Consider the following 72,089-nt stretch of genomic DNA (forward strand, 5'->3'; position numbering starts at 1 on the left):
CCTCAAGCGCAGGCGCAAGGCCTATGCGCTTACCAACCCGCCCATTGCCCAGCAACCCATTTATCAACCTCCAGTTTACGCGCCTAACCCTCTGTCAGCCTACCCAACACCTCCTGTAGTCCACAACTATGCCTTAACCAATCCCGCACTCCCTGCCCCGCCACCTAAGAAACCTTACACAGGAAATCAACCCCTTTGCCCAACCTGTAGACTTCACCACCCAACTCAGACCCCGTGTCGACAATGTAACCGATGTGGCCGCATTGGTCACTCAACCGAATACTGTAGAGTCCCTCCCGCCAACCCAATTGCGCCAACACCACCAGTCTACCCGCAGAACCCACAATCAATCTACCAAAACCCACGACCCAGGTCGTGCTATAACTGCGGTGATCCCAGTCATTTCCGGAACGCGTGCCCGAGACTACAAGTGCAAATCACACAGGCGAATCCGGTGAACCAGATTTCAAACCAAGTGACGCGTGGACGAGCTTTTAACATAACCGCGCACCAAGCGCAAGCGAATAATGACGTAGTTAATGGTACATTTTTGCTTAACGGATTTTATGCTTCTGTACTTTTTGATACCGGCGCCGATCGAAGTTTTATCTCTCGCGCCTTCGAGCAGAAGCTTGCGCGACCGCGCAACGATTTAAAAGAAGATTTTTCAGTTGAATTGGCTAACGGTGAAACTGTTTTAATTAACTCTGTGATTAAAGATTGCACGCTTAACCTTAACGAAAACGATTTTCTGATTGACCTCATCCCCATGCCTCTTGGAAGCTTTGATGTTATCATTGGTATGGACTGGCTCTCGAAGAATCGCGCCGAAGTTATTTGCGCCAAGAAGATGATTCGCATTCCTCGAGAAAATGGTGATCTTCATATTTACGGCGAAAAACCCTCCAGTGGTCTTAAACTCATGTCTTGCGCCGAAGCCCGAAGGCTCATGCGGAAGAAGTATATTGCATTCCTAGCCCATGTGGTTAAGCCTGCTGAAGAGAAGAAGCTTCGCGATATCCCTGTTGTGCGTGATTTCCCTGAAGTTTTTCCTGATGATCTTCCTGGTATCCCTCCCGCTCGTGAAGTCGAGTTCCGTATTGATCTTGTCCCTGGTGCTTCCCCCGTAGCTAAATCTCCTTATCGTCTTGCACCCGCTGAGATGCAAGAATTGGCAAGCCAACTTCAAGAGTTGACTGCTAAAGGATTCATTCGCCCTAGCTCTTCGCCCTGGGGTGCTCCGGTGTTGTTCGTTAAAAAGAAAGATGGATCGTTTCGCATGTGTATTGATTACCGCGAGTTGAACAAACTCACCATTAAAAACCGGTATCCCTTGCCGCGTATTGACGACCTCTTTGATCAACTCCAAGGTGCCTCTTGTTTCTCGAAGATTGATCTCCGCTCTGGCTATCATCAGTTGCGTATCCGCGATGAAGATGTTCCGAAGACTGCTTTTCGAACTCGTTATGGCCATTTTGAATTCTTGGTCATGTCCTTCGGTCTAACCAACGCACCCGCCGTTTTCATGGATCTAATGAATCGGGTGTGTAGGCCTTTCTTGGATAAATTCGTGATCGTGTTTATCGATGATGTTCTGGTGTATTCTAAGACCAAGGCCGAGCACGAGCAACATCTCCGATTGGTATTGCAAAAGCTTAGAGCTGAACAACTCTATGCTAAGCTTTCCAAGTGTGAATTTTGGTCTGATGAAGTACAGTTTCTTGGTCATGTTGTAAACAAGATGGGTATTCATGTCGACCCATCCAAGATTGAAGCAATCAAGAACTGGATTACGCCATCCTCTCCTTCCGAGATCCGTTCCTTTCTGGGCTTAGCTGGTTATTACCGGCGCTTCATTTCGAACTTCTCGAAGATCGCTTTGCCTTTAACAGCTCTGACGCACAAAGGTAAACCGTATATTTGGGGCTCGAAGCAAGAAGAAGCCTTTCTAACGCTCAAGCGTTTGTTGTGTGAAGCTCCTGTTCTTGCGCTACCTGAGGGTAATGATGATTTTGTCGTGTATTGCGATGCATCCAACCAAGGTCTCGGTTGCGTTCTTATGCAACGAGGCAAGGTTATCGCTTACGCATCAAGGCAACTTAAGGTTCATGAAAAGAATTATACAACTCACGACCTCGAACTTGGTGCAGTTGTTTTTGCCTTGAAGATCTGGAGACACTACCTTTATGGTACTAAGTGTATCCTTTACACTGACCATAAAAGCCTTCAGCATATCTTTGATCAAAAGGAACTTAACATGAGACAACGCCGATGGAACGAACTCATCAGCGATTACGATTGTGAGATCCGGTATCATCCTGGTAAGGCTAATGTGGTAGCCGATGCGCTCAGCCGAAAACCCTGCCAGCTTAACTGTATTTTGCCGCGCACGCATCTTCACTTTGCGCCGATTCAAAGCAACCTTGAATCGCGTATTCGTGACGCGCAGCGCGCATCCATCAGTAATGGTAACCTTCGCGCCGAGTTAGCGTGTGGCGCGGAAGCACTCTTTGTCCCTAATCTGAGTGGAATTCTCTGTTATCTTAATCGCATCTGGATTCCCTTTGATGGGAATCTTCGCGCTGATATCCTGAGTGAAGCGCACAAATCTCGGTATTCCGTTCATCCTGGCGCTGATAAGATGTACAAGGATTTGCGCATAACTTATTGGTGGCCCGGTATGAAAAAGGATATTGCTGTGTTCGTAGCTAGATGCCTGACTTGTTCTAAAGTGAAAGCTGAACATCAACGCCCATCTGGTTTGCTCGAACAACCAGAAATTCCTACGTGGAAATGGGAATGTGTAGCGATGGACTTTATTACCAAGTTACCTTTGACAGCAAGCAAACATGATAGCATTTGGGTAATAGTGGATCGATTGACTAAGTCTGCTCACTTCCTGCCCATTCGTGAAAACTACCGTGTTGAGCAACTCGCGCAGCTTTATGTCAAGGAAATTGTCTGCCGCCATGGTACTCCTTTGAGCATCATATCCGATCGCGATGGCCGTTTTATATCTCGCTTTTGGAAATCTCTCCAATTTGCGCTAGGAACTCGCTTGGACATGAGTACGGCATATCATCCTCAGACTGACGGTCAGTCTGAGCGAACTATTCAAACTCTTGAGGATATGCTCCGATCTTGTGTTCTTGATTTTGGAGGTAATTGGGATTCGCACCTGCCTTTGATCGAGTTCTCTTATAATAACAGCTATCATTCCAGTATTGGTATGGCCCCATTTGAAGCACTTTACGGTCGTAAGTGCCGCTCCCCGATCTGTAGGAGCGAAGTGGGTGAAACTCAAATCACAGGACCCGAACTTGTTCAAGAGACAACCGATAAAATCGCCAAGATCCGTGATCATTTGCTGACTGCCAGAAGCCGACAGAAGAGTTACGCAGATCGTAGGCGAAAGCCTCTCGAATTTCAAGTTGGTGATCTTGTTCTCCTCAAAGTGTCGCCTTGGAAAGGTGTTGTCCGCTTTGGGAAGAAGGGTAAGCTTGCTCCTCGTTATGTTGGTCCATTCAAGATTCTCGCGCGTGTGCGAAAGGTTGCCTACAGACTTGACCTGCCGCCCGCGCTCAGTAATGTGCATCCAACGTTCCATGTATCCAATCTCAAGAAGTGTTTAGCTGACGAGAACCTTCACATTCCACTTGATGAAGTTCAAGTTGATGAAACTATGCATTTCGTTGAGAAGCCTGTTGAGATTATGGATCGCGAGGTTAAGCAAACCAAGCGCAGTCGTATCCCTATCGTGAAAGTTCGCTGGGAGTCCAAGCGCGGAGCCGAGTTTACATGGGAAAGGGAAGATCAAATGAAGATCAAGTACCCGCACCTGTTCTCTGCGCAACCTACTTCGAGATAAATTTCGGGACGAAATTTCTTAAAGTAGGGGAGACTGTGACATCTGCCCGATCCGACCCGACCCAGGTACCCGTTTCTCTGACCCGACCTCTTTCTTTTATGATTTAATATTTATTTATACTTATATTTTATTTTTAATAATAATAATATATATTTCCTTCCCGCCTCTTTCTCTCTCTTTCTTTCCGCCGTCCCCTCCCTCTTCCTTCTCTCTTTCCGCCTTGTTTCCCTCTTTCTTCTTTTTGCTTGTCCTTTGGTTCTTCCCGCCTAAGGATGTCTGCAGCTCCACGCGCCAGACTCCTTACATGGAAGCCTGCGAGAAGACATCTTGTTCCTGCGATGCGTGAAGAGAACTCTTCTCGCAGCGCGCTAAGGATGCATGTTCTTCCCGCAATGCGCTAAGAATGTATGTTCTTCCCGCGATGCGCTTAGAATTCTAGTTCTTCACGCAGCACGCTAAGGATGTGATTCTTCCCGCAGTGCGCTAAGGATTGTCGTGCCAGCCTTCGCGCTCGCGCACTCAGCCTTTCCGCGCTTAACCCTTGTATCTTCTGTTTATTCTAGCCGTTTGCTTTTGTAAATGTCTTTTCTTCTGAGCTGTTGACCTAACCTATCTAATGTCTGAATAGTTACTTTCGGCGCAGCATGCGTACCAACCCCATTGGTTGGTAGAAAAGGTGACTGACATTATCTTTTGAGATCTGCTTTTGCCATGCTTGACCAGTACCTTTATCTGATCCGCCCATGCCTGTTACTGTTCCCTGTCAGCTTTTATCTTGCCCCCTGCAGCTGCCATATCTTTTGATATCTTTTGCTTTTGGAATCTTTTACTTTTTGAGATCTTTTCCCCTTTTTCTAGGGATTGTGTTCCCTAGGGTTTCTCTATAAATAATAACATTATTTTTCCTAACACTACACATACAAAACACTTAATCTCTCTTATTCTCTTCCTCCCTTTTTGCTCTCTGCCGTTGTTCTTCAGCCGCCTCCCTCCTCTCTTGCCTCCGTTTTCTCCTCTCCCCTGCCCTGTTTTCCGGTAATATATTATATATATAATAACTTATTAATTATGCTAACTTATAATCAAGACTTAAAACCAATCGTTAAAACAATAATCTTGTTTATAGGTTAACTTGTGCTTGTTTAAAGATTGGTTCTTGCTTTATCTTACACCGCATCGTTTATCAAGTGAGTAATCTCGTACCTAATCCCTTTTTAGTTTTAATGTTTTGGGATGTTCATGTGTTTGTACAAAACTTGAGTCTTAAACTGTTTATGAACTTTAGTCGCGCAGTATCCCATGTGTTGAGGACGTTTACTTGGCTGTTTATTTGTATGTGTATCATTAACCGCTTTGTTCGGCCTATTCCGCAGTTCCGTTGGTACCATTAGATGAACACGGGAGACCTATCGTTTACGGTTTTCTTTGTTTACACTTGCACAGATGTTTTCTCGTTTTTATGCTCAATTGGGAGCATGGATTGAACTATGATCTATGAACTATCTTAGGCTTGATCACAATCTGATTACACCCTTGTTAAACTCTAGACATACACGTGTTGCGCGCAGATTTATGATTATCTATGTATTGTATTAAACTTGATTTCTCACCAACACGCAAGTGTTTGACGTTTATTTTAACACATGTTCAGGTTTGCAGTAGCTGTTTTGGAGCTTGTGGACACGTAGGACGTTTTTACTTTTGGACATAGAATTAAAATGTATCAAGACAGGTTAATGTTGTTTGAATGTTATAATTTATAATATATTGATTTATGTTTGATTTATGTTCTTTATTTTCCCCGCTGCGCGTGCGCGATAAAATGTGTATAAATAAATATTGACACCAATAGTGTCGCGAGTAATGAAGCAATATGTGGCGCCCCGATGTATAATCCGCCTTTGGTCGGGGTGTTACACTTATGGTGATACATTACAATAAAAATATATGTCTTGTAGTCTACGCAATCCCAAAGATCTGATAGGTTTTACAAGTACATCTCCTTATATGGTTGTTTCTAACCATATCACATGTAGATATGTATTAAATATTTACTTCATCCCTCACCACCCTGTCTTTTTACATAATTATATTTGATGTTTATGTCCTTGGTTTAACAATGGAACTTCGAATTCGCTTTATAAGCTATAGCAGCTTAGCCGTTAGAATTTATCGACACTTTGTCACTAGGATTAATGGTAGTTTCTCCCAAGCTATTTAGAGATCGCTTACCATACTAACAGACTAATAGCAAATTAACCATATATCTGGTATTGTGCACATCAAAACGTACATATATAAGACTTCCGATTGTGCTTGAGCAAGGGAAAATTTTCACTCTCGACACATTCTTTTGCTTAACTCTTCATCGTCATAGGGTGTCAATGGGTTTGTAGTTTTGCACATTAAAGTGTTTCTTGAGAAAGTTGTAATGACTTGTTTGAATAATCTCTTGAAACCATAACTCCAAGAATATATGTGGCTTGGCCCATATCTTTCATTTTGAAGTTAGATGATAACCATCTTTGAACTTCAAGGACATGCATACTGCTTATCATTTCCAGCTATTTTTTTTTTAACGGCGGATATTATATAAATCACCGACTAGCAAGAAACTAGCCGGGCAAAAAACAACGAAAATTACATGAATAAAAGAGGGTTCTTCAACCAATCTATCCAATTAGCTTTACACTTACTCTTTCTACTCGAATACCAAAGAAAAGTGAAGTACGTAACCTCATCAAACAACAACACATCCTTCATACGTCTTTTCAAGAAAACGGTAATGACAAAAGTTTTCTTTTAGACCTTTTAGTAAAGATTTCTTCATCTAATTCTTTATGGTGAAAAGATGTTTACACATACATTTTAAGTAACTCAAGGTCCATACCCACAACTACAGCTAAGGTTAGACAAATAGAGCTGGCTACGAGGCAAGGCCGGGTGGTTGACGGATCCGGCCCGACACCCTGATAGGTCCGAATTTTTATTTTTATATATATTATTGAAAAAAAATATGTTTTCTTAATGTTTAAACCCAATTACTCAACTAGTTTAAGGCTATTCAGAACAAAATTTTTCACAATTCTTGAAGACGGCCATGCGGACAAATTTATGTAAATCTCACCACTAAAGAGAAAGTGTCTTCATGGTCAATCCCTTCATGTTAGTTTTAGCCTTTCGCTACACGTCGTGCTTTGTATCTTCCAATGCTCCCATCATCTTTTAATTTTATTTTGAGGCAGTGTTATAAAAATCGCTAGGCGCTAGTCGAACGGTGGGACAAGAACTAGCGATTAATCGGGATTACTAGAGATTAATCGGGATTGCTCGGATTGGAATTTATATGTAAATTTCCAAACATACATATATATTCCAAATTTTATGTATACAATTCTTAATTTCGAGAGATTTTGGACAAATTGGAGCAACAAATCGTGGGGTGGCAACTAGCGATTAATCGGGATTAATTAACGCCTAGTCAGGATTTTTATAACACTGCTTTTGAGAGAGAATTAATTCCCAAGCACACTTCTCTTTCATTGGAACCATTTCATCTGTACCTATTTGTCTTTTGCTAGTGATATTAGAGCTTCGTTTTCATTTCTAGGTTCATCTTCTTGTTGAACCATGAAGGTATCAACATCATCTATCTTAACGGACGACGAGGATTACATTTAACGACTTATCATGCCATATCTAAGCCTCTCTTACAACATGCTCTTGATTTCTTGAATTGCTCCAACTCAGAACCGAGTTATTCCAAAATTTAATTGTCCTCACCACAATCATAATTTAATATAAAGCTTGTTATAAAATTTGGTTTTAATAAAGATAAAATAGGGTCTTTCCTGTGAACGTATAAGGCCTTCAATGTGTGAAGTTTGGTCACCAGAATCGAAAACACAAACGATATTTAGATCATAAGCTCGATCTCGTAATTCTCATTAGCTCGAAAATTACAATACATAAACTCTTCACAATATAACCCACAAGCTCAGGTATATATATATATATTAATTTAAATTTGAAAACCCAACTAAACTAGAATACAAATACCACAATCATATTCAAATACTAATTGGTAAAAACAAATCTAAATAATAATTAATAAATAAATTCCTTGTTGTCCAAGTCATTGGCTCGACTTGTTCACCAAGTAATTTATTCCGTGTAAACCAAGTCACGTGCTCAACTTGATAAACAAGACACCAATCCATCATAGGCTCGATGGGTCGGCCCAACCCGCCTCATTGTTTCGAGGACGGGAATTAAGTCCAACAATGTGAAGGTTACAAACATTCACGGGAAGACGCCATAAAATATCTAAATAAAAATAATTCAAAGTAAATTGAAATGTATGATATTCATAGACCGAAATAACAAAAGTTTAATAATATTACAACCATCAACATAGTAGATTCCAAATGAGAGGAATGTAGGCAAGTAAAGTTAGTAAAAACTAGTTTCAAGTAAACATATGACCTAACCAACATGCAAAATCATATTTTGCCTATGTAATTGTGTATCTATAAAGAATAGCAGCATATATATAGGTTACAAAATTTATGCTGCGTGTGACTCAGGAACAAGTTATCCGCTTGAAGCATGCATCTTAGACTTAAGCTTTGAATTTAATGGTGTACAACATGATGAGATGTCAATACCAGCAACCTCCATTGCATTACAGACCCATTCAGGAACATCACCCTCAGGAAACTACCAAAAAAAAAAACAAATAAATAAATCATTAAGATTAATTTCCCAGCATTTTTTCGTATGCTAATCATGAAGACATATAAGATCGAAAAAATGATAACTTATAACATGCATAAACGTACCATTTTCTTCAAAAAGTCGCATACAAATCTGCGTATGAAAAAATGCGGACCAAAATTAATATCATCAATTTATCGCAATAAAAGTAACAGGAAAATAATGTTTGTGTTTTTATGCAATAATCATGTGGAGAGAAAGTTATTTAGAAGGAAAGCATACTTTGGAAACGCTCCTTCTATTATTGATGAATGAAGGTTTCTGCTAAGCTGCAAATTTTAAAACAAATTGGTTTTCGAATCAAGAGATATATACAAGCTGTTGTAAGTTTATTACCTGCATCATGTAGTATAAATTATGATAAGACAAAAGTTGAGAGCCCATAGCATCTTTTGTTACAAGGCAATGAAGATAGGCCCTTGTGTAGTTTTTGCAAACCTATAGTATAAGCAAGAAAAGAATTATAAAAAATGCAAGTATTTGTTGTTAAAAGACAGCAAAATTGTATAAATCTAAAAACTAACGAGATGATTACAATTCATAAGCATACCATGCACTCGCATGTTGGGTCAATAGGTCGGGTATCCTCAGCCATAGATTGGTGTTTAAGTTTCAGAACCCCCTGAAATCAAGAAAACCATATTTGGTCATATAACCCTTACCATGTTGTTCGTGCTCCGGTGCTCATTCGTTTAACTTTAACCGAACAAACAATCCAACACAAACAATTAAGTATTCTTGTTAATGTTCGTTCACTAAGAAAATGAGTGTGTTCGTGTTCGCTTATGTTTGTTTGTAAATAGTATAAATGAACGGTTCACGAACATAAATGAGCATAGACGGGAAAAAAACATAATTGTTCAAAAAAAAGAGTAAGCATATGCATAGATCTGTTGGGCCTAAAACCTTATTGAAACTATACTAACCTGTTACAGGCAATTATAAAACTAGACTAAGTTGCAACAAGCCTAAAATTATAAACTTAAACAAGCATCATAAATGAATGTAAACGAACAAACATAAATGAACAAACGTTCACGAACATAAACGAACGAACGAGACATGTGCTCATGTTCATTTGTTTAACTAATGAAGTCCGTCCGTTTATTAAATAAACAAACTTCCCGTCAAACGGTTAACTAAACGTTTGGTTCATTTACAGGCATACATAAAATTGAAATCATTATGGGCTAATTATTATTCTTGAAATTATATTATAAAAAGCCACAAACATTAATTAAGTTTCAATAGAAAAGAAATATTTTATTATATATAGAAAAATGTAAAATTGTTGTAATATTATATACCTCGGGCACAAGCGCAGTGCCAAATCGAGCAGTACGTGTAGGGTAGACACAGTCGTACATGTCAGCACCCAAAGCACTGCAAACCACAATATCAAGTGGATACCCAACACCCTGAGAAAATAAATAACGCCATAATATTAGGATGTAGAAAAAGGTAAAAGACTAAAATACCCTCACAACTGATAAACTACCATCACATAACGGGGCTTGCTTTCAGGAAGTGATGCAGTGCATTGTGCAACAACACGCCAAAATGAATCTTTATCTTCACCACCAGCAAGGCCGCCAATTGCATACCCGGGCAAATTCCTCTCCACCAAACCTTGGACACATATATCCCTGTTAATAAACGATTAGAAATGTGATTAGTATTGAAGATAATTATATGAACCAAGAATTATTAAATTAATAATAACTACCTTAAAACTGGATCTAAACCACCTTGTACAATTCCAAATAAATTCTGCTCCTTTGGTCTCTTATGAGCTGCATATGCACAATAATTATGAGCTGAACACATTTCAATGACATTTGACCCGTCACCCGTTTGCTTTACAAGTTAAATCTTTTAGATCAATCCAGGTGGCACGTTAAAGATGATATAGCATAGCCCACGTTGACTCATTTGTAGATAAATGAATATGGTTGAAATTTCCATCTCAACTATAAATGGGTTAATATGATTCTTTAAAGTTTAGACATTTTACAGAAAGAATATAAACTATTTTTATCCTTGAAATCCCAACCTGTATGCACAAGACTTGATATATTCTTTTATTGTGTTCACCACTAATTTACCTAACCAATTAGGCTATTAGCCTATTACTAAATGATATTTTGTGAAATAAATGTTTACCTGCTATGCATCTGTCTATCCAACGCAGCGTGCGATACATAGCTTCCTCTATCCGAGGACCTGTAATTGTGGTTTTCACTACATCATCAAGAGCCATAATAATGTCTGCTCCAATTCTGTTCTACAAGACATGGATATCCAGTTCGTTAATACACAGTAAAGGATCAACATCAAGTTACATAAACCATCCAAAAGTATTATTATATCAATAAAGGAGTAACTGATAAACAGCAATCTAAAGATCTACAGTTACACATACAATTTAAGAAAAGAGAAAATAGATCAATTCAAAATATAGATACAAAATTAAAACATGAAGTTCTAAACATATATACAGTATGTCTAGCAATACCAAAAAAAAAAAAAAAAACAAAACTTCACGGCTTTGAAAAAACTTCACTAGCATCAAACAGTTATGAGCTTTATATATTAAAGAACCAACTGGCACCAACAACGACTTACTTGGATTTGGATTGATTCTTCAGGTGTTAGTAGCATTGGTTTTCCATCAACTGGCGACTGCAAAATAAATATCAAACATTAGCTACGAATAATGACCACATTAAAGTAGGAAACAGACACAGCAATGATAGAGATAGACAACCTGAAACGTGACACCTTCTTCAGTGATATCAGCTAAATGCAACAAAGAGACCTGAAAGTGTGTTAATTCGGTTAGAAAACAAGCTTGATGAATGCTGTTGGAACAAATGAGTTTTCCATGAAGACATGACTAAAGAACCAAACTTGTGAAGAATAAAGAATTACCATCTGAAAACCACCGGAATCGGTGAGAAGCGCCCTAGGCCAGTTCATAAATTTGTGGAGCCCACCTAGCTCGTCTATTAGCTCAGAAGTCGGACGGAGTGCCAAATGATATGTGTTTCCAAGTATAATTTGGCATCCAATATCCTCAAGTTGGTTGGTGGTCAAACCCTTTATTGTCCCTGTAACCATAAAAAAACGTACTTAAATTCCGAATAATAGATAAACATGCAGTATGTATGTGTGCACTTATATGGGCAGTTCAAATTATAACCTTGTGTTCCAACAGGCATAAATAGAGGCGTCTCACAAAGAAAGTGAGGCAGTGTTAGCCGAGCTGCACGGGCACGATTGAACCTCCCAAGAATCTAGCACGAAAAATAAAAAATATGTTTCTTTTAGTTAAAAGTTTCAACTATAAGCAAAGATACATGTACATTTTATCGTTAATGCTTTGATATGCAACCAAATAATAATTACGTTGAAGAAATAGATACGTTATGGAAAGTTCAGGAATGTAAAAACATTGCACAGATACTTAATTCATATAATAATTACTTTACCCTATGCAGTCAATATCGGTGGTATCTCGGTTATCAGTCCTCGTATGAAACATCGGTCAAAATATCGGCGATACTGACCGATATTTCCCCGATATATCATCGATATTCCCGATATCAGTGTTATTTTCAACTTTTAGTGTTTAATGTTAGTGTTTTGAGTCTTAATCAGTTCCTACTTGCAGCTACAATTGTTAGTGTTTTGCAAGTTGCAAAAGGATAATTTGTAAATATTAGGAGAGTATACTAAATTGTTAGTGTTAAAACCGCTATATGTGTGTGTGTGTATAATTATGCATGATATTAAAATTATCGATATCCCACCGATTTCCTATCTCAAATATCAGTCCTCGACCGACGGATATCCGATATTTTTCTCTTTTATTACCATTACAAAAAAAAAATTATTTTGGTTCAAATGGAAAAGTAAACAATATCTGTTGTTTATAATTACAACATTACGAAATTGATGGAAACAAATTATTTGGTTAAAATAAGTAAACAAATAATAAGTCTTGTTTTATATCCATGAATTCCTTTTCATAATAATAATAATAATAATAATAATCTCAATAACACAAATCTGAATTCAAAGTCACTGCAATCATACCTCAAAACGAAGAGCCATTTGTATCCTCCGAAACAAATTATATTATATTGCAAACTGAATATAGAAAACTGATAGAAGATGTAAACGGAGAACTGACGGAGATTGACGGAAGGAAATAGGCGGCGCGTGTGCCCTAATTCAATGCTCAATGTAGAACAGAGAAGAAGAAGAGCAAGGAGGCGGCGGCAAATTAAAAATAAGTGGTTTATATACCCACTTAAATCACCAAACAGGAAAGAAAGTATATGACTTATACTTCGGTACCTTCCTAAAAATATTAATTGAAAAATTACCAAAATGTCCCTATTATCCTTTATCTTTTTAAATTAAATAAAAGTTTTCAGAAATGCCTCATACAAACACGTCTTTGACGACATGTTAGGTCTTAACGCGTACCTGTTAACCTCCAACGCACGTTTTTCACGGCATTTAGCCTCTAATGCGTCTTTCACAACATGTTAGCCCTATTAATTATTAATTTAATACATATTTGTCATTTCTTTTATAACTTGTAATATATAACTTTAAATATAATTTTAAATATGTCGTTGAGACGTGTTTTTTTTTCTACATGTTGTCATAAATTTTAAAACCGAGTGTCAAATTGATATTAAAATTTTCAATAAATGTTTAATAAAATTTGACCAGTGTCGTTTTAAGTAAAATTTATGCCAACACGTAGATAAAAATAAGTAAGTCTCAACAGTATATTTGGAACTTTATAAAACTTTATGCATTACAAGTTATAAAAGAAATAGCAAATATGTATTAAATTAATTATAATAATGTAATATTAAAAAAAACAGTTAACAGGGCTAACACGCCTTGAAAGACACGCGTTGGAGATTAGCATGTCGTGAAAGACGTGTTAAGGCCTAACACGTCGCCAAAGACGTTTTTGTATAGGACATTTTTGAAAACTTTTATTTAATGAGACAAAAAATGAAATCTCCTGATATAATTGGGCAATTTTAGAAATTTTCCCTATTATTATTCGGTTTAATAACAAAACCATATGTTTTTATTTTCTAAAAAATATATATATATGTGTGTCTATATATATATATATATATATATTCGAATACGGATACCATTTTGTTTGAATTATAGAATCTTCGAGTGTGGTACAAATATTGAAAAACTTTGTTGTGCTGTTTTCTCTAAGGGGGTGTTTGTTTTTTCTTCAAACATCTTCAAGGAGCTAATGTCTGCAGGCGCGCAGACATTACCCTTGAAGACTGTTTGTTTTTTTTCTTAAAACAGATCTGAAGTTATCTTCTTTCATCTTAAAAGAAAAGCAAGGAAATCTTGCTTAAAACATCTTCACAAAAAAACCCTACTCTTCTCCCTTTGCAGCCACCCTCTCATCCACTGCTCCTACCACCGTCCGCCAACACCACCACCCACCGTACGCCGCCACCACCACCCCCGTACCCCGCCGCCACCGTCCACCACCATCCACCGCCACCACCACCACCACCGTCCACCACCCACCATCCATCACCACCACCGTCCACCACCCACCATCCATCACCACCACCGTCCGCCACCACCACCACCATCCATCACCGCCACCACCACCATCCATCACCCACCACCACCACCATCCATCACCGCCACCACCACCACCATCCATCACCGCCACCACCACCGTCCACCACCCACCATCCATCACCACCACCGTCCACCACCCACCATCCATCACCACCACCGTCCGCCACCACCACCACCATCCATCACCACCACCGTCCACCACCCACCATCCATCACCACCACCATCCATCACCACCACCACCATCCATCACCCACCACCACCACCATCCATCACCACCACCGTCCACCACCAACCAAAACCATCCATCACCACCACCCATTGTCCACCACCACCATCCACCGCCACTACCCACCGTCCGCCGCCACTACCACCATCCACCACCACCACCTTCCACCACCCACCAAAACCAAATCGGCATGGCAAGCAAAGACTAAAAACTAGATGTAACTTGAATAAATGACTTCTATCTTGTGAGATAAGTTTGACAGTTATGCAGACAGTATCAGCTTATAAAAACAAACAGTCTTATATTTTCAGCTTGCAGATCTTCAGACCACATCTTCAGTTGCAGACATGAAAACAGATGAAATCAGCTTGCAGACAGTTTATGTCTGCAAAAACAAACAGCACCTAAGGAATGTAAATTATTAGATATGAAGTTTGAAGTCGGGTTAAGTGATACAATAGTGGTTTTTTTTTTTTTTTTTTTTTTTTTTTTTTTTTTTTTTGTTATATGTAAATTTGGGAAACATCGTAGGTTATTGGATGATGACATGCGTGAAAAAATGTTGTCTCGTAAGTCAAAATTAAAATTTTGTTTAAATACTTGTCTCATTGGAAGTTAAGTACCGAAACCAAAAATAAAATAAGGAACTCATTTCAATTAAAATGATAAGTTTATTTCAATTGAAGCATTAATCCTAAAAATTAAAAGCTCATGAATTTATTTTTGCCGATGTGCATAGTCATCTAATCACGTATTCTTGAAAATGTAAAAACCGAAGTTGGCCTTCCACCCTAGTCGCCGGGTTACTAAAATCGACATACACCTGTTGACGGGAATGACTACAAGCTATCCTCACTATTGAAAATAGTTGACAACCACCCCTCCACCCTTGTCAATCATCACTTGCTTTTGTCTTATTGTTTAGCTTTTTAACACATGAGAAGTAAAAATTAAGGCATGTTCACTTTTTTTTACTTTTTTTTTCACTTTTTTATGTTATTATTTATTTGGTAGTTATGTTATGAGAATGTGGGGGTGTGCGAAACTTATACGTTATCTCCTACATCAACACTTCCGATTTATATAATCAACATTGATGTAAGTTTGGCTAAGCCTGAAAGCAAATGCTACAGTGATATATCATAGAAACGCGTTTAAGGTTTTATGAACCTACAATTTCAGCTTTGTAAACAATGTAATTTCAAAATGCATAAAGTTTATCAATCAGATTTTGCAAGCAATGTTACACAATTTTGAACATGTGAACAAGATTTTTGGATAATTACTTATTTACTATCGTGAACTAGCAATTTCAAGCGTGACAGTGATTTTTGAACACGTGCTTTTAGATTTCTAGCATGTACAACTAGTTACGATTTCAAGTATGGATGTTGATTTTGAGACATCGAATCAACATTCAACAATTGCGAGCTTTGACATTAATTAAAAACCGGGCTTGGTAAATAGGACGAACCTTAATAAAAAAAAATAGATACAATTGTACATTTTGTTTGAAGACCCACTCAGAGTCATATTTCATCAACCATAGATTAATTCAAATAATATATCATAAAAAAATAAAAACAAAAACTTAATCCATCATAAAAATTACAATTGAACGTCTCGATGTCTCTCACTTGTGGCTTATTGGTAGGAGTATTGGGTTTTTCAGTGAAGACTCAAGTTCGAATCCAATTGTGTCACTTTTGGGTAGATATTAACAATGAAGAATTTGAGATAGGCTTTGTGCAAAGGTTGTCAGTTCAAACCTTGAGCCCACTCGGGTTTTCGTCTCAACGTGTGTTACGTCAGAAAGTTATGCTCTTATGGTGACACAATGACTGTCAAGTAGCAGTCGACGGTATGGTTTTCTGGAGGAACACGAAACGCCTAAACAAAACTCTGAAGTAATCGTGGGCCCGGTTAAGTTGACCTAAATAAAAATTCGCCATTCTAACAAAAAATTGAAAACGAGCCTAACGAGGCGACGCATAGGTCGTCAAGAAAGAAAGCTAAGTTAAAAGTTGAAAAAGGTGGGCATCTCCGACATGCAATTAACATAATGACCCCTGCGTCATTCATTCCACAGATCTCCATCATAAAACCCTATCATTGCATACCTTCCATTGATCCATCAAATTCTCGTTAAATTTCACGTCACGCATGTCCTTCGTAATTGAATCGCATTATTTATTTATTAACCTAGTCGAGGTATATAACACATTGTTTAATTTCTAAATCTAATTAGTAAGTTTCTGAGATTCAATTATCGTGGGCAGTAATATAGGTGTATCGATTCGGATAGATAGTATGCTGCAGTTACAATCAACGATTGAGGAGCAGTTGATATTAAGAGCGATTAAGGAGGAATGTTCATGGGAGAGTCTCCCCAAACGTCTCCAAGCCAGTTTGAATTCTAAGGATGAATGGCATAGAAGGTATTATTGATTAGGTTAATAGAGCAGGTGCTTTGAAATTAGATTATGATTGGTATTCTGCTGCTGATGTTTAATCGAATATGACTAGCAGATGCTCAAACTAGATAGGAAAACATGTTAATCATGACTCTAATTCTGCTGCAGCTTTCTAGTTGCATTAGTTCTTAAATAAATTCTGATCTGTCCATCCAAAAATAGATGACTGAAAATGTTAAAGAGTATTAGTCAGGTTGTGGATGCGATTAGTAGTGGACAAAGATCCAACAATAGATATTATGTTTGCAGGATCACATAGTTTACTGAAAATGTTAAAGAGTATTAGTCAGGTTGTGGATGCGATTATTAGTGGACAAAGATGAAAGTTCTGATTGAAACTTTGTTCAAAAGGGAACCTAATTGTTGCTGTTTGTGTGATAAAGGGATAGAATCGTCTAGCAATAAAACAAATAAACAAATGTTGCCACTCAGTTTATAACAATGTCCATATCAATTCTGTACTTGAAAATTTCAAATAAATGGTGAAAATTTATATGTTCTTTGGTCAATTGGTTTAAGGTGTTATAAATTTCATGTAAACTCTGAGACTTCTAGCTCAATTAAGCATGCAGTTTTTGAACCTTCTATGAAAGTGCAGGATAATTGCACATTGTATAAAGAGAAGGCTCCTATGGCGTACTTCTTTTGTGCGTAAAGTATGCAGGGAAAGCGAATATTATGAGGATATGATGCGTTATCTTCGAAAGAATTTGGCGGTAAGTACTATTTATAGTATGAATAATGCATATTTGAATTTGTGAGATAGACTTTGATATGGATACTTGTGCTACCATATATAAACTAAACATGCACACTATATTTAGTATCATGATACTCATGTTTAATCTATGCATTTTGTGCTGTCTATGTTGGTTCACTAATAACCTTAAAAGTGAGTGAAGTGTTTATTTCAATTCTTATTAGGTGTCCTTTGATTCAATGATGCAGTTAATGATGTTAGTTTTTTTCTTGCAGCTGTTTCCTTATCATCTTGCTGAGTATGTTTGTCGTGTAATGAGGGTTACTCCATTCAGATACTACTGCGATATATTATTTGAAGTCATGAAAAATGGTACTAGGTTCTGTTATCAGAGGGCACAGTTGAAAAATACTATTAATATTTCCGTATGTGAGACTGATGTTGATTTTGAATGCAGAACAGTCTTATGACCGCATTCCAAATTTTAGTGCTGCTGATGCATTGCGACTCACTGGGATAGGCAGAAATGAGTTTATTGATATTATGAATAAATGTAGATCTAAGGTATAACCGTGCAATATTATTTTTTCAAATTTTATGTAGTACATTTTTGTGTATGTGTATATTTGTAACACCCTAGACAAATTCCACATTGGCCGTAAATAGGAGAGTTGCTAGATTCATAATAATGTCCCGCCTCAAATACCAACAACACATGTTGGGTACATTCTATGTGGAGCAAAGGAGAACTTCACAGTTAAGAGTGTTTGTGGACGATATTAGTTGGTATGAGAGGCGGCATGTTATAATATCAATCATGTGTCCTCATAGGCTCATGCATATTTAGGTATTTAGGCCTGTAAATGAACCGAACGAACACAAACGGGGCGTGCTCGTTTTTTTAACTATCAAACAAATGATCGTGTTTATTTGTTAAGAAAATGAACGTTCTGTTTGTTTACATGCCTACACATATTATTTAACATTTTCTGTTCTCTGTGTTGGCTCAACATGAAAGAAAAACTTGAATATGAATATCCGCATGCCCTTATAGATTTACCATCTGTTGTTCACAATTATTGTCTAAATATCTAAATATAGCTTGAAGCATCTTTTTTCCTTTAATCTAATTATTCATAATGAATTCGGAGCTATTTAGAAAATAATGTGGAAGCTGAACAAATCAATAGCTAGAGAATCATTGCCCACACATCCAGTGGACATCACAATTGAACCTTGGTGGGGAGTTTGTCTTGTCAATTTCACATTGGAAGAATTTAAGGTAAGGTGACTTGTATCTCTCTCTTTTATTATCTTTTAGTCTAAGAAGATTGCAAGTTTGGTCCCTATATTTTAAAAATTGTAAACTTGGTTCAAACATTTGTGAGAGAGTTGTATGTTTAGTACCCAACGCTAATCCCTATTAATTTTAGAGGAAAAGTGATGTCATGCGCCGTTCATGTGAGGGTAATTGTGTATTTTAAAATTTGAAAACCTAACAAAATTAGTCTTTAATGTGAGTTTATCCCATTTAATATGAAACCCTAATAAAATCGAATGTTCGGTTTAAAAACCGAAGGTGATGAAGTCAGCGCCAAAAGTTATGGAGCTGAAAAACTACTTTATTGGAGTCTCAAAATTGAGCACACATAATTACCCTCACATGAATGGGACATGGCATCACTTTTCTGTTAAACTCACATGAATGCAGCCCTCTCACAAATGCTTGGACTAAGTTTTTTTTATAAAGCAGCGAACCAAACTTGCAAAATGGTCAAACCAGAAGGGAAGAATTCATGTACTGATTATGAGAAAATAAAAATATGCAGAAACTTTCGGAAGAAGAAAGTGGAACAATTGACAAAATATGCAAAGAGGAAGGAAATGCATTCATGTTATTTGACCCGGTTGTCATCAAGGGTCTTTACCGTCGGGGGCTTATTTACCTTGATGTATGTGTTTATGCTGAGGATCGATTTAAAGGTAGCACTTTGCTTTATTTACCATTTATGACACTATAAAATCTGAATATTTTGTGTTTATTATGTGAATATTATCATTTCAAAAAGGGAATATACGTAAAGTAGGAAGATACTATGCAACAATTAGCAACACACTTTCAATCTTATTTTCATAAAGATAACAACATTTTACTTGTTACCGGTTTAGCAGGTCAGTTTTGTCTTTTTAGTGGTTTTTTAGAGTTAAGTTATGTTTTCGTCCCAACGGTTTGACCACTTTAAGTAGTTCAGTCCAAAATAATTTGACAAACAAGGAAACAATCTAACAGAGTTAGTATCATGGACGAAAAGGGTTAAAAAATGAAACCATAATGACTCAAATGGTTAGAGGTTTCGGTTTTGAACTGAACTAGTTAAAATGACCAAACCACATGAAGAAAACCGAACTTAACTCTTTTTTTTTTCAGCATTTTTTTTAATTTCATTTGAATGACGACTTATTAATATTACTAAAAGAAAACTAGAAAAGAAGATCAACATAAGAAGGAAAAAATAACATATTAATATGGCAATCAAGCAAATGTAGCTATTTTTACAAAAACTTTGAAGTTTTTCACTATTTTAGATGATTTCGCAGCTGGTTGCTAGAATTAGGAATTGAGAATCTGTATCCTTTACTATTTTATGTAAAAAAATACCCTTTTTTTGTGATTGTTTTCATATTTGCCCTATTTATGAAGTTGAAAAGTTGACATGTTGAACATTACAGTATGCATGCTAGAAGGGTTTGTTTCAAACAGAGAGCAGTCATATGAAGACCCCATTGAGGAGTAAGAAGATTGTTTATCAATTTGAATTAACTAGTGCAAGAAGAAAAGTATATTATAAGATATTGATTATGGGAACTTCACTATACAGGTTGCTTTATGCTGTTTTTGTGGTTTCAAGTGAGAACTCAACTGTTGCTGAGCTGGCCACAACATTACAGGTCCAGTTGTCACAACTACAGGCCGCTGCTTCTTTTGCTTGTCGTTTAGCATGGGCTGTTAAACTAATTGACCCGGGTTCCATGCTTCAAGAACCAACTTCTCCTAAAAATGTAGTTTCTGATGATGATGAAGCTTCTCGTACAAGTGTCGGATCCTTAAACATGTCTGTTGATTCCACTGTTTTTGACCAAGATTCCTCTGATAACTCCGGCTATACTCGCGTTGCTTTTGTTGTTGATGCTAACATTACATCTTATCTTATGATGGGCTCTGTTTCACCAGGTAAGCTTATTCCTCATCAAATGTTTTGATTATTAAGTTTGCCTATCACTTAATTGGGAAAATCACGAAAATAGTTATTCTAAACATGTGACTATACCAAAATAGCCCTTTGACCGAGTTTTAACATATAGTCGTTGACTTCTCTACAAATTTGTCGCTGGTCTATGTTCGTTTATTTAATAAGCGAACAAACATTAATAGCATAATATTATGTATATATAACATTTGTATGATTTGAGATACTCTTATCTCAAAATAGAGATAATCTTTGTATTTGTATATGCCTATTTAAGGGGTTAAAGGAAGAAGAATCAGGAGACACTTTTGATAATCATTCTATTATTCTATCATGGTATCATACTTATCAAGATCCTAACCCTGATCTCTTTCTGCAACCACCTCTTCTGCTGCCTCCTACCACAGCAGGTTTCTTTTTTTTTTTTTTTTGTCATCACAGGCTTCCCCTTCCCTCACTCAATAACAAACCATGTCATCCAATATTCATCCCGCTATCACCGTTACCAACATAAGGAATTTTATTCCCATAACTCTCGACAATGAAAGCGCTCAATACGTCACATGGTCCGAGCTCTTCAAAATTCACTGCACCGCTTACCAGGTGGCGGACCACCTTGAGCCGCGTGACACATCCTCCTCCTCAACCTCGTCACCAGCCACAACCGACAGAGATAAAGGACCCGCTACCCCTCCGTTAACCGAAGAAGCTTGGAAATGTCTTGACGCCATTGTACTACAATGGATCTACAATACCATCTCCATCGACCTCCTTCAAACGGTCATGAAGAAAAACACAACCGCGTATGATGCATGGATCGCGTTGGAAAATCTTTTTCAAGACAACAAGAGTGCTCGGGCTCTCCACCTCCAATCGAAACTTAACAACACCAGCCTTGAAAGCTTCAAAGACATGGCGGCATACTGTTAAGAAGTGAAAATCTTGGCCGATTAACTCTACAACGTGGATGTTCCCCTCTCACAAACTCAAATGGTCCTTCAGGTTCTTGGGGGTCTCACCGAACAATACCGTACCATAGCCACCGTCATCCGGTCCGCTAAACCCCTTCCGGATTTCAATAACACACGTTCACAGCTCTGTCAAAAAGAAACCGATATAGCCGCCCGTGCCCTACATGCTGCCCAAACAGCCGGTACAGCCCTTCAAGCTTCAGCTAAACCGGTACACCAATCGGAAACTCCAACAGCAGCTGGATCAGACCAAACTGTTGACCGTGGTTGTGGACGAGGCCGCGGGCGCGGCCGCGGCCATGGTCGAGGCCGCAGCAACTTCAGACGGGGTAGAGGGGGTCCTACCTATTCGACTTACATACCGTGGGGTCCTCTCCTAAGCTATCAACCGGGCATGCCTCAACAAACTTGGCAACAGTGGCTGGCTATGCCGCCTTGCCCGTACTCGACCGCTGCAAGAGCACCATCATAGTCCCCTCAAGGAATTTTAGGACCCCGACCCGCTCAAGCCTATCAGATGGGATACGTTCCCACGGACATCGACCAGGCCTTTCAGACAATGGCTCTTTATCCGCCCGAGCAGCCATGGTACATGGACACTGGTGCAACCAATCCCATGACGAACAATCCTGGTAATTTCTCCTCCCTTTTTAATACTGGCATCTCACGTAATATAATTATTGGCGACGGTAATATCATTCCCGTGACCGGACAAGGCAACCAAACTCTTAAACCACCCTACCCACCCCTTAAATTAAATAACGTATTACTTGCCCCCAACATTATCAAAAACTTACTTTCTGTCCGCCGCCTAACAACCGATAACCAAATTTCCATTAAATTTGACCCTTTTGGTTTCCTTGTGAAGGATCTCAAGACCAAGGCGCGCATCCTACGCAGCAATAGCACCGGGGACCTCTATCCTCTCACTCCTGAGATCCTATCCAAGATTCGCTCACCATCCACCTTTGCTGCTTTATCTCAAGATGTGTGGCACCAACGCCTGGGCCACCCGGGTCCCGATTTATTATAGTCTTTAAATAAGTCTAATTTTATTAAATGTAATGGATTTACTTCTCAAGTTTGTGAACCTTGTATTTTTGGCAAAAGTATTAGATTACCGTTTATTGATTCTTTTTCTTTTACTTGCATGCCTTTTGATCTATTACATAGTGACTTATGGACCTCACTCATTGTTAGCACGGGTGGTCACCGATATTACATCCTATTTATCGATGACTACACGAATTTTTTATGGACATACCCCCTATCCCACAAATCTCAGGTTTTTTCGGTGTTTAAACAATTTTACACCCTTATCGAAACTCAGTTTGAATGCAAAATCAAACAATTTCAATGTGACAACGGAAAGGGATATTCCAATACTTCTTTCCAAACCTTTTTTCATCAAAACGGAATGCAATTCCAATTTTCGTGCCCCCACACCTCATCCCAAAATGGGAAAGCGGAACGCACCATTCGCTCCATCAACAACATTATTCGAACCCTCCTAGCCCAGGCCAACCTTCCCAACACTTTCTGGCACCATGCCTTAGAGGTAGCAACCTATCTTCTCAACATTTTACCCAACAAAACTCTAAAATACAGAACTCCGTCACACCTTCTCTATAACCGCGCACCGACCTACGAACACCTTCGCGTGTTCGGTTGTTTGTGCTATCCTTTAGTCCCGCACACCGCAATCCACAAATTGGAACATCGTTCCAAACCTTGCGTTTTTCTCGGTTATCCGAATCAACATCGAGGATATAAATGTCTAGACATCGCCACGCATAAAATTATCATATGTCGGCACGTTCGGTTCGACGAATCCACATTCCCCTTCAAAACAATAAAGATACCGACCCTTCAAAATTATAACTTCCTTACCAATGACCTTAACCCGTCTTTATGGTCACATGTGGTTGATCCTACATCACCGACTACACACCCAACCACCCCATTACTTACGGCCTCCTCATTACAACCAAACCCAAACCTTTAGCCCACTAACACCTTAAACAGCCCATTAAACAGCCCACTTTCCTTCGTTTATTCTCGACGGCCCAAAGACCAACCACCCCCACAGCCCGTGTTCACTTCTGCCACCAAACCTACACCTATCCATACTAATACATCCACTACAACTCAAAACCCACCAAGCACCGCCGCCCGAACCATCCGTACTCGATCAATGGATGGAATCACCAAACCCAAACAAACCTTTAACCTGACCTCTACCTCTATTGCTCCTATACCCCGTAACCCGACTGTTGCCTTGTCCACACCAGAATGGCGCCAAGCGATGAACATTGAGTTTGATGCCCTTATTAAAAATGGGACGTGGGAATTAATTCCCCGTCAACCGGGTATGAATGTTATACGGAGCATATGGCTTTTTCACCACAAATTTAGATCTGATGGGTCATTGGAACGGTATAAAGCAAGGTTGGTTTGTGATGGTCGGAACCAACAGATGGGTATTGATTGTGGGGAGACGTTCCGTCCAGTTGTTAAACCGGCCACGATACGCACAGTTTTATCTTTAGCATTAACACAATCTTGGTCGATTCATCAGTTAGACGTCACTAATGCATTTCTACACGGTAATCTTAACGAAACCGTGTACATGTATCAGCCTATGGGGTTCAGAAATCGGGATTATCCTGATCATATTTGTCGGTTGAAGAAATCATTATACGGCCTCAAACAGGCACCGCGTGCGTGGTACCAACGGTTCACGGATTTTATGACCACTCTGGGGTTTCGTCAAAGCCGATGCGATAACTCTCTGTTCGTTTTTAATCATAGAAACGACATGGCATATTTATTAATATATGTCGATGATATTATTCTAACGACCTCCTCTGACACACTTCGTCAAAAGCTAATGGCTAAACTCGCTTCGGAATTTGCCATGAAGGACCTCGGGCCCCTCAGCTTCTTCTTGGGAATCTCGGTTAAAAAGAATGGCGATTGCATGTTTTTATCTCAAAGCAATTATGTGGCCGATATTTTGACTAGAGCTAGCATGTCCTCTTGCAAATCAGTTCCAACCCCGGTTGACACAAAATCAAAGCTGAGCGCCGAGGCCGGTTCTCTATTCGACGACCCGACCTTATTCCGAAGCCTCGCTGGGGCGCTACAATATTTAACGTTCACCCTCCCCGACATATCATATGCGGTTCAGCAAGTTTGCATGCATATGCATGCTCCTCATCTCTCTCATTGGAACGCCTTGCTTAGCATTCTTAGGTACTTACGAGGTACTCAACATCTCGGTCTCACTCTTGGCAAAACGAGTACTCAGCAGTTACGAGCATACACGGACGCCGATTGGGCAGGCTGTCCGGATACCCACAGATCGACTTCCGAGTACTGCGTTTATTTCGGTGACAACCTTCTCTCGTGGTCATCGAAACGCCAATCAACGGTCTCACGTTCAAGCGCCGAGGCTGAGTACCGGGGCGTGGCAAACGTCGTCGCCGAAATTTGTTGGCTCCGGAATCTTTTACTTGAACTTCAACGTCCGTTATCTTCAGCCACTTTGGTCTACTGCGACAACATCAGTGCGATCTACTTATCCAGTAACCCCGTTCAGCATCAAAGAACGAAACACATCGAACTTGATATACACTTTGTGCGGGAACAGGTGCAACGGGGGAAGGTTCGTATCCTACATGTACCTACGCGGTACTAGATCACTGACATTTTCACCAAAGGGCTACCGAAGATTTTATTTGAAGATTTCAGATCCAGTCTCAGCATCAGAGAACCTTCCGCTTCGACTGTGGGGGTGTAATAGCATAATATTATGTATAGATAATATTTGTATGATTTGAGATAATCTTATCTCAAAATAGAGATAATCTTTGTATTTGTATATGCCTATTTAAGGGGTTAAAGGAAGGAGAATCAGGAGACACTTTTGATAATCATTCTATTATTCTATCAAACATGAACACAAGTCTCGTTCGTTCGTTTATGTTCATGAACATTTGCTTATTCAAATTCATTTATGGTTTTTCCTTTACGTTCATGTATGTTTGCTTACAAGTTCATTCACTTACGTTCGCTAATATATTCATTTAAACTTTTTGGCCCATTACAACTTAGTATAGTTTTAATAACTTTTTAGGCCCCACAAAATGTTCTTCACATTACTTTTAGCTGGTTTTAGCTCTGTTCAGTTATGTTCGTTCGTTTGCGTTTGTTAACCTTTCGTTTATACTGTTAAGAACAAACATGAACATGTCATTTTTTTAAGAAACAAACACAAACAAGAAAACCCCGTTCTTTAAACTGTTCTTGTTCGTTATAGTTAAAAAAGCGGTCTATTCTCCAACTTGAGAAGAAATGTTGATTATAATCATTGGGGTTTCAGTTTCTTTCCTGTGTATATTGAGGGTTCCCCTCCATTCTAATCTCAGTCTCGTTTACAACCGCCACATGTATCTTTTGCAGGCTTAAAGTCACACGCGGTAACATTATACGAAGCCGGGAAACTAGGCCACACAAGCATAAAAGACCTCTGCAACGATCTTAGCTCATTAGAAGGAGCTAAATTTGAAGGAGTTCTTCAAGAATTTGCCAACCATGCATTTAGTCTCCGGTCCATTTTAGAATGTTTAACATCCGGAGGAATCACAACCACCTCAACCAACGAAGACCCCGGTCCCACGACAGCTGCACACACTGTTAACGAGTCTGATGATTCCGAAGACACCAACGATGCTGAAAAGGTAACTAACAAGAAAACGAGAAAATACAATGTCGATATCTTACGGTGCGAAAGTTTAGCCACACTCGCAGCCGCAACTTTGGACCGATTATTCCGCCGCAACTATGAAATTGTCGTGTCGATGTTACCGCTCCCTCATTCTTCGGTTCTTCCTGGGCCCAAAGTCCCGGTCCATTTCGGCCCGCCTTCTTATTCCTCAATCACACCATGGATGAAACTCGTGTTATATTCAGCTGCAAGCAGTGGCCCGATATCGGTTGTGCTTATGAAAGGTCAGTGTTTAAGGTTACTTCCTGCGCCATTGTCTGGTTGTGAAAAAGCCCTTGTTTGGTCTTGGGATGAATCTTCTGATGACAAGTTTGACCAGCGTTTGGTCAACGGGAATATACTGTTACATTGTTTAAACTCACTTTTAAAATGTACAGCTATATTAGTGCAGCCTTTAAGCAAGTATGATCTTGATGATCATGGAAAGTTTAACACAATGGAAGTACCTCTACCCTTAAAGAACTCGGGTGATTCAATTGCCGATATCGGGAAGGAACTCGGGCTCGATGAAAACGAAAGTTTGAAACTGAACTTTTTGTTGGAAAATTTAGGGGACAAGATATATTCGTTATGGACAGTCGGTTATATTCGTTTGTTGAAGCTATATAAAGCGAGTGATCCCAACAGTTTTAATTCTGATGAGTACGAATGGGTCCCGTTGAGTATTGAATTTGGTATTCCTTTATCGAGTCCGGCTTTATGTAATAATATATGTAGAAGAATTGTGTCGTCACAATTGCTTCAGACGAATTTGTTTAGTGATCATCATAATTCAATGCAAGAGCTGAGGACAATTTTGCAAGAGGTTTGTTCAGAGTATCAAGCTACTGGTTCAACTGCAAGAATGTTTTATCAAAGAGATCAACCGAAAGCTGACCAGACGAAAAATCAAAGTAAAGTTCTTATGACTTATGCAAGTCAAAGATGGAATCCTCTCACAGACCCTTCTTCTCCAATTTCTGGAATGAGTGATCATCAAAGATTGAAACTTGCTAATAGGCAGCGGTGTGGCTCAGAAGTCCTCAGCTTTGACGGCAGCATTTTAAGGTATTGTTCTTTATTTATTCAATAATATATATATATATATATGGCTTTTGACAGAACCTCCCGCTCTGAGGGCCGGCAATCCAGCATATAATTTTTTCACATATTTGAAGTAAAATACTTAAATTCCCTCCTAGAACGTGTCAAAAGTTTAAAAACTTAATATAATGTAAAAATCATGATCTCACCAAAAAAAAAAGTCACATTCACATGTTTCACTAAGATTCATGTTTTTTCTAAAAAATCACGTTTTCTTAGCTGGGAAAATTTGAAGGTCCAGTTCACATTTTCCTTAAAAAATCTGACTTTTTTGTTGAAGATAAATCACTATATAATTTCCTTATCTTGTGATCAATACGAATCTGGAACAATAGTATGGTAGGATATATGCAGTTTGATTGAGATGATTTTCAGGAGATAAAGTTGAGAGTAAACACAAAGGGATGATAGGATATATGCGGCTTGATTGGGTCGGTGGTGAACGTCTTTCCCTTGTGTAAACTATTGTCATATCCTGTTTGATTGGGTCGGTGGTGAACGTCTTTCCCTTGTGTAAACAATTGTCATATCCTGTTGAGAGTAAACAATTGTCAGCAGTGTTTGATTTGTTCTTGATTGGTAAAGTGCCACCTTCGATGTATACATCATATCCTGTTGAGTGTTGAAATAAGTTGTCCTGTCCTGATTTCGATTTGATGTTTTCGAATGGTCGAGATCTTCTTCCTGGTTCTACTGCTTTTTATTTGTGTCCAACTTCAAGTTAGATCCTTTGAATGTTCTGGCTTTGCTCCTTCTGATTCTGAAGTGTCTTGATTAATGGCCACTATTTTCTGTGATTCCTTCTTGATCGAAAGACTGATTTATCAGGAAATTACATGGCTTTTATTGAGATATCTTCTTGATAGCATTGCAGTTAATTGGATTATTAGTTTGGTTATATTTGATTTCTTCTGATCTGGTCTGGTATTGTATGCAGCCTTTCGATATGAGTTCTTTATCCAGTATTCTTGATGGAGATAAATCTTTATATAGTTTCCTTGTATTGCTCAATACAAATTTGGATCAAAACATATGGATTGATCTATGCAGTTTGATTTAAGATGATTTGCAGGAAATAAAGTTGAGAGTATAGAATATAAGATACATAATTCTTGTATTATAGAATGTAAGATACATAATTACACCACACCAGTTCGATCTGATTGCTTAGATATACACTCTAAATTAACCGATGTATTTGAACCATGGCACCTGTTCAGAAGTGGCGACAGTTGGCTTCATATAACTAACTTAACCACATTTTGACCCACTTAAACTAACTTAGCTACCGTATGGTATATATAAATAAATACGTATTTAACACTTTTACATAGAAATTTCGAACGGAGGGGGGGGGGGAGGTGAACTTTCTTGGCCCTCTCTCGATTCCGTCATTGACTATATGCTAGTTTAATTATCACAGTAAGCCGTTATGCGTAGGTTGATATAATGATCATTTATTCATAATTTATTATGATCCCAAACTTGACCGTTGATGTTCTTCCTTTTCGTAACAACATAAAGGAACCGTGATGATATTGCAGATCCTATGCTCTTTCACCTATCTATGAAACTGTCATGGGTATGTTTGAAGAGGCCGCTGACTCAACTGGCGTTAAAACAGATGATGCAGACAGCAGAGAAGCTATACTGCCAGGTGTCAATCTTCTATTTGACGGATCTGAGTTGCGCCCATTTGATATTGGGGCTTGCCTTCAGGCTCGGCAACCAGTTTCTTTAATTGTCGAGGCTTCACTTGCATCTTCTTCATCTTCTGGCATCAAATAGGAGCCAGATGCCAAAGTGTATATACGAAGTTTTTCTGTATATTAATCAGGACAAACCTCTTTCTTTGCTTTCTGCTTCAATGCTGCTCATGTTCAGGTATGTATTGGCCCGCATACATTTTTTTGTCTTTAAGATTTTATAATTAATAATTGATGAGTTATTCAAGATTAGAAAAACATATTGTAATAGAAATCATTGAATATAGAACTTAGGTGCACGCATGCTTTAGAAAATGGAATTTAGTGGATCATTGGGCTTGTTTTAGCGCGATAGGATATTTAATAGAGATTTACAATGAGACCAAAGGAATTTGAGTTGTGTGATAAACTTATAATACAAATCAGGAGGTGTGACGTGTACACTTACATATAAACTGATTTGAATCCCGGGCCCAATGACAAGTAGGAATTAAAGGGTTACCGATAAGTATCCAGTGGGTCGGGTCAACCCATCTGCTACCCATATAATCAGTCAACTGGGGCTTAATTAGTGGAGAGTCAAGTCAAGGAATCAAGAAAGGCTAAAATAATGGAGAAGCTTCAAATACTTATTTAGAATAAATACGCTAGAGTCATATCTTTTTCTTTGTCTATGTCTTGTTTATTTTGATAATTATCTAAGTGTTCTTAAATTGGAGATTAGCCCATCTCAAATCGGGCCAATTATCTTTACGTTTCAAATAAAATCAAGCTTTCGCTTTCTGGGTTCTATCAGTTACAGGAAGTTTGACTTATACTTAGAAAACATCAGTGTTTGTAAAAGATGACCTTTTGTTGGTCAAATTACGCTTATTTTATGAAGTCACATTTGGTCTTCACACTAAATCAGCTAAAGGGAATTGCATCAAGTCAGTTTGAACTTAGTAAAACATTACCAAAGGTAACCAATTAACCATTATGCCTGACTACTGTTATCCTGCCAAAATGAAGAGGTGTAGAACTGTAGATTCTCGTTAATGGGTGTAGTTGTAACAGTTAAACCATGAAAAAGTGTACCTGAGTTGGTAAATATTCATATGCTGAATTATGTCTAGTACATCAAATTGTTTTCAATCAAATTCTCATACAGACATACTTACAACTTCAATGTGTTCCTGCTCTAAGTTTCTTTGACTTGCATTTTTGTTACCTTGGATTATCTCAGAGGGATTTTGTGTAACCCAACGTATCAATAGGATCGAAATAATTCTTTTAGATGGTGCAATACATGATCCAGGTTATTATCTAGGACTCTATTAATCACCAATATCCCAAGCCATCAAATTCACTCGCAACTAAAACAAGTATTTCTTTTGATAATCGTCATGTCTCTTACTAAGTTAAAGGTGGTGTATGCTCTGACTTCTAAGTACACTCATGTCGGGGATTATGGAGGATGAACCTCTGGAAGCAATGCGGCCTTGGGGTGAATAGGAGAATGATGGTTACATCTACATTCTTCGAATGGTATGTGTGATTCTCTCTTTGATACATGTTGAATCCAAAGGATTATGGACTATCTCGAATCCAAATATGTGGCAGATGATGCCTCTAGCAAGAAGTTCATAGTCGGTAGTTTCAAATAACTATAGAATTGTGGATTCAAGCCTGTGATGGAGTAGTATAATGAATTATTACGTATACCGGGCAATTCAAAGAATATGAGATGAAGGTGGATGACTCTATGTGTCAAGTATTATAAACTTGGAAGCCACTTGCATAGAAAGTAATATTTAAGGACTCCAGGTGGCTAATTCAAGGGCATTTCCGAACCTTGTTTAGTTAATATGGCAGAGGAAGGTAGGAACGTTATGCCCGACAATAAGGTCAAGGGTAAATAGAAGCTATAGGACAACAAAATCTAAAGAACTTTTTAGAAGTGCGGCAAACCCAATATGAAGTTTATGCTTACTAATACTAATACGATATTCCAACTTGAATATTGATACTTAGTGTATGCCATGACATGCACACAACCGGCTATTACTTATATTGTTGGAAAATAAACTTGTACTAGTAATTATAGTACGTACTCATCACTCGTTGGTAATTTTAAGAGTATTCAAATATTGAAGGCTGTCGATTATTATGTCCTATGTAGGACTTTCTTCATTAATAGAATGTTATTCTAATACAAGTTGGATTACCAACATAGGATATCACTTTTATACAAGTGGTTGTATATTCTTGTTAGGAGTTGGTGTCATATCATGGGCTTTAAAGTAGCAAACTTGCAATATATTTATAACATTAGTTGCTGCTAGTAAAAAGGCAAAATGGTTAAGGAATATGATTATGAGATTCCATTTTGTGGCCGAAACCAATACCACACATTTATATTCTTTGTAACAGTGCATCCACTTAGGCTAAGGCGTGTAGCCAAGTGTACGATGACAAATCCAGTCGCTTATGGTTAGTAAATCGATCGTGAACTAGGCAAACCACTTGCCTAATGGGTTAGCTAGACTCATTGCACAGCATTTGACATGGTGCACAATATTTCTATATGGACGGGATTAAAGTATATTAAAGTCTAATGTTGAGACACTTGATTCCTTTCCAATTTAGCATTATAAGCAGAAGTCAACATGTAAAGCTTACATTAGAGATTGAACACATTATTATATTCCACCCAATGCATGTTTTCAGATCTACATTTAAGGTTCTATTGAGGTTTATCCTCTATAAGATTCTTTTAAGAAAAGGTAATAGCGTGTGTAGTATCTAAAGGAACTAACATTATGAGTGTGAAATGCTACCACTTCAAGATCTTGGACTTGACTTCGCATACACTCAGGATTAGATGAAGACACAAAGCTTATAATTATGTCAACTTTGTACATCAGAACGCACCATGATTCTTGAATATCTAGGATGTGTAATGTATTAAGATGAAAATTCTATCTGTAACACATTATGCATGATTTTGGTTTATATGTTTATTTATTTATTTTTGTGAACCAGGAGAGCCGGGTGATTATAGTGTCATCAACTATTTTATTGTAATAAGCATTCACCATGACACCCAAGGGATTTCAGTTACGTTGTAATATGAATTAGGAGTAGTAAAGTGCCCACTCGTATACGCTGAACTGAATCCCAGACCCAATAAATGGTAGGAATCAAAGGGTTAAAGTTGAATTTTAACTTTTAGTTAGGAAATATCATGTTGGCTTATTTTACAGGGCCAAATTTATCTTACTTTGTGCGGAATACCTAAAGAGAATTATACTATTTTACTAGAATGCATCTTTCTCTAGTTTCCAATTGTTAAGTCTCAAATCACACTCGCTTATTTCGCTTCATGATATTATTAATATATACATTCAAATTCCCTTTTCTTGTTTATACACAGGGCATACTTGTTGCTTCTGGGGCTATGGTTACTAGTCAACAATGGAACATTGATTGGTGGTTATATATATCAAGACCTAATCATATGTAAGTCTTTAAATATGCATATAGATTTTTAAAGGGTTGCCATAATGAGCGGAACTAGAGTAGGGGCAACAAGGGTTAATCTTTCGCCCCGCCAAACTTTATATTAATATGGGTATTAAAGTCAATGTTTTTTGTATAGTTTGATCTCTTAAATTGTCGTAGTATAAGTATTAAAGTCGACGTTTTCAAATATTAATGTGTATACTAAAGTCAACATTTCATACGTCCGACGCTTTTTTATAGCTTTTAAATTGTCGCTTATTTATTAAACTCTATATTAATATGGGTATTAAAGTTGACGTTTTCTTATAGTTTGACCTCCTAAATATTGTTTTATTAAAATAAAATTTTAATATGGATATTAAACTTTATATCAATATGGGGTATTAAAGTCGATATTTCTTGTATACTCTGATGTTTTTTTTTATAATCGACGTTTTCTTATTGTTTGACCACCTAAATTGCCGTCGATGTATTTGATTAAAAAGCGAACAATGATCAATTTGTTATTGAAGGAAAGAAGTGGTAACATGGGTGGTCTTGAATCATGCAGGTGACAAAGTGTTTTAACATGGGCATACTGCTACTGCATAAGCATCCTGATGTGCATAATCATTGATATATCAATATACCATGTGTTATGTGTATTTATTTCTTTATCATTTTTTTTCAGATTAATAATTTATTTTAATTACCTTGTTTAAAACTGAACAAAAATCAACTACGGTTACATAGAATTAAAGTATATATTTTTGTGAATGGCAATTTTACGGTATAATATGTGGCATTATACGATATACGGTCCATATGTGTATTATACGGTTTATTAGATAAACATAGTTTATTGCCCAACTCCAAATCCCGTGCTTACACCCTGTCACGTTCCTTATGTCTTGTTTCTAGCAATTATTTGTATTACTCAAATAATTTGCGTTATAATAAGTCAAATAAATAAATAAATAAAAATGTTTTCGGTTGCGTTTTCCTTTTTATATAATAAAAGCTTTTAAGCAGCAAAAGAAAATTAGAATTTAGAATAAATGAAAATACATAGATACTTTTATATAGTTTAGCTTATATTTAGATGTTTTTTGAACATTATGCTTAATTTAATTCGTGATAAAAATGATCACCCAATACTAAACTTATAAAATTATTAAACTATTTTTTCTGCAAAGTTTCAAACCGAGTTCAAATTTTGGTTCTACAACATTTGGAATTTTAAAGGTATTTGGTTATTCATACACCCATTAAATTATTCAAACACCTTTTGACTTCATATTTATATGTTCAAATTTTTGTCAAATTTTGTCGGCAACATAGGGACCGAAGAGATTCAATTCCATACGTTAATATACACCCCATACGATAGTATATAATCCATATGATGATGACTTTTTTTTTTTTTATCTTTTTACTTCATTTTATGGCTAACGGGTTTTCGATCGTATAACTTTTTTTTAGTTCTTCCTACTTCAGTCTCGTTTATACTTTTTTTGCATGACTCTGCCCTTCCATCCCTTTGATGGATAGGATAGAGAGGGAGGGCAGAGCTTTAGGTTTTTCATGTTGTCAAAGAGTTGAACAATGAAAACAGATGGTGAGTGCCCGATCGAATTGATCGGATCATGTAGGAACAAGGTTCAAGTCTACCGGTCTGTTAGGATGCCTCAGGCTCAGCTGCATACATCACTGCACTTCCGCTTGACACCTATCGTAATGATTGTAATTCTTTTTATGGAAATTACGATCATAGTTGTAAAAAAAAACTAGACTTTTTAATTTTCGATTTCTTTTTAAAATTTTTTTTAAGAATGTATAATACGATATGCAATTATAGAATTCGTTATTGTAGACCTGATCGATTGAAAACACTTATATGCTATTATAGAATTCGTTATCATTATTGTCAAAAATTGACATCGCTCACGCTGTTTTAGTAGTTAACGAATGAGAAAAAAAAAATTTGTTGTTCGATGTTTATATAATATATTCGGTAGAATCTTGTGTCGAATCATATAATTGATGGAATTTATATTGTGTCAAATAATACACAGAATATTATATCGCATCTAGAGTATGGAATCGCATCATTACGTAAATCGAGGGTAAGCGTGTACGAGTGAGAATCTGGTTTATTATCTAATTTTCATACGATTGTATAGAGGTCATACTAGCATATTCCATATGATCGTATAGCACTCATACTATCGTATGATTTATGGTCAAATTCAAACAATATCAGGCGCTTTTATACTGAAAATTCCATTGGGCATTCCATACGATCATATAGGTCTTATTAATAGGAAAGGGTTTGTGAATTCTTATAATGGGTGTATTTTAATATCATATCCTTTTTAAAATTAACAAAGCTGAGAACATAAGAAATTTAAATTTTGAAGTTTAATATTGAAGTTGTAAGTTATATTAAAGTTTCATAAATAAGAAGGGAAAAAAATAACACGGGACCACTCCTACATGTCATCTCATGCGGGAGAGATTCGTGTTATATGCATATGTCATGTAATTTGGATCGATGTACACACAAGTATAAAAGTTTAGATATATATTACTTACTATATTCTTTTCTCTCAATATTACAAAAACGACATAGCATTCTAGTTTATTTTTTCTAGATTTTCTTTTGAATTTTTACAAATATTTCTTATACAATATCATGGACGTTTTAAACACTTGTTAACAGCTAACTTCTTACACGTGTACACTTGTTAACAACGACAATATCATTCTAGTTTATTAAGGTAGTTTAACCTGGAAGGCTGTGTGTTATGGTGGGGGGCTTCGAAGCCCCTCCGGCCTCCACAGTGTCACGTCAGCGTCACGTGGGCACTGGGGGGCATCAAAGCCCCAGGGCATAATGCCCCTCTATGGTGAGGGGGCTTCGAAGCCCAACATTTTTCTTTTTTTGTTAAAACAAAAAAACCAATACAATAATATATAATACAATAATAAAAAAAATACAATAATACTAAAATACAAAATAAATTGAATAAAAAAACATATAGCTATTTTTAGTCGCCGTCATCTTGCTTATTACTCCAAAGATGTTCAACAAAATCCTATCGAATGCTGAAATTTGTTTTCTTTTTTTGTGTTTATAATAGATTAGCAAGTTTCTCATCTTCGCTTAGTGTACAGATCGGCTCTGGCTCATCGTTGTACTCGCCTTAGCAAACTGCTCTATCCGAATCCTCCAATATCATATTATGCAAGATAATGCAAGTGTACATTATGTTTCTTAACTTATCCATTTGTAGAAAACGAGCCAGTTGTCTCATGATAGACCAACGTTTCTTTAATACACCGAATGCCCTTTCGATGTCTTTTCTTGCTGACTCGTGTTTTTTCTTGAAATACTGACGTTTTTCATCAGTCGGGCACGTAAAGCTAAGAACCAACTTGGCCCACTCCGGATCAATACCGCCGACTAGATTATATCCGTATTCGTAGTTGATATCGTTCGTGGAAAATGAGATGTCGGGCGAGACTCCGTCTGTGAGGCGGTCAAAAATAGGGGACGCATTAATCACAGCTATATCATTGTTTGCACCGGGCGTCCCAAAAAATGCATGCCATATCCAAAGATCAAATGATACAGCCGCCTCAAGAATAACTGTTGGGCCATCATGATCACCCCGATGATATTAACCTTGCCAAGCAACAGGACAGACTTCCCATTCCCAATGCATGCAATCGAGGCTACCAAGCATCCCGGGAAAACCGTGTCTTTGATGATGCACCTCGTGTAACACCCCGACCAAAGGCGGATTATACATCGGGGCGCCACATATTGTTTCATTACTCGTGACACTATTGGTGTCAATATTTATTAATACACATTTTATCGCACACGCGCAGCGGGGAAAATAAAGAACATAAATCAAACATAAATCAATATATTATAAATTATAACATTCAAACATCATTAACTTGTCCTGATACATTTTAATTCTAGGTCCAAAAGTAAAAACGTCCTACGTGTCCACAAGCTCCAAAACAGCTACTGCAAACCTGAACATGTGTTAAAATAAACGTCAAACACTTGCGTGTTGGTGAGAAATCAAGTTTAATACAATACATAGATAACAATAAATCTGCGCGCAACATGTGTATGTCTGGTTTTCAACAAGGGTGTAATCTGATCGGGACCAACTCTAAGAGACAAGACTGCCAGTGCTCACAATTGAGCTCACAAACAAGACTAACTGTGCATGTGTAAACAAAAGAGAAAATCATAAACGAATGTTCTCCCGTGTTCATCTAATGGTACCATGAAAACTGCGGAATAGACCGTCCATACGGTTAATGATCCACACATACAAATAAACAGCCAAGTCTACGTCCGCAACACATGGGATACTGCGCGACTAAAGTTCATAAACAAGTTTGAGACTCTAAGTTGTATGAACACATGAACATCCCAAAACATTAAAAGCAAAAAGGGATTAGATACGAGATAACTCACTTGATAAATGATGCGGTGATAGATAAAGCAAGAACCAACTTTAAACAAGCACAAGTTAACCTATAAATAAGATTATTGTTTTAATGATTTGTTTTAAGTCTTGATTATAAGTTAGCATAATTAATAAGTAAATTATAATATATATTACCGGAAAAGCAGGGAAGAACAGGGAGGAAGACGGAGGCAGGAGAGGAAGACGGCAGAGAGAGCAAGGAGCAAGAGAACAGGAGAGATTAAGTGTTTTGTGTGTGTAGTGTTAGGAAAAATAATGTTATTATTTATAGAGAAACCCTAGGGAACACAATCCCTAGGAAAAGGGGAAAAGATCTCAAAAAGCAAAAGATTCCAAAAGCAAAAGATATCAAAAGATATGGCAGCTGCAGGGGGCAAGATAAAGCTGTCAGGGAAACAGTAACAGGCATGGGCGGGTCAGATAAAGGTACTGGTCAAGCATGGCAAAAGCAGATCTCAAAAGATAATGTCAGTCACTTTTTCTACCAACCAATGGGGGTTGGTACGCATGCTGCGCCGAAAGTAACTATTCAGACATTAGATAGGTTAGGTCAACGGCTCAAAAGATAAGACAACACAAAAGCAAACGGCTAGATTTAAACAGAAGATACAAGGGTTAAGCGCGGGAAGGCTGAGTGCGCGAGCGCGAAGGCTGGCACAACAATCCTTAGCGCACTGCGGGAAGAATCACATCCTTAGCGTGCTGTGTGAACTAGAATTCTAAGCGCATCGCGGGAAGAACATACATTCTTAGCGCATTGCGGGAAGAACATGCATTCTTAGCGCGCTGCGAGAAGAGTTCTCTTCACGCATCGCAGGAACAAGATGTCTTCACGCAGGCTTCCATGTAAGGAGTCTGGCGCGTGGAGCTGCAGACATCCTTAGGCGGGAAGAACCAAAGGACAAGCAAAGAGGGAAACAAGGCGTAAGGGCGGGACGGCGACAAGAGGGAAAAGAAGGCGGAAAGAGAGAAGGAAGAGGGAGGGGACGGCGGAAAGAAAGAGAGAGAAAGAGGCGGGAAGGAAAATATATTATTATTATTATTATTAAAAGTAAAATATAAGTATAAATATTAAATAATAAAAGAGAGATCGGGTCAGAGAAACGGGTACCTGGATCGGGTCGGATCGGGCAGATGTCACAGTCTCCCCTACTTTAAGAAATTTCGTCCCGAAATTTATCTCGAAGTAGGTTGCGCAGAGAACAGGTGCGGGTACTTGATCTTCATTTGATCTTCCCTTTCCCATGTAAACTCGGCTCCGCGCTTGGACTCCCAACGAACTTTCACGATAGGGATACGACTGCGCTTGGTTTGCTTAACCTCGCGATCCATAATCTCAACAGGCTTCTCAATGAAATGCATGGATTCATCAACTTGAACTTCATCAAGTGGAATGTGAAGGTTCTCGTCAGCTAAACACTTCTTGAGATTGGAAACATGGAACGTTGGATGCACATTACTGAGCGCGAGCGGCAGGTCAAGTCTGTAGGCAACTTTTCCCACACGCGCGAGAATCTTGAATGGACCAACATAACGAGGAGCAAGCTTACCCTTCTTCCCAAAGCGGACAACACCTTTCCAAGGCGACACTTTAAGGAGAACAAGATCACCAACTTGAAATTCGAGAGGCTTTCGCCTACGATCTGCGTAACTCTTCTGTCGGCTTCTGGTAGTCAGCAAATGATCACGGATCTTGGCGATTTTATCGGTTGTCTCTTGAACAAGTTCGGGTCCTGTGATTTGAGTTTCACCCACTTCGCTCCAACAAATCGGGGAGCGGCATTTACGACCGTAAAGTGCTTCAAATGGGGCCATACCGATACTGGAATGATAGCTGTTGTTATAAGAAAACTCGATCAAAGGCAGGTGTGAATCCCAATTACCTCCAAAATCAAGAACACAAGATCGGAGCATATCCTCAAGAGTTTGAATAGTTCGCTCAGACTGACCGTCAGTCTGAGGATGATATGCCGTACTCATGTCCAAGCGAGTTCCTAGCGCAGATTGGAGAGATTTCCAAAAGCGAGATATAAAACGGCCATCGCGATCGGATATGATGCTCAAAGGAGTACCATGGCGGCAGACGATTTCCTTGACATAAAGCTGCGCGAGATGCTCAACACGGTAGTTTTCACGAATGGGCAGAAAGTGAGCAGATTTAGTCAAACGATCCACTATTACCCAAATGCTATCATGTTTGCTTGCTGTCAAAGGTAACTTGGTAATAAAGTCCATCGCTACACATTCCCATTTCCACGTAGGAATTTCAGGTTGTTCGAGCAAACCAGATGGGCGTTGGTGTTCAGCTTTCACTTTAGAACAAGTCAGACATTTAGCTACGAACACAGCAATATCCTTTTTCATACCGGGCCACCAATAAGTAATGCGCAAATCCTTGTACATCTTATCAGCGCCAGGATGAATAGAATACCGAGATTTGTGCGCTTCACTCAGGATATCAGCGCGAAGATTCTCATCAAAGGGATTCCAGATGCGATTAAGATAGCAGAGAATTCCACTCAGATTGGGCACAAAAGGCGCTTCCGCGCCACATGCTAACTCGGCGCGAAGGTTACCATTACTGATGGATGCGCGCTGCGCGTCACGAATACGCGATTCAAGGTTGCTTTGAATCGGCGCGAAGTGAAGCTGCGTGCGCGGCAAAATACAGTTAAGCTGGCAGGGTTTTCGGCTGAGCGCATCGGCTACCACATTAGCCTTACCAGGATGATACCGGATCTCACAATCGTAATCGCTGATGAGTTCGTTCCATCGGCGTTGCCTCATGTTAAGTTCCTTTTGATCAAAGATATGCTGAAGGCTTTTATGGTCAGTGTAAAGGATACACTTAGTACCATAAAGGTAGTGTCTCCAGATCTTCAAGGCAAAAACAACTGCACCAAGCTCGAGGTCGTGAGTTGTATAATTCTTTTCATGAACCTTAAGTTGCCTTGATGCGTAAGCGATAACCTTGCCTCGTTGCATAAGAACACAACCGAGACCTTGGTTGGATGCATCGCAATACACGACAAAATCATCATTACCCTCAGGTAGCGCAAGAACAGGAGCTTCACACAACAAACGCTTGAGCGTTAGAAAGGCTTCTTCTTGCTTCGAGCCCCAAATATACGGTTTACCTTTGTGCGTCAGAGCTGTTAAAGGCAAAGCGATCTTCGAGAAGTTCGAAATGAAGCGCCGGTAATAACCAGCTAAGCCCAGAAAGGAACGGATCTCAGAAGGAGAGGATGGCGTAATCCAGTTCTTGATTGCTTCAATCTTGGATGGGTCGACATGAATACCCATCTTGTTTACAACATGACCAAGAAACTGTACTTCATCAGACCAAAATTCACACTTGGAAAGCTTAGCATAGAGTTGCTCGGCTCTAAGCTTTTGCAATACCAATCGGAGATGTTGCTCATGCTCGGCCTTGGTCTTAGAATACACCAGAACATCATCGATAAACACGATCACGAATTTATCCAAGAAAGGCCTACACACCCGATTCATAAGATCCATGAAAACGGCGGGTGCGTTGGTTAGACCGAAGGACATGACCAAGAATTCAAAATGGCCATAACGAGTTCGAAAAGCAGTCTTCGGGACATCTTCATCGCGGATGCGCAACTGGTGATAGCCAGAGCGGAGATCAATCTTCGAGAAACAAGAGGCACCTTGGAGTTGATCAAAGAGGTCGTCAATACGCGGTAAGGGATACCGGTTTTTAATGGTGAGTTTGTTCAACTCGCGGTAATCAATACACATGCGAAACGATCCATCTTTCTTTTTAACGAACAACACCGGAGCACCCCAGGGCGAAGAGCTAGGGCGAATGAATCCTTTAGCAGTCAACTCTTGAAGTTGGCTGGCCAATTCTTGCATCTCAGCGGGTGCAAGACGATAAGGAGATTTAGCTACGGGGGAAGCACCAGGGACAAGATCAATACGGAACTCGACTTCACGAGCGGGAGGGATACCAGGAAGATCATCAGGAAAAACTTCAGGGAAATCACGCACAACAGGGATATCGCGAAGCTTCTTCTCTTCAACAGGTTTAACCACATGGGCTAGAAATGCAATACACTTCTTCCGCATGAGCCTTTGGGCTTCGGCGCAAGACATAAGTTTAAGACCACTGGAGGGTTTCTCGCCGTAGATATGAAGATCACCATTTTCTCGAGGTATGCGTATCAACTTCTTGGCGCAAATAACTTCGGCGCGATTCTTCGAGAGCCAGTCCATACCAATAATAACATCAAAGCTTCCAAGAGGCATAGGGATGAGGTCGATCAGAAAATCGTTTTCGTTAAGATTAAGCGTACAATCTTTAATCACTGAGTTAATTAAAATAATTTCACCATTAGCCAATTCAACTGAAAAATCTTCTTTTAAATCGTTGCGCGGTCGCGCAAGCTTCTGCTCGAAGGCGCGAGAGATAAAGCTTCGATCGGCGCCAGTATCAAAAAGTACAGAAGCATAAAATCCGTTAAGTAAAAATGTACCATTAACTACGTCATTATTCGCTTGCGCTTGGTGCGCGGTTATGTTAAAAGCTCGTCCACGCGTCACTTGGTTCGAAATCTGGTTCACCGGATTCGCTTGCGTAATCTGAACTTGTAGTCTTGGGCACGCGTTCCGGAAATGACTGGGATCACCGCAGTTAAAGCACGATCTGGGTCGTGGGTTTTGGTAGATTGATTGTGGGTTCTGCGGGTAGACTGGTGGTGTTGGCGCAATTGGATTGGCGGGAAGGACTCTACAGTTTTCAGCAGTGTGACCAGTACGGCCACATCGGTTACAAAGTCGACACGGGGTTTGGGTTGGGTGGTGAAATCTACAGGTTGGGCAAAAGGGATGGTTTCCTGTGTAAGGTTTCTTAGTTGGCGGGGCAGGGAGTGCTGGATTGGTTAAGGCATAGTTATGGACTGCAGGAGGTGCTGGGTAGGTTGACAGTGGGTTAGGCGCGTAAACTGGGGGTTGGTAAACGGGTTGCTGGACAATGGGCGGGTTGGTAAGCGCATAGGCCTTGCGCCTGCGCTTGAGGTTGTTACGGTTTGAGGGTTCTGGTTTGGTTTCTGCGGGTTCAGGGACAGTTTTGGTGGTTTTGGTCTTCTCAGTTCCCCGCAGGAACAGAGTTCCTGCTCTGACATGGTTGTCGCTGAGCACAGCGGCCAACTCAATAGCGTCAGGGAGGGTAACTGGGTTTCTGGCCCATACAGAATCTTGAATTTCCATGGGGAGACCCCCAAGGAATTTCTCGATGGCTCGGCGGGAAGGGGTAACAAGGTGAGGGACCAGTAAGCTTAGCTCGTGGAAGCGCGTCGCGTACTCGCGCGCTTCACCGCTGTACTGCTTCAAGTTCCAAAATTCTTCCTCCAGGCGCTTAACTTCGTTGGGAGGGCAGAATTCTCGCGTAAGAATTTCCTTGAATTCCTCCCATGTCATGCTAGAAGCAGCCTCTGCGCCACGCGCATGGGCTACTCCATTCCACCATGTAAGCGCTCTGGATTCCAGGACACTGGAAGCATATAGGGTTCGTCTGTCTGAGGGGCATTGGGTGTGAAGGAAAGTGTTTTCTATCTTCTCGAGCCACTGGAGCATCACGGTGGCTCCTTCAAGACCTGTGAACTTTGGAGGGTTACCCGCGTTAAAGGACTTAATGTTATAACTCGAGGTGTTGGTATTGTTTTGGCTCAAAGCTTGGGCTATTGCGGCGGCCATTTCCTGGGAACGTTGCTGTCTACGCATGCGCGAGGCTTCTCTTCTCTGAAATCGGCGAGATAGCGGAGGCATTCTATAAAAATTTTAATTTTAGTTAATATCTTGGTTTTAGCGCAAAGTTTTAATCTTATAAAGCTTGGTTTCGCAGGGTTAGATACTATCAAAAGTTAAAGTAAAATAAATGACCCAAAATGCAGATTTAATAAAGGTAACAAATTCGAATCAGAAATCGACAATTCATGCATCACCATGACTTTCCGAATTCCCAATTTAAAATATACGAGTAAACGAGTATTGGAGATTGACGATTCATGTATCACCATGACTTTCCAATCTTCAATATAAAATATACAAGAAAATGAGTATTGGAGGTTGACAATTCATGTATCACCATGACTTTTCAAGTCTCCAACCTCAGAACATAATCGTAAATGGAAATTGAAAATCAACTATTCATGTATCACCATGACTTTTCGGATTTTCAAATCCCACAAACGAATATGTAAGTAAAATCAATAAAAATCGAAATTCAACCAAAATCGAAATATCGCGAAATAAAACATAAAATCATATACTGCGCAAGTGCGAGCATATTCATAAATAACGAGTAATTAACAATAAGCGCGCAAACATGAGATTTCTCTCATGCGCGAGAAGGGACTCTTAGGTATTCTAGGCCGTTACGTCTAACCACCTATCCTAAAGTCAACGAGCTCTGATACCAATCTGTAACACCCCGACCAAAGGCGGATTATACATCGGGGCGCCACATATTGTTTCATTACTCGTGACACTATTGGTGTCAATATTTATTAATACACATTTTATCGCACACGCGCAGCGGGGAAAATAAAGAACATAAATCAAACATAAATCAATATATTATAAATTATAACATTCAAACATCATTAACTTGTCCTGATACATTTTAATTCTAGGTCCAAAAGTAAAAACGTCCTACGTGTCCACAAGCTCCAAAACAGCTACTGCAAACCTGAACATGTGTTAAAATAAACGTCAAACACTTGCGTGTTGGTGAGAAATCAAGTTTAATACAATACATAGATAACAATAAATCTGCGCGCAACATGTGTATGTCTGGTTTTCAACAAGGGTGTAATCTGATCGGGACCAACTCTAAGAGACAAGACTGCCAGTGCTCACAATTGAGCTCACAAACAAGACTAACTGTGCATGTGTAAACAAAAGAGAAAATCATAAACGAATGTTCTCCCGTGTTCATCTAATGGTACCATGAAAACTGCGGAATAGACCGTCCATACGGTTAATGATCCACACATACAAATAAACAGCCAAGTCTACGTCCGCAACACATGGGATACTGCGCGACTAAAGTTCATAAACAAGTTTGAGACTCTAAGTTGTATGAACACATGAACATCCCAAAACATTAAAAGCAAAAAGGGATTAGATACGAGATAACTCACTTGATAAATGATGCGGTGATAGATAAAGCAAGAACCAACTTTAAACAAGCACAAGTTAACCTATAAATAAGATTATTGTTTTAATGATTTGTTTTAAGTCTTGATTATAAGTTAGCATAATTAATAAGTAAATTATAATATATATTACCGGAAAAGCAGGGAAGAACAGGGAGGAAGACGGAGGCAGGAGAGGAAGACGGCAGAGAGAGCAAGGAGCAAGAGAACAGGAGAGATTAAGTGTTTTGTGTGTGTAGTGTTAGGAAAAATAATGTTATTATTTATAGAGAAACCCTAGGGAACACAATCCCTAGGAAAAGGGGAAAAGATCTCAAAAAGCAAAAGATTCCAAAAGCAAAAGATATCAAAAGATATGGCAGCTGCAGGGGGCAAGATAAAGCTGTCAGGGAAACAGTAACAGGCATGGGCGGGTCAGATAAAGGTACTGGTCAAGCATGGCAAAAGCAGATCTCAAAAGATAATGTCAGTCACTTTTTCTACCAACCAATGGGGGTTGGTACGCATGCTGCGCCGAAAGTAACTATTCAGACATTAGATAGGTTAGGTCAACGGCTCAAAAGATAAGACAACACAAAAGCAAACGGCTAGATTTAAACAGAAGATACAAGGGTTAAGCGCGGGAAGGCTGAGTGCGCGAGCGCGAAGGCTGGCACAACAATCCTTAGCGCACTGCGGGAAGAATCACATCCTTAGCGTGCTGTGTGAACTAGAATTCTAAGCGCATCGCGGGAAGAACATACATTCTTAGCGCATTGCGGGAAGAACATGCATTCTTAGCGCGCTGCGAGAAGAGTTCTCTTCACGCATCGCAGGAACAAGATGTCTTCACGCAGGCTTCCATGTAAGGAGTCTGGCGCGTGGAGCTGCAGACATCCTTAGGCGGGAAGAACCAAAGGACAAGCAAAGAGGAGGGAAACAAGGCGTAAGGGCGGGACGGCGACAAGAGGGAAAAGAAGGCGGAAAGAGAGAAGGAAGAGGGAGGGGACGGCGGAAAGAAAGAGAGAGAAAGAGGCGGGAAGGAAAATATATTATTATTATTATTATTAAAAGTAAAATATAAGTATAAATATTAAATAATAAAAGAGAGATCGGGTCAGAGAAACGGGTACCTGGATCGGGTCGGATCGGGCAGATGTCACACCTCGTATATTTTTTGTACGTCGCTTTGAGTCGGCTTCCTCAAATATTTTTTATGATATAGTTGTGGAATACCTAAGTTTAACAAATTTTATGAAATTCATGCTTAAAATATTACGGTTTTGAAATAAATAATTAGAATATTAATACTCACATTCGCAGAATGTGTGAAGCGCTTCACGAGCCACTGTCGCCGACATCTGTAAGTACTCTTCCATGGCGTCGCTCGCGGTCCCGTACACTAGTTGACGAATTGCCGCCGTGCATTTTTGCATTGTTGAATATCCCGGTTTACCTCTCGCGTCCTCCCGTTGTTGGAAGAATGCATAAACGCTTTCTAAATCACCAACTATTCCTAAAAATAGTTGGCGACTCATTCGAAAACGACGCCGAAATCGTTCCGAATCAAAAGTCGCTTCCGGCGAAAAATAATTTTTCATCAACCGGTCATGCGCACCTACGCGATCCCGTTGAAGATGAGGCCCTCTTTCTAGTGGTTGTGAGCTTTCGCAATTCTGGACTACGAGTCGTGCAGCCTCTAGAAAGGCACTAAATATCGCTTCATCCTCTGAATCCGAATTGGAAATATCGTCGATATCGGGCTGGAAGTCGGGTGTGAAAGATGAGTCGGAAGACATATTTGAGGAGAAAGTTTTATAAAGTTTAAATAGGAGAATGAGATGTTTGTAGAGGTTGGGTGAATGGTATATATATATAGTATTTTATATTATTTAATTTTTTTTAAACGGTCATAAAGCCGTTGGTGTTGGCCCCCACCTCACCCCCCCCCTCCACCGCCCCCATCATCCCCTCCACCCTTCCCTCCTCCGCGCCCCACCTCACCGCGCCCCTCTACGGTGTTTTCCCCCCACCGCGCCCCTCTCCCCCGTCCTTCCTCGCCCATAGCACACAGCCTAACTGAAGTGATATAAGCTAACTTTAAAAGCCTTATCATCTATGTGTATTAGAGAATTCTCATCCAACCCCTCATATTATGTGAGGGGTGTTTTTATAATTTAGAGGGTGATTCAGGGTGTTGTGAGTGAAGAGTTTTTATATTTTAGAAAAAGTAGTGATTTTTCTGTATATTTGAAAAGTTATCGTTCATCCCCTATAATTTTTTAATATATTATGAAAGTGGTTGTGAGTGAAGAAAAGAAAAAATGTAATGATAAAAGGTATAAAAAATATTATTTAATTGAAATGAAGAGAGAAAATAAAATGAGGTTTAATGTAATTTTTGGTTTGGAGATAAATGATGGAATGAGAATACTCTTATATTAGCTAATTTTCAAGTTTCATATGTTGTTTGGTTTGGTGTATGCACTAAGTTAAAAATCCGTTTACTACATGCGTGGGACACGCAATAATGATAAAATTAACAAAATTGAGACGATCTTTGATTGCTGACATTAAATATTCTTGCATACAATAATATTCCACAATAGTGAATTACAACACTTTTTTCATAAATTTCTAAATACTTTTTGTATACAACTTGTTATTCTATCAATAACAAGTTGTATACAAAAAGTATTTAGAAATTTATGAAAAAAGTGTTGTAATTCACTATTGTGGAATATTATTGTATGCAAGAATATTTAATGTCATCAATAACATTACCATCTGTATCAGGAAAATTCTGAAAATAGTTTAAAATATGAGAGAGATTCTGAAAATAATCCAAGTAATTTTATCGACGCCGATAGGTTTGAAAAAAGTTGAAAAAATCCGATGGTTTTCAAAGATCCAATACCAAGCTACCAAGTGTCTCGCTACCCACCTACCCCCGATGGTTTTCCAATGAAATCCGTCTGGACCGATAATTTTGGAATGAAAATCATCTCCTATGAAAACCATCTCTAAAAATCATGAAAATCCGTATTTTTTTAAAATTCATCTGAGTCAATGAATTTAGTCTTCGAAAATAATTTTCAAAAAAACATGCACCACCACCACCACCACCACCACCACCATCACCATCATCTCTACTTTTGGGCCAGAAGTTTGACTCTTTAAACTATATTTATTTATTGATTTATATTAGTGACTTAGTGTTATGTTACTTTGCTATTTTAATTAATCATTGAACCAACTGTTGTTATGTATGCTTTGATTCAGTACATCAGAACCATCGCAACCAACCAAACAAAGAAATTAATAATGAGGATTTCACGGTCGTGCTTGGACTTGGATAAGGTGGTGGTAGTTGGGTGGGGTGGTGGCCGGAAAGGTGTGATGATGATGGGCGGGTAATGGAGGTGATGTTTGCCGGAAAAGTGGGAGTGGCGGTGATGGCGTCAGTAGGTGGGGTGGTGGTCGGAAAGTGGAGATGATGGTGGTGGTGGTGCATGTTTTTTTGAAAATTATCTTCGAATACTAAATTCATTTGAAATTCATCGGCTCAGATGAATTTCAAAAAAACACGGATTTTTATGATTTTTAAAGATGGTTTTCATGAGAGATGGTTTTCATTCCAAAATTATTAGTCCAGACGAATTTCATTGGAAAACCATCGGGGGTAGTTGGGTAGTGGGACACTTAGCAGCTTGGTATTGGATATTTGAAAACTATCGGATTTTTTCAACTTTTTTCAAACCTATCGGCGCCGATAGAATTACTTGGACTATTTATGGAATATGAAAATTTCTTGGAATACTTTTAGAATCTCTCTCCTATTTTGAACTATTTTCAGAATTTTCCTATCTGTATCCATAATTTAAGTTTAAATCCTCTTTAACTTCAATTCTGGACAATGCAACATACAACTATCCACAAAGTAGTGAAAAATCTGACTAACTTTATACAAACTTTTGTACATATTATATAGACAAAAAGTCAGAAACATGATGCATACCCACATAATTGGGTCACCTATCGATCACAACTATACACCAATTGACCTTAGTTCATGAGTTGATAACTCACTAAACATTTGTATAGAAAATTTCAAGTTTGATCCGCATCCCTTATGTCTTACATTTTAACCGACGAGCTATCCATTTTCATTGTCAAAAATTGAATTTAACGATGGCAAATAGTTGCTTTATTGAATAGTAAGATTTCTGGCTATGGAATTTAAAAACTAACTTCTATTAACTATATAATTAACTATATAACACCCAATTGCTGTTCAAAGTCTATTATCCCTGGCGTTTTGTTTGGGTGATTTTATGAATTATTTATTCATAATTGTTAGTATTGTTTAATTTGTGATTTCCAATTATTATCTTCCTAACACAATTTGTATTATGTATTAATGTTACAAAACAAGTTTAGTGACACATGTATCATATGAAAACATATATAATTGTTTATTTGAATAAATATAAAATTATGAATTTACGTGAACATATGATTTTATGTAAACATTATATATTTTTTTGTAATTAGAATAAATTGGATGAATAGAAAGTTACAAGAATTACAGGTTTACTATTTAACAATTTTAACGTATTTACTAGTAAATTTATTATTAGGTGTATAAAATTAGGATATCACATACCCAAAAATTTTTATGAGCAATTAAATATAATATTGAAACATATTAAGTTATAAAATTATATAGTATAATGAAAGTTATCAGTCGAGTAATATATGAAATTGCATTTTACTAAAATATATGAAAGTCATTATGCTTGATAATATTTTGTGAAGAAGCTTGAAAATAGAGGAATAACTTAGCAATGCCAATTGTCTAATATGGTAATCAGGCTTTTGATTTTCTATTTCGGCTATTTAGTAACATAATTTAGTAAATTATAAGTAATTAAAATTAGAGGTTACATCCATGTTAATAGCCGGCTAATTATTGATGGAATAACAAGCAAAGAAACATATTAGAACATATTTAATTTACAAAGTTCTAAAAGTTTGAAATAACAAAGATAATCACGCCTATAAATTAAAAATATAGTCAAATATTTAATTATAGTAACTTTATAACGTAATATTATAGTTAATACAAATTAATGAAACTATAAGTTTAATTTTAATTTAAATTACTTAATTAAATAATTGTTAAAATTGATAAGACACCGTGCACCATCCTATGTGAACAAGCTAAAATGGCATCATGTGTCCACATAGTTTTGCTATAATCAAAGCCGGCCCAACGCTCTCGGAGGCCTAAAACTAACTAAAATATTGAGGCCTTTTACTTTTCTTTTCTTTATGCATATAAAGCTAAAGATTATACAAGAATTATAGAATATAGATGATATGCAGTGATAATAGATATGAAGCAATCCTCTTTAACTAATTTTAAAAGAACTCTACTTTCAAAATTTCATAATACACAACTCCCATTTAAGATGAAGGCCATAGAAACTCAAGGCCTAAAGCCATTGTCTTATTTAGTTTACCTAAGAGACGACTCTGACTATAATAGTAAGATAAGATTTGAACAAACACTTTTTTTTTAACATAAATACTCCATTAATATAATTATACTAACTATAAATCAGGTTGTTATTGAACAAAGTTATAAAAATATGCACCTCGTCCAAATATGCAACTTATTTAACAAAATTAATTAAACAAAACTTATTTAAATCAGATGAAAAAATTCAACATTAATTGGCCACGCAAATGTAGTGTCTAGATCTCGAAATTCTTACCGAACACATAAAACTAGTTTCAAAATCGTTGTGTACGTTTGTAAAAACTCATAGGTCGAAGTTTACATGATTGTGTGGTGGTCCTTGGTGGTGTCATTGTTGTAGAGTGGGTGGTGCCTACTGCGTTTCCCTCTCTCTCCTCAATATTGTTGATTGAGCTTTGCAAATCTTACAACCATTTCACTAGCTATGTAGTACTTTGAGTGGACGGTAAATGAATCGAATGCTCAGCAAGCAATTTGTGAATTGTTTGGTGGAAAAATCGTTTGTGTTTGTTCTTTAATTAAATGAACTGACATGAACAAGAAATTTCGTTCGGCTAATTAAAGGGATGAACATGAACGGATTCATTCGTTCAATTGTGTTTGTAAACTATTAGGTCTCAATCAACAGTAGAATAATGCCACACGCACACAAACAAAATGGTAAAAGAACAAGAACGTGTGATTTGCATGGTTCGGTTAAGGCATCATACGTTCACATGATGCGACTAGGATTTCTTTATTATGCTTAGTACACCAGATTACAATTGCTATTATATCATACAATATAAATAGACAACGACTTGAGTTTCTTAATCACCTGTAAAATATCTAATGGGACTAAATAAAACAAACAGAGGCTTCACAAACCCTAACATAAATGTTAGGTAATGTGTTCTTTTGTGTTTGGTCATTTACTTTCGTTTACATTCATTCGTTGTTTGTTAATATTCAATTGTTTGTGTTTAATGATGTTCGTTTGTTTATGTTTGATCGTTAATTTTTTTTTTATATATTTTATACATTTTTAAAAAAAATTTACATGTCATGTCAAATATTTAAGGAATATTGGTTTTTTAAATAAGCCCAACTATGTCATATCGACAAATAATAGTCCCAACTTCAAAGTTGGCTAGTATCGGTCCATACTAAAAGGGTATTTATTTTAAATGGACATTCTCCGGCCGCATCACGTCGGAAACCTCCTCCATTCTCCTTAATATCGTTACACCGTCTCCTTTCTATCGGAAGAACAAAACGTGATGATCTAGCTCACCTATCAGAAGGAAACAGACAACACTGGAAAAATCCACCGACTCATATCTCAATATGAAGCACATTGTTCCAAATAAAACTCAAACCCACGACCTCTAGTTAGAAAAGCCATAGGGCTAGTGAGATACCATTTGACTCATTTGACTAATTAACCTATGACCTATTTAACTGGTTTTAGCAGTATAACTGATAAACATAATTCAAACTTTTCAACATGATAAAACTATGGTTATCATTATTCATCATGATTTAAATTTAGCTGTATATAGCTTCAAACTAATTGTTTTCCGTTAATACATTAATACTATCTTAAATTTAAGTTAAATATTAATTTTCATAATAATCCATATATCTCGCATTTAGCACTCCGGTGATTATCAAACCGTGTTGACTATGAAAGATGAACGTGTAGACGTGGTGCCCGGGATGTAGACTTTCGTACAACAAAATCAACCGCGAAAGTGATATAGATGATCACGACATTTATATATACATAGCAACAAAATATTAAATACGTCTTATTTCTCAATTTTAATATTTTTCCAAATACTTCACAACATAATCAATAATAAAAAAGTCAAATATATCCACCGTCAAATCCTATTTTCACAAGATTGCATTAAAAATATTCCCCAAAATCTTTAAAACTTAAATAAAAGAGTTAATGGCCATTTTCGTCCCTGTGGTTTGCTACTTTCGCCACTTCAGTCCAAAGATTGCAATTTTGTCAATTTAGTCCTCATAGTTTTAAATATTGGCCAATTACGTCCCATCCGTCTAACGGCATCCAACTATGCCGTAAGTTTAAGGGTATTTTTGTCTTTCTCCTTTTTATATTGAGTTAATGGTCATTTTTGTCCCTGTGGTTTGATACTTTTGCCAATTCAGTCCAAAGTTTGAAAATTTTTCAATTCGATGTTCAATTTAATTCAGTTTTTTTTGTCTATCACCCGGAAGAGCATAATCCAAGCCCAAAACCATTGAGCAAAAACCAAAACGGGTCTGCATTTACTCTGTCGAAAACAATATTCATACCCATTCCCCTCGTATTTAGTTTCTAGACGGTTCCTAAACACTCCCTCATGGTGGAATTCCTTGAAATCGAATTGTACGAAAAAAACTAAAAATCGTTTCTTTGATGAATGCGTAATATTTAGGGTTTAGAGATTAACATATCTTACCAAAATCTGGGTCGAAGTTAACTATTATACATTAATCAAAGAAACGATTTTTAGTTTTTTCTGTACAATTCGGTTTCAGTGAATTACCTTGACCACTTTACCATTAAATTCCACCAAGGGGAGAGTTTAGGAAACGTCTAGAAACTAAATACGAGGGGGGTATGATTATCATTGTCAACAGAGTAAATGTATACCTATATTGGAGGTTGCTCGATGGTTTTGGGCTTGGATTATGTTTTTTAGTGTTATAGAAAAAAAACGAATTAAACTTAACAATAAATTGACAAATTTTCAAACTTTGGACTGAAGTGGCAAAAGTATCAAACCATTGGGAGTAAAATGACCACTAACTCAAAATAAAAAGAAGAAAGACAAAAATACCCTTAACGGCATAGCTGGATGTCGTTAGACGGATGGCACGTAATTGGCTAATATTTATAACCATGAGGACTAAATTGACAAAAATTCAAATTTTGGACTGAAGTGGTGAAAGTAACAAACCACAGGGACGAAAATGGTCATTAACTCTAAATAAAATTTAGACCGGTTTTCATCATGGGACACGCGTACGATGATGAAGACACCAAAACAAAAACCAACGGCCAGGATTGAATCTTGATGAGGTGTCACCCTGGAAACCGACTAAAAACCTTGTCTATATATAAACCCTCATAACCCCATTCCAATACCCACTCTCTCTCTCTCTCTCTCTAAAACCACTTTCTCTCTCTACAATATTATTATCCTTAAAACACACCGAGAGAGACCAACAACAATGGCATCTTCAACCTTCGTCATCGTACTTCTACTCGCCTTAGCCGCCGGATCTGCTCTCTCTCAGTCACCCACCGCCGCCCCGACCGTGTCTCCCACCGCCGCACCCACCGTGTCTCCGTCAGCCACTCCGACGGAATCTCCGGCGGCATCTCCGCCGGCTCCGCCTACTGCTGACACTCCGGCTGGTGGTCCTGGTGCTCTGCCGCCGTCGATTGCTTCTACTCCAACTGGGTCTCCGGCTGCTTCACCTAATGCTGCCGGGTTGACCCGAGTTGTGTCGGTCGGGTCGGTTTTTGGTGCTGTGGTTGCTGCCGGGTTGATGATGTAGAGATCTGAGAGATTTGTGGGCGTTTTGTTTTGTTTTTGTTTGTTTTGTGATTTGTTGGATTTTATTCAATTTTTATAGTTGTTGATTTTAGGGTTTATTATGATGATGTGATTGTTATATTTGACGATGATGATGATGATACTTTTATTTTTATTATTTGTAATATAATCTTTCGACGTTTTATATACTATTATTATTTATAATTAGCTGTTCTTGAATTGCTTGCAATATACAAGAAGTTGATGCATGAGTAGTACAAGCGTCTAATGCACGCACGTTTTTAGATAGATTAGAAATTGATTTATAAAATTTGATTATATCTATTAATCCCTAAGGCTGAGGGGTTAGGGGTTTTAATGGGGGCTTCAACCAATAATATTATGACGTGTGGCAGAGAGAAACTGGATAAGAGGGGTGTTGGAGCCCCTTTGGAGCCCCTGGCCCTGGTGTAGAGGGGCTTCAGTAGGGGCTGCAGCGAATTTTTTTTTTATTTTTTTATAGATATATTCAAACAACGTATTATTAAAAAAACTCATAAATTATTAAAAAAAACACACATTAATATCTAAAAATAAAATAAAAATTAAAGTACTAAAAAAAACATTATTCTTATTCTTCGGCTTGGTCTTCTTCGATCAACCTCTTTCGGATACGTTCCTTTTGCTTTTCCATTAGCATTTGATCGACCGGATTTAGGTTACTGAAGTCTCTAGTAAGAAAGTCCAAATCTCTCATTCGACTTTTTTCCTTTTTGTCATTAGAGACCACCTCCATGGTTTTGTTGAATTTATTGAGGGATTCAACAAGATTGGCGATGTTTACGGCTTCCCCGTCAGCCGGTTTTTTCCCCTTGGCGTCCCTTCCCAATGGCCGCCTCCTCGGCGGTGAAGACGTTTCCTCCTCCGCAATGTTTAGGTCGAATCCAACGCGGCAATCCGACCCGGTTGAAGTGCTATACGCTCCAGACGAACTAGTTTTAGTCCGTTTCGGCCATACTTCCGCATCAACGTCCGGCGCCACCAGCTCAACCCACTTGGAACACCTTTTCAACCTCTCCCACAACTTTAAATCGTCCCGCGTCTTCACCATCACATACCTCCGCAAACACTCCTGCTTCCACTCTTCGACCGTGAAATTGTAAACCGCCAAATCATCACTGCCACTTGGTCTCATACGACCGCTGTTCCTGTTGAAAAGATTAGTAAACAAGCCGACAAATTTTCTGATTTCGGACCACCGACCCGAAATCATATCGGCGTTCCGCTCTGTACTCTCAACGAGCGTATAGAACGTCTCCCTAACCTTTGGCCAAAAAATCTTGCTCTTTTGGTAGTCGGCTGCAAAATGAATAAATAAATTAGATTTCCATTTAACTTTTTTATTTAACTTTTTTATTAAAAATCATTTTTAAAAACGTTAAAACAATTACCGCAACCCCAATCCTCATAAATGACTATCCAAGCCCGACATAAGGCTTCCTTCTCATCCGATGACCATGGAGTGGCTTTCCGTTTCGTCCTAGGAGTCGAAGCCGGTCCCGACCCGTCCGTTGCAAGTTGTTTTTTTCCGGTGGACGCGTCTTTTTGGTCCCGTAGCTTCACCGTGTGATTCTTGTGTCTCCGGAACAACAAAGTTACGAGACGGTTGTGTGTTGGATGGTTGAAAGCTGGATGATTCTTGCGACTCCGAATAAAACATCGGTTGGTGCGGTGACGACCATAAATCGTCGTCAATATAATCTGAATCAAGGTTTGGGTACCAATTTCCAGCCATTTTTTTTAAAAAAAGTTGGGAAGATGAATTGATTTTGGGTGAAGGTTTGAAGTTGTGGTGATTGATATGGGTGAAATGGGGTATTATATAGGGAAATTTTTTTTTTTTTTAATTTAATAAGAGCCCAACGGCTCTTTGTATAAAACCAAGATCACTTTACTCTCTCTTCTCCCGCTAACAGGCTCACGCCTGCATGTTTTTTCGCGCTAGCGCCCCGTTAGCGCCCCCGCTAGCGCCCCGGTGGTGTGGTGTTAGCGCCTGGGGGCGCGAGCGAAGGGGCTCTAGCGCCCCCGTTGAAGCCCCACACCCCTCAGCCTAATTAGTTGTCGATGCATTAGTAAATTTAAAGTACAATTAGTTAAAGCTTATTATTTTAATTTTATTATTTTCTTATTTAAAGCAACGATTTTCTTGTGTTTAGTTTTGTGTTTAGGCTACCCGCATTATCTACATTTGGGGAACGTTATTATTAAAGAATTTTGTAGTTTGTAGTTTTGCTTTTTAATGTACAAGTAATAATTGTTGCATGGTAAATCTGTAACGTACGAGTGCTAATGCATGTAGCTTATGAGTTAAGGAAGTGATGTGTATGGGAAGATAGGAAGGAGGTGGAGATTGTCGTTTTGTTAGAATTGGGATGTCGTTTGGGATGGGATTTTGTTAAAAGTTGTGAACAGGTGGCCATGTGCGAATACATCTTTAATGAAGTGTAGCATGTTACCTTTCATGATGTGTTTGGTTTCTTTATTCGAGGTTGTTTGGGTTAAGGTGGGACCAGTGACAGAGGTTGTACAAACACAGAAGTGCATATGATTCCTTATGTTTTTTGTTTTTGTTTTGTTTGATATTTTATTTATATTTGCTGGTTTTGAATCTCTGCCTGTTAGACCATGCACTATGGGGCGCGGAAGAGGGGGAACACCGCCGGGGGCGCTTTCAAGGCGGGCATGGAAGGGAGATCGGTCGTTGGACGGGCGTGGAAGGGAGGATGGTGGGCCCTCTCTTTCTTCATCTCTCACATACACATATACATATATATATATTAGGGGCGTCCAAAGGGCATTAACAATAGCGGGGCGGGCTTCAATGCCCCGTTTTCTACGATGCGACGACGTGGCGTTGACGTGACATCTTGAAGGGACTTCGATGCCCCTCATTATAGCATACAGCCTTAGCACAAGAATGGGTAATTAACTGCAAAAAAGTGTATAAATATTTAATTAATAAAATTCTAGTTAGTTGAACGTTATAGGAGATACGAAGGTTGAAGGTGTGTCCATTGTTGTATGGCGTTGAAAATATTCTAGAGAGAGAAAATGGTTTCAGCGTTGGAAGAGTTACAATGCCAAGATTATGATTAATACTGAGTTAAATATTTTAGAGGTAAAGTTCTTTTTTTTTTCCAGATTATGATTAATAGTGAGTTAAATATTTTAGAGGTAAAGTTCTTCTTCTTTTTTTTAATATAAGAGAACGGTCAACTATTTTATTTCATGTCTCAACTCTTAAGTAGTCACGTGTTATATTTCATCTCTCAAGTGTGAGGAGAATCCATACTTTTTTTAGATGTGATCAATTTTTCATAGGGATGCTAAATAGTTACATGTAAACGATTTGCGTGTGATAAGACAATCATGTAACATTGACTGATATACCTTACTACTCGTTATCGTAATTCATAAACTCAGTTACACGTTTCACAATGTTTTGAGAGAGAAAATTCTAGTATATTTCTGCTATCCAATATATTTTATATGTTTTATGGATTTTTTAGAATAAACTATCCTCTAAAATTCAAAATATCTATTAGTATACATGTCAGAAGCTATTTTCACTTTGATTGGATGGTATAGGGTGAAAGTGGGAACTAGTGGGTAATAAATTGAAAGTTGAGAGTGAAAATTGAATTATTAAAAAACAATATCCCTACCCTATATTTCAAAATAGTTGTATATATTTAAAAACCATTTGTTTTAAAAAAAGTCTAATACACTATTGATTCCATTTTTAGGTAACGATAAATGTTACAATGACACTGTGTATAAATCTGTAACACTTCAACCCGAAACAGGCTGACGTGTCACTATTACAGATATCAAATCAAAGCCCTAATCCAAGTTACAATAAATCAAAGCAACCTAAGTCATATTATTAAACAACAATGAATTAACTTTTAAAATCTTGAACGTCATTATTCTCTCTCATCACTAATTCCCATGATTTCCCGAATTACCCGTGAACAAATAAGAAAAACACAGAAAAAGAAAACACGGCTGAGCCAAAATTGTCCAGTAACGGAAAGAACAATATTAATGACGATAAGACGAATGAACGAAAGCAAAATAATAACCAAAATCTATTATAGTGAAAATAAATATGATACTGAAATCTGATACTTTTAGAACATGTGACAATATCATACCAGAACAAAAACCAATATACTAAACATATAACGGTGACTGACTTACACGACAAGTGACACTGATAAAATAAGTCGCGTAATGAAAGGAGTACCCAGAGCCGAAATATATAACATATAACGTGTGACGTATGACATATAACGTGTAACATATAACTGAACTATGATCGATCCATACGCCTCTAAACGGCTAAAGTACTATCAAAGTACCAGTTAGAGACGCCGTAAACTTTTAAAACACACTGTCACGAAAAGTGTTGTGCTCGAGTAACAGAGTACTAAACCTGATAGGCAATATAATTGCCTAGCATATAACATATTAACAGAATTTCATATTATTATCCATAGGAACATGCAATAATGAGTACGAGTTTATAAAATCTATTGCATGCTACAAATCTCTCTAACCAAAACTAATAACTAAAACGTATCGAAACTGAACAAAACTAAATAAAAAGTTGACGACGTATAAAATCAATACGTCCAAAGACCAAATGGGTCGTATCGATAGAGACAACTTGGTGCTACTAAAATATAAAATTCCGAAAGTCCGTACTACAAAGTAACGGATTTGAATTTGCACTATGAGTATACGAAAACGGAAACCGTACTACAAAGTAACTGAATCCAATTAATAACTATGAGTGAAAGAAACCAGAAACCGACCATAAAGTAATGAAATATAAATAATACTAAGAGGAAACAAAACAGAAACCGTACCTTATAAGTGAAAAGCGAAAGCACAAAATATATAAAACTTAAGTTATCATGTTAGGTGATTCGTTAGCTTACGGACTTTCCGGCGATTATAGGTTTAAGACGAATTATTATTTCGTTTCATATAGTTATCTCATTCCATTATACTTCTTCAAAATATAAATGTCAAATAAATTACTGCTCGATTCATCATTTTTGGTGTCACCAATTTGCATTAATTAAATATTAAATATCTTCACTTATTTAAAGAATATATTTAATTCATATTATTATCTATATGCATTTAGAATTGGTTTATTGTGCATTCCACGTGTTACGATTTTAGCCTCCCACGTAGCTGTTCAGAAAGGAAATAAGTTTACACCATATGAAACCTACACATAAATTCAACGAGTAACTTCCTCCAACCGACGGTGACGGTTTCCATCACGATGATTTGAAACGGCGGCAGGATTTGTTTACGTTGATTTGAAGGGGTGTTTGGTACCCTGTAAATGCATCCAGCAACATTTTCTTTCACCGATCTATTTCCCTTCCATTTGTGAACCAACAATACAATCATCTTCAAGCTTCAACCATCCCGGCTTTAGGATTTTCCGAATAGAATCGACCGGAACAGAAGTAACCGGTCGACGATTTTGTGTGGCGAATGATTATTGTTGTCGGAAACATGTGGTAGGCCATACTTCCTTTTTCGAATAAACAATTAGTGTTTAGATTTGTACTTGAAACTGGACATTAACACTTCCTTTTAATTACTTTTGTTTTACATGAAGGAAATTTGTTATCGGCCACTTAATTTTGATTATAGATTATTTTTTAAGGTTTCGAAGTAGGATCAGAAGGAGATTTGGCCATCGGAACGCGGATATTATCATTTTGTTTCATACCCTATATGTACCCAACCCCTCATTTCGTTCTTCGCGTCCCTATTCTTCAGTTTTTAAGAACGTTTGTTTAATTAGGGTGATTCACAATCCTGTTTTAATTCATGTTAGTTTGAACTTTAATTTGTCAAAATTGAATGGTGTGTTCTACTCGACATATATAACATGCTTGAAAAAATTTGGGATATTTAAGATTAATACTATCGGAGAATATGGAGAGTTTTTTTTTTGGTAAGTTATATTATATGCTTATTTGGATCACCCTGTTTTGTGGACTGAAAATTGTATAGTTATCTATTAGGGGTGTTCATAGTTTGGTTTGGTTTGAAACCGTAAAACCGGCCAAACCAGTTATCGTTTGGTTTCGCGGTCAGCCTTTGTTTTTCTTAATTTTTTGGCTGTTGGTTTGAAAGTTTTCAAACCGTAGTGAACGATTTGGTTTACAGTTTATAGATACACTGGTCGTACCGTGATATCAAAAACTATATTTTAATGTTTCAAATACTTTATATTACATAATATTTAAGTATTTGCAGTTTACAGTTTATAGTGCTCAAGGAAGGGTTTGATAGTTAAATGAAAAAATGCAGCCTACCGTCCGAGCCATTCCATAGCAAACTTTAATTTTAGACATTAGTTTACCTTAGTTATTTGTGGGCTTTTCTTCATTGTTAGTTAGATCTGTATATGTGGTTGAACCAACTAAGATGTTTTGAATCATATGAAAAGACATATTTATCTATTTTTGGACATTTTTTTTACTTTACGTTGTGCATTTTATATAAAGACCTAGTAAAGCCCAAACCGTGAAATTAAACCGTAATCAAACTGTGTGAACGATTCGGTTTGGTTCGTTTTTAATTTTCAACGGTTCAGTTTCGGTTTTCTATTATCAAAAACCGTTACCAACGGTTTGCTTTACCAATGTCAGTAAGAAACCCGTCGTTGTTAGCAATAGGCGTCTTTTTAACCTTATAAATTAGTCAAGTACAATGAGTTAAGTTATTCTGTCTTCTCCACCGCTTGCGCTCTATGACTTAAGAAGTGACTTCCGAAGACATTGTTTGAAGCCACCAAAGAGATCATGACTTTGACTAACCCTCTTTACACTCGATTTAGACCTTGCTACCTCGTATGCCTCGAGACATATTCCGCAGAACCTATAATCTAAATAAATATGAGACTTGGTGTTAGTAAACACCTTTAAGTAACCGACATCTTTCATAATTTGTTTGTCATCGCAACGTTATTTCTTTGTAATCATAGCTAGGACTTTGAGATGCATTATGGGTGGACAATTAGGACACTACTGTAAAGTAAATTGACGATTACACTTGATCAACGTAATGGTGAATTTACAGTTACATATGTGTGCTATTGAATTCCTATGATGTAGATTAGTGTCTTTCTGAATCCGTAAAGACACTGTAAAGTAAATTAACGATTGCACGTCGCAAATGTAACCGTGAATTTATACGTACGCATGAGTGCTACTACAATCTTATTTTGCATATTAATATTTCTTTGAATACGCCAATCTGACCTTGTCATAAGTTTGCCATTATATAGTTATAGGTTTATACGACTTTATTAATATAAAACCACTTTGAATGCAAAACTCATATTTGCGACCCCATTCCAATATTTTTTTTTATTGTTTACATCATAGTACCCCGTAATCCGGTTAAATCGGTTTGATTTTGTATAAATTTTGATTTCTCAAGTTCAATCTCTGTTTATCTGTCGTTTCAGGAAATCCGAAGTTTTAGTGTCTTGTATTTGCATATCTGAATTTATAAAGTTTACATTCGGTTCGATCTTCGTTATATTTGAATTTACTTGTTTCCATTATGCAATTTCGAGGACGAAATTCTTTTAAGGGAGGTAGTATTGTAATATACTAAAATTCGAAACAATAAAATAATAAATGTCGATTGTTAGAAAATTGATAAACCGATGAACCGTTAATAAACGAAAAATCATGATTTACATATAAATTATATTTAATATAAAATAATAAATAATAAATTGATATGATAATCTAATTGAATAAATATTAAGTAGATTGTTGGTGGATATATATATTTTTGAAGGGGTTTTCAAAATATAAATATATGTATTTAAATAAATTAAAACAGGAAAGGATAATAAAACAAATGGATATATTAGAGTGACAAATATTTTAAATTCTTGATCGATATTCGAATTCTCAATTGTTATCATCAAATAAATTTAAATTTTAAGTTAACTTTTAGTGTACGATTGGGAGAACTGCAACTTCGCTGCTTCTTTGTTTGTCACCATTAATCTGACTCAAAATTAAACATATATTCTTTGCCGCCGCCGCCCTGCAACTCGCCGCAAACAATAGCCAGCGCTGTTGGTCGTTGGAAGGAAGGCCGCGCGATTCGCTGGTGCCGAAACTAGTCACCGCAGCCCTTGCAACCCGCCAGAGAAGTCGCAGACACCGCTGGTAGTCACGCACCACCGCTCGCCTCCGCTCTCCGTGTTTCCGCATTAAGCCGCTATGTACCGCCACCGTGAATCCCCCACCTTGAAGGTAACAGCCTAATACATGATCGATTCCGCTATTTTTTTTATCTTTCTCGCTCGTTTCAGATTTGAATTACGGGTTTAAAATCTGGGGTTTAACGAGACGAGATTAACATATATGTTCAACAAACTTTGAAAACAAACTTCACTAATTAGTTCACCGGGTTGCAATATGAAGGTAAACCTTTTTCAAGCTAAAACATGTTTATATTTAAGATACTAATCACCATAATAGCCATATATAGATCTGAATTTTGTTTGTTATATTAGCTAAATGTTGTTGTCATTGTTTTCGGAAGTTAACTGTGTGTGATATAAAATACAAAATGAATAAGGAATTGTGAAAAGAATTATTATTGTTTAATATTTGTGTGCATGTACATCTTTTATTATATAACAGATAAATAGTATCTGAATTGTAAGCATACCCGAATGAAATAACATGATCTAAGTTACAATAAAATATGAAATTTTGATTTTGAATTTTAAACAAAGTTATTCGTAACTCTCTGTAGGTAAAAAAATTCGTTTGGCTTATCTCAACAAACTATCAGTTATCGTGAAATTGAAGGTGTTTAATTCGTTTAAATATAATAAACAACCTTTATATAAACAAAATCAAAATCATAATCTCTCTGTCGTATTCACAACAACCCTCGCCGCCCCTACAAATCGTCACGAAACGTGTCACCTTTGCTGGAAACTTTCTAACGGAAACCACCGCGACCGCTAACGATCGCTTTCGGAAACAACCGCCACAACCTCGGTCGCGTCAATGGTTGCAAGGAATCACCGACACCGCGTTTCCTCCTCTTTCGAGTTACGCCACCTACACTAGAATCACAAGTGCCATAGTCACTGCCACCGGAACGAACCAACGCTGCGTCCACGCTTCTACCTCCAACGAAGGTAACCCATATTGAGTCATACTCCATGTTTTGTTTCGACCGATTTGAAAAACTGATTAATGAAACAACAATAACAAATTGTATTTTGTTGGGTTAAAACACAAACCGTGACGTACGTTGGCGTTTGTTTTTGGAATGAAATAGAACGGTTAAATGAAGTTTTAGTTGATTGAAGTTTTGTTTTATAAATTTGCTTCTACAGAAGCTTTTCTATTCAACAATGGTAACTTAATATTAAATATATATAGGAGTATATATGGAGTTCATATATATAATATATGTGCAGGTCTATTGTGCGTAAATTCACAAACTGTGAAACCATGCATGCTCCTCATCCAATTAATTAAATAAATTGGTTTTGTAGATAATAAATACTATTTGTAAATATTAAAATTCGTCTAATCAGTTTATGTAAAAGCGAACGAAATCATACATTCATATATATTAGTTATTTCAATATTCTCTTTGGCCTAATTATGAAACTTGATCATGTAAATAAAAGATACAAACATGTTTGTCTATTTAAACGGGTCAACCGCTCAAACAAAAATATAACTTTAACTACGATAATAATAATATTGTAGGTTCTCGTGACGTTTAATCAAGCTTAAGTCTTTTTACGATTAACACTATTCCGCTTATAAGGTACGGGTTCTGTTTTTGTTACTCTTAGTATTAATTATATTCTGTTACTTGGTAGTACGGTTTCCGTCTTTGTTTCCTCTTAGTATTATTTATATTCCGTTACTTCGTAGTGCGGTTTCTGTTTTCGTTTACTTATAATATAAATTCTGATCCGTTACTTTGTAGCACGGATTTTTGTTTCACGTCAGTTATATTTTGAGTTCAGTTATTTTATATAATATATTTTAGTTATACGACTTTAGTTCAGTACTCTGTTACCCGAGCATTTCTGACTTGTCGTTGGGGCGTCAACGACATGGCACTTATCGTGACAGTGCGTAATCAAAGTTCACGGCGTCTCTAACTAGTACTTTTGAAGTATTAGGGCCACTTGGAGGCGTATAGATCGATCTTAGCTCTGACTCCTGACTCCTGACTCCTGACATGGCACTTATCGTGACAGTGCGTAATCAAAGTTCACGGCGTCTCTGAAAGTACTCATGTAGTACCTTGGCCACTTAGAGGCGTATAGATCGATCTTAGCTCCGACTCCTGACTCCTGACTTCTGTTTGAGATGGAACAATGTGTGCACGCCACCCACACCGTCTCCTTGGTGCATGGACTAGCTAGCTGTGTACCCCTCTGTTTAGGCTCTGGGTGCTTCCGTATTACACGACCTATTTATTTTAACATCATCGTCGTGTATCTTAGTAATTATATTTTGTTTCGCTATATTTCTGGTCCGTTTTGATATGTGTATATGCATTTGATTCAATTTGAGTATATTCAGATTACGTCCCGATCGTGTATCGGATTATGTTTCGCATTTAATTATAGTTCAGTTAAATGTTACACGTTATATGTTACACGTCACACATTATATGTTACAAGTTATATGTTTCTGGCTCTGGGTGTTTTTGTTATAGTTCTGATATATTTCCGCATGCGGTTGACCATGTTCTGGCCAAGTGTCGGATCATACATCCGAATTTTATTAAGTATATGTTTAGGTAAAAAAGGTTGGTTTCGAGTTTGAATTGAAGTTCGTATATTTATTCTCTTACGTCTGTCTTTACCTATACTATTGTTCTTTCCGTTACTGGGCAATTTTTGGCTCAGCCGTGTTTTCTTGTTTTGTTTTTCTTATTTTGTTTTCAGGTAATCCGGGATTCTGGGAATTTAGTGATGAGAGATAAAAAAATGAAGTTCAAGCTTCTAAAAGTTAATTCATTTTGTTTAATAATATGACGTAGGTTGCATTAATTTTTGTTGTATTTTGGATTGTGGCGTTGATTTGATATCTGTAATAGTAACACGTTAGCCTGTTCCGGGTTGGGGTGTTACAGTTATGGTATCAGAGCAAAGGCTCTTTCCTGTAGAAAACTTAAACCTAAAAGTAAAACCTGTGAGGAAATGGGTAGACGTTGGGTTAGGGTTTCCTGTTTCCTGTCATTATTCATCATTTTGTGATTTTCCCAATGTCAGTAAGAAACCCGTCGTTGTTAGCAATAGGCGTCTTTTTAACCTTATAAATTAGTCAAGTACAATGAGTTAAGTTATTCTGTCTTCTCCACCGCTTGCGCTCTATGACTTAAGAAGTGACTTCCGAAGACATTGTTTGAAGCCACCAAAGAGATCATGACTTTGACTAACCCTTTTTACACTCGATTTAGACCTTGCTACCTCGTATGCCTCGAGACATATTCCGCAGAACCTATAATCTAAATAAATATGAGACTTGGTGTTAGTAAACACCTTTAAGTAACCGACATCTTTCATAATTTGTTTGTCATCGCAACGTTATTTCTTTGTAATCATAGCTAGGACTTTGAGATGCATTATGGGTGGACAATTAGGACACTACTGTAAAGTAAATTGACGATTACACTTGATCAACGTAATGGTGAATTTACAGTTACATATGTGTGCTATTGAATTCCTATGATGTAGATTAGTGTCTTTCTGAATCCGTAAAGACACTGTAAAGTAAATTAACGATTGCACGTCGCAAATGTAACCGTGAATTTATACGTACGCATGAGTGCTACTACAATCTTATTTTGCATATTAATATTTCTTTGAATACGCCAATCTGACCTTGTCATAAGTTTGCCATTATATAGTTATAGGTTTATACGACTTTATTAATATAAAACCACTTTGAATGCAAAACTCATATTTGCGACCCCATTCCAATATTTTTTTTTATTGTTTACATCATAGTACCCCGTAATCCGGTTAAATCGGTTTGATTTTGTATGAATTTTGATTTCTCAAGTTCAATCTCTGTTTATCTGTCGTTTCAGGAAATCCGAAGTTTTAGTGTCTTGTATTTGCATATCTGAATTTATAAAGTTTACATTCGGTTCGATCTTCGTTATATTTGAATTTACTTGTTTCCATTATGCAATTTCGAGGACGAAATTCTTTTAAGGGAGGTAGTATTGTAATATACTAAAATTCGAAACAATAAAATAATAAATGTCGATTGTTAGAAAATTGATAAACCGATGAACCGTTAATAAACGAAAAATCATGATTTACATATAAATTATATTTAATATAAAATAATAAATAATAAATTGATATGATAATCTAATTGAATAAATATTAAGTAGATTGTTGGTGGATATATATATTTTTGAAGGGGTTTTCAAAATATAAATATATGTATTTAAATAAATTAAAACAGGAAAGGATAATAAAACAAATGGATATATTAGAGTGACAAATATTTTAAATTCTTGATCGATATTCGAATTCTCAATTGTTATCATCAAATAAATTTAAATTTTAAGTTAACTTTTAGTGTACGATTGGGAGAACTGCAACTTCGCTGCTTCTTTGTTTGTCACCATTAATCTGACTCAAAATTAAACATATATTCTTTGCCGCCGCCGCCCTGCAACTCGCCGCAAACAATAGCCAGCGCTGTTGGTCGTTGGAAGGAAGGCCGCGCGATTCGCTGGTGCCGAAACTAGTCACCGCAGCCCTTGCAACCCGCCAGAGAAGTCGCCGACACCGCTGGTAGTCACGCACCACCGCTCGCCTCCGCTCTCCGTGTTTCCGCATTAAGCCGCTATGTACCTCCACCGTGAATCCCCCACCTTGAAGGTAACAGCCTAATACATGATCGATTCCGCTATTTTTTTTATCTTTCTCGCTCGTTTCAGATTTGAATTACGGGTTTAAAATCTGGGGTTTAACGAGACGAGATTAACATATATGTTCAACAAACTTTGAAAACAAACTTCACTAATTAGTTCACCGGGTTGCAATATGAAGGTAAACCTTTTTCAAGCTAAAACATGTTTATATTTAAGATACTAATCACCATAATAGCCATATATAGATCTGAATTTTGTTTGTTATATTAGCTAAATGTTGTTGTCATTGTTTTCGGAAGTTAACTGTGTGTGATATAAAATACAAAATGAATAAGGAATTGTGAAAAGAATTATTATTGTTTAATATTTGTGTGCATGTACATCTTTTATTATATAACAGATAAATAGTATCTGAATTGTAAGCATACCCGAATGAAATAACATGATCTAAGTTACAATAAAATATGAAATTTTGATTTTGAATTTTAAACAAAGTTATTCGTAACTCTCTGTAGGTAAAAAAATTCGTTTGGCTTATCTCAACAAACTATCAGTTATCGTGAAATTGAAGGTGTTCAATTCGTTTAAATATAATAAACAACCTTTATATAAACAAAATCAAAATCATAATCTCTCTGTCGTATTCACAACAACCCTCGCCGCCCCTACAAATCGTCACGAAACGTGTCACCTTTGCTGGAAACTTTCTAACGGAAACCACCGCGACCGCTAACGATCGCTTTCGGAAACAACCGCCACAACCTCGGTCGCGTCAATGGTTGCAAGGAATCACCGACACCGCGTTTCCTCCTCTTTCGAGTTACGCCACCTACACTAGAATCACAAGTGCCATAGTCACTGCCACCGGAACGAACCAACGCTGCGTCCACGCTTCTACCTCCAACGAAGGTAACCCATATTGAGTCATACTCCATGTTTTGTTTCGACCGATTTGAAAAACTGATTAATGAAACAACAATAACAAATTGTATTTTGTTGGGTTAAAACACAAACCGTGACGTACGTTGGCGTTTGTTTTTGGAATGAAATAGAACGGTTAAATGAAGTTTTAGTTGATTGAAGTTTTGTTTTATAAATTTGCTTCTACAGAAGCTTTTCTATTCAACAATGGTAACTTAATATTAAATATATATAGGAGTATATATGGAGTTCATATATATAATATATGTGCAGGTCTATTGTGCGTAAATTCACAAACTGTGAAACCATGCATGCTCCTCATCCAATTAATTAAATAAATTGGTTTTGTAGATAATAAATACTATTTGTAAATATTAAAATTCGTCTAATCAGTTTATGTAAAAGCGAACGAAATCATACATTCATATATATTAGTTATTTCAATATTCTCTTTGGCCTAATTATGAAACTTGATCATGTAAATAAAAGATACAAACATGTTTGTCTATTTAAACGGGTCAACCGCTCAAACAAAAATATAACTTTAACTACGATAATAATAATATTGTAGGTTCTCGTGACGTTTAATCAAGCTTAAGTCTTTTTACGATTAACACTATTCCGCTTATAAGGTACGGGTTCTGTTTTTGTTACTCTTAGTATTAATTATATTCTGTTACTTGGTAGTACGGTTTCCGTCTTTGTTTCCTCTTAGTATTATTTATATTCCGTTACTTCGTAGTGCGGTTTCTGTTTTCGTTTACTTATAATATAAATTCTGATCCGTTACTTTGTAGCACGGATTTTTGTTTCACGTCAGTTATATTTTGAGTTCAGTTATTTTATATAATATATTTTAGTTATACGACTTTAGTTCAGTACTCTGTTACCCGAGCATTTCTGACTTGTCGTTGGGGCGTCAACGACATGGCACTTATCGTGACAGTGCGTAATCAAAGTTCACGGCGTCTCTAACTAGTACTTTTGAAGTATTAGGGCCACTTGGAGGCGTATAGATCGATCTTAGCTCTGACTCCTGACTCCTGACTCCTGACATGGCACTTATCGTGACAGTGCGTAATCAAAGTTCACGGCGTCTCTGAAAGTACTCATGTAGTACCTTGGCCACTTAGAGGCGTATAGATCGATCTTAGCTCCGACTCCTGACTCCTGACTTCTGTTTGAGATGGAACAATGTGTGCACGCCACCCACACCGTCTCCTTGGTGCATGGACTAGCTAGTTGTGTACCCCTCTGTTTAGGCTCTGGGTGCTTCCGTATTACACGACCTATTTATTTTAACATCATCGTCGTGTATCTTAGTAATTATATTTTGTTTCGCTATATTTCTGGTCCGTTTTGATATGTGTATATGCATTTGATTCAATTTGAGTATATTCAGATTACGTCCCGATCGTGTATCGGATTATGTTTCGCATTTAATTATAGTTCAGTTAAATGTTACACGTTATATGTTACACGTCACACATTATATGTTACAAGTTATATGTTTCTGGCTCTGGGTGTTTTTGTTATAGTTCTGATATATTTCCGCATGCGGTTGACCATGTTCTGGCCAAGTGTCGGATCATACATCCGAATTTTATTAAGTATATGTTTAGGTAAAAAAGGTTGGTTTCGAGTTTGAATTGAAGTTCGTATATTTATTCTCTTACGTCTGTCCTTACCTATACTATTGTTCTTTCCGTTACTGGGCAATTTTTGGCTCAGCCGTGTTTTCTTGTTTTGTTTTCAGGTAATCCGGGATTCTGGGAATTTAGTGATGAGAGATAAAAAAATGAAGTTCAAGCTTCTAAAAGTTAATTCATTTTGTTTAATAATATGACGTAGGTTGCATTAATTTTTGTTGTATTTTGGATTGTGGCGTTGATTTGATATCTGTAATAGTAACACGTTAGCCTGTTCCGGGTTGGGGTGTTACAGTACCCGTTGTCGTCAACTTACCATGAACATGTTTTACAGCTATCAATTGCATGATCGATTCAGTTCTTACCATCTTTTACTAATGGGTGGTCGTTTGTTTCAACAATACTTGGTTGATACTTACCTATGTATCGAATAAAGCTGGCTAGACTATGTATTGATACATCAAAAGGATTTCAGAAGTGAATACTTGCAAGGTATTCATGATGCTTTGGTACATGATGATACTATGGGTCACGATATTGATAAACGAACCATATTACCATCTTCTTTCACTGGTGGTCCTTATTACATGTATAAGCATTACCAAGATGCTTTAGCAAAAGGAAAATAACCATATTTTGTTTCTTTTAAATAATCTCTCTTTACTATGTGCTCCTTAATATCAACTTTACATTTGCAAGGTGACTACCGAGTCAGACAAAAGAAGCAGAAATCCATCATCCAATAAAGGGCGACATGACTATGAAGGGCATCGCAACTATTTACTAGGTAACCAACAAACAACATTTAGAATGATATGAAGTACAAATAATAGCACAAACTATTGTACAAATTTACCTTTAACTTTTGTATGAACACAAATATTGCCGACTATTGTAATATATATTTAAATGTATTGGCAAATATAACCACGTATATATATGACATTTCTAACGAGAAAATAATACACCGCCGCAACGTGCGGGTAACAATGCTAGTTAGAATGATTTTCAAAACTAAAAATGATGAATATATTTAATTATATCTCATTTAAAAAAAATGATTTATGCATGTATGCATACAGTGATGAAACAAATTAAGCAAATAGATTAATTCACTTTTATAAGTTTTCATTCTTCACCGGCTATGCTCGGTTTTGCGGAGACGAACAACACCAAAGTCAAACGACTGATAACAAGAAAACCAAGAGCCGATGAAAAGATTTATTAACTTGCATGTCAAAACATAAGGTTACAAGGAAACTGGTGACAGCGCGGTCATACAGTTAATTGTAGATGAATCATTATTACTTGTGTTTATTTATGAATTTGATGTCAAGTTATAAGGCCGGGTTTTCATCGCCGGAGCAAGTTAACGATCATATCCGAACAACTTAATTAGGCGTGATAACCAGAAAATAAAAAGGAGCGGACGGTTACCTCAAAAGTAGGATTGCAACGAGCGAGACAACAGCAATAGTTCAATAACGGAGGCGACGGTGCTGGAACGGGGCACTGTTGCGGATTACCAAACGTGGAGAGCGTGATTTTAATTCCTCTTTGTTGCCTACGGCGCGCGGTGGTTTACGTCTGAACGGATTCGATGGGCGGCGGATTACCTAAATAGCCGAACGAAAACCAATCACGAAGTGAAGCGGCCAAGGTGACAACCAACCGGAAGTTCCGTGGTGGTGGCTATCCTTGGTGGTAGATGCGGCAGTTTGAGTCGCAAAGGAAACGGGAGGCGGCGGTGGTCGTAATACGATAAGCAGAAACAAGATTAAGGGTTTTCGATAGTTCATTGGATATTTAAACGAATGGTAAGCACCAAGAAATCAGTTGAAATCGGATTAGCATGAAGCCTCCGTATTCTCCGGCACGTAACGCACAGAACATGTTTTACTTTTTTTTCGGGGAAAATCGTGATGAAGATGAAGGTTCAGTTGTTTTCAAATTAAGTTTCATCAAATGGCAAGAATGGCCCCTCTACTTTGCTTCTTAATTAATTTCAATGATTTTACACGTTGAATCCTCAAGTTTAGTTTTAGTTTATTTAAACTTAGTACTAAAAATAAAACTAAAACGTATTTAAAACTTATTATTAGTATTATTATAGAGACAAATCGTGTTAGCCGACACTATTCTTCGGTCAGTTTTACTAATTATCCACTCATTAATATCTAACATATTGATTTAATATTTAATGTTTTAGGTATTTGAAATTCGTATGTTACAAAATCCTTCTTCATTTTTATGGTATTAGGTATAAATCGATCCATAAGATGACACATCTTATCTTTCATGGTATAATGCATAAATTGTTCGATTAAAAGGATACATTTGGCCCAAAATAAGGGTGTGTTCAAAACCACTAAATGTACACATCACTTCCTACATCCTTCTTACAATTTGTACATATTTTTTCTCTTTTTTCTTTGTTTTAAATGCTCGAACATAGAAACGAAGGGCGGTTCTAGTGGGACAAAGTGTAAAAGTCATGTGACGCGTGCACACTTGTGGTATAATTACGCAATATATGGTTACAATTACATAATTAAATATGTATAATAATAACTCAACTATGTATATAATTACAAAAGTTATACATAACAAACATTTAAATATAAGCTTCTTCATCATCGTACTCAGTATATTCCACCAATAGCAAAGCTATGGTAGGGTCTGAGGAGGGTAAGACATAGACAGCCTTACCTCTACCTCGTAGAAATAGAGAGGCTGCTTGATAGTAGTTTCGCATCAAGCCTTAGACTAA

At 37.5% G+C, this 72,089-nt stretch overlaps 4 protein-coding genes across 4 annotated transcripts; 2 read left to right on the forward strand and 2 right to left on the reverse strand.

Moving 5' to 3' along the window:
* Nucleotides 1–8,357: 8,357 nt before the first annotated feature.
* On the reverse strand, nt 8,358–12,760 carry LOC143610980 (uncharacterized). The gene is made up of 14 exons (XM_077085315.1): nt 12,743–12,760; nt 11,847–11,940; nt 11,576–11,754; nt 11,412–11,462; nt 11,270–11,326; nt 10,808–10,928; nt 10,371–10,437; nt 10,143–10,290; nt 9,952–10,062; nt 9,195–9,266; nt 8,981–9,082; nt 8,867–8,913; nt 8,710–8,737; nt 8,358–8,587 (listed from the first exon to the last, which is right to left on the reverse strand). Exons 1-14 carry the CDS (start codon nt 12,758–12,760, stop codon nt 8,462–8,464), a joined length of 1,221 nt encoding a protein of 406 aa, XP_076941430.1. The 3' UTR covers nt 8,358–8,461.
* A 4,073-nt stretch (nt 12,761–16,833) lies between these two features.
* Nucleotides 16,834–32,967, forward strand: LOC143610981 (uncharacterized). The gene is made up of 11 exons (XM_077085316.1): nt 16,834–16,961; nt 17,596–17,713; nt 17,973–18,069; nt 18,155–18,261; nt 18,857–18,979; nt 19,527–19,680; nt 20,428–20,488; nt 20,577–20,929; nt 26,381–27,752; nt 29,333–29,672; nt 32,910–32,967. Exons 1-10 carry the CDS (start codon nt 16,834–16,836, stop codon nt 29,574–29,576), a joined length of 2,757 nt encoding a protein of 918 aa, XP_076941431.1. The 3' UTR covers nt 29,577–29,672; nt 32,910–32,967.
* Nucleotides 32,968–36,143: 3,176 nt separating this feature from the next.
* LOC143610989 (uncharacterized) lies at nt 36,144–46,456 on the reverse strand. The gene is made up of 3 exons (XM_077085322.1): nt 45,973–46,456; nt 36,302–36,629; nt 36,144–36,207 (listed from the first exon to the last, which is right to left on the reverse strand). The coding sequence occupies exons 1-3, from the start codon at nt 46,454–46,456 to the stop codon at nt 36,144–36,146; spliced, it is 876 nt and encodes a 291-aa protein (XP_076941437.1).
* A 6,957-nt stretch (nt 46,457–53,413) lies between these two features.
* Nucleotides 53,414–53,775, forward strand: LOC143610988 (uncharacterized). The gene has a single exon (XM_077085321.1). The coding sequence runs from the start codon at nt 53,431–53,433 to the stop codon at nt 53,758–53,760; it is 330 nt and encodes a 109-aa protein (XP_076941436.1). The 5' UTR covers nt 53,414–53,430; the 3' UTR covers nt 53,761–53,775.
* The last annotated feature ends 18,314 nt before the right edge of the window (nt 53,776–72,089 follow it).

The sequence above is a fragment of the Bidens hawaiensis genome, unplaced genomic scaffold, assembly GCF_021521415.1.
Source record: "Bidens hawaiensis isolate Kalapana, Puna unplaced genomic scaffold, B.hawaiensis_p1.1 tig00028811_1, whole genome shotgun sequence".
NCBI lineage: Eukaryota > Viridiplantae > Streptophyta > Magnoliopsida > Asterales > Asteraceae > Bidens > Bidens hawaiensis.

Bases quoted from the DNA above. Each gene is read 5' to 3' on its own strand.
- LOC143610980 (XM_077085315.1), bottom strand. The intron at 11,463-11,575 runs GTAATTCTTTAT...ACACACTTTCAG, and splicing joins ATTCCGGTGGTTTTCAGATG to GTCTCTTTGTTGCATTTAGC. The intron at 10,929-11,269 runs GTAAGTCGTTGT...CATGTCTTGTAG, and splicing joins AAGAATCAATCCAAATCCAA to AACAGAATTGGAGCAGACAT.
- LOC143610988 (XM_077085321.1), top strand. From the start codon at position 53,431: ATGGCATCTTCAACCTTCGTCATCGTACTTCTACTCGCCTTAGCCGCC.
- LOC143610981 (XM_077085316.1), top strand. From the start codon at position 16,834: ATGCTGCAGTTACAATCAACGATTGAGGAGCAGTTGATATTAAGAGCG. The intron at 20,489-20,576 runs GTAAGAAGATTG...TTCACTATACAG, and splicing joins TATGAAGACCCCATTGAGGA to GTTGCTTTATGCTGTTTTTG. The intron at 20,930-26,380 runs GTAAGCTTATTC...TATCTTTTGCAG, and splicing joins GATGGGCTCTGTTTCACCAG to GCTTAAAGTCACACGCGGTA.
- LOC143610989 (XM_077085322.1), bottom strand. From the start codon at position 46,456: ATGTCTTCCGACTCATCTTTCACACCCGACTTCCAGCCCGATATCGAC. The intron at 36,630-45,972 runs GTGAGTATTAAT...ATGGCCCAACAG, and splicing joins GCTTCACACATTCTGCGAAT to TTATTCTTGAGGCGGCTGTA. The intron at 36,208-36,301 runs GTCTATCATGAG...ATGATATTGGAG, and splicing joins GGTGTATTAAAGAAACGTTG to GATTCGGATAGAGCAGTTTG.